This window comes from Melanerpes formicivorus, unplaced genomic scaffold (assembly GCF_026170545.1).
Source record: "Melanerpes formicivorus ecotype bairdi unplaced genomic scaffold, bMelFor1.0.p_v2 SCAF_2, whole genome shotgun sequence".
NCBI classification, from domain to species: domain Eukaryota; kingdom Metazoa; phylum Chordata; class Aves; order Piciformes; family Picidae; genus Melanerpes; species Melanerpes formicivorus.
In genome coordinates this window covers 58978884-59048815 of record NW_027142354.1, presented here as the reverse complement: position 1 = coordinate 59048815, position 69932 = coordinate 58978884, and the positions used below count along the sequence as shown (strand labels likewise).

Here is a 69932-nt window from a genome sequence, read left to right as displayed (position 1 = left end):
GGCAGCCCAGCGAGGGAGCGGCAGCCAGCTCCCCTCGCCAGAACTCAGGGCGATGCGTCGGAAAAAGGCTGGAGGGAGGGCCCCTGCCTTGCAGGAGGCACGGGCTGGCTGGGCGACGCACGGAAAAGAGCCGTGGCTGCGCCCTTGGGATACGGGCTTGGAAGAGGCCAGGCCGGCTGGGACTCACCGGTCGGACGCCCGCAGCATCCCTCGGCGAGCGGTCCCGGGGGCCAGGCGCGGCCAGGCTGTCCCGGGCGGCGTGCGGCAGAGCCAGGCGCCGGCGCCGCCGCCTCGGAAGTGACTCACTCCCCACCTGGCCAAAACTCTTTGGGGCGCAGCGCGGAGATTTCCTGCGGACATCTGCGCCTCAGCAGCTCCCGCGTCTGGGGCGGGCTGCAGCTCTGCTCTCCCCACGGACGTGGCTTTCCCCTTGCACTGCTGCTCTGCACAGGCCTCCTGCTCATCCTTGCACTTCATTAAGAGCGGCCTCGGCCCCTCCTCCAGCATCTTAGCAGGCAGTGCTGGGAAAGCCAGCAGTGACAGGGGTGACAGGCAGAGCTGGAGTGCCTACTGCACCCTTTCACTTCGAGCCCCTGCAATTACCTTCCTTCTAGGTGGGAATCTCTCAGTGCTTATCTGGCTGGTCTGATTTCCATCAGCTGGAGGGCTGCAGCATCTTTGGGACTGTCCTCTCAGCATCCTCGCCTACCCCTTAATGTCACAGGCTTTGGCCAGTCGGTCCAGTTGCGACTTCTCTCAATTCCAGCCTCATCCTCTAGCAAGAGCAACTCACAAATAAAGCAGAGTGGGAGTTGCCATGGCAGTGTGCTTCCCTGCAGCCCTCAGGGAAAGGTCCTGAATGGGATTTCTTCCGCTCAGATGGGAAGAGCAATTTCTGTTAGAGCCTCCATGAAATTACAGCCTTCCTTTCCTTCCCTCCCCTTGTTTTATTTTATGAAATGTTAAACAAAGTAAATATTACCTTGGAGTCTCTTATTCTTGTAGCAATAAAATGAGACACTTCCTTGGAAACAAGTTTTAAGACACGAGTCTTGTAATATTCCTATTTATTGGAGTGGAGTTCACAGCTGACCTGAGGCCTGGAGGGGTTGGAAGCAACAGTCTGTGTGAACTTCCAACTCTTGCTCTCCTTCCCCAGCATATGAGGTGCAAACGTGGTCAGTTACTCAGAGACTTCCCCACCCTTTGTCAGCTCAGTGCTCATATATCTCCCTTGGTGCATAAAAAATGACATATTGCAGTGAATCTGCTGAGAATAGCTTGTAAAATACATCATTATATGAATCAGCCTCATTAGAAGGCTCCTTCTCTCATGATTTAAAACAGACACAGGGCTCACAGGAATGGAAACCAGTCAGGCTTTCCCCCCCCCCCCCCCTCTCCTGCTGGCATGTTGTGCTCAACCAAATGCTGAAACAGAAGAAAATAATTCCCTGAACTCAAGGCCAGGAGTAGAAAGCAAGCACTGCATTACTCTGGTGCCTCTCTGGCACAATGGAGGCCCTGGGTGTCTCCCTGGATATGCAACTCTCCAGCTTCATTAATAAAACCTTGTGTTGCTCTTCTAAACAGCATGAAGCTGCATTCTTTGCATGCTCCAAATCCCCCTGACTCAGGACCCTCTCACACCTCCCATTCAGCATCCTCAGCCATTCCAGGCTTTTTCTCCTGCAGCTGCTGCTGTGTTTATGAAGGGGATTACAGGACACGGTGCCTGTGACAGCAGGAGAGGAGGCTCAGTGACCCAGAGGCCTCTCTTGGTTCTGCCAGGACTGGTGCATGAGGTGCCAGGGCTGCATGGCTCAGTGCAAAGTCCTTGTTCCTCTGCTGCAAGCCCTTGCAATAGACTCAAGGAAGTTGGTGTTCTGCCTCAGACGAGCCCACGGCAGATGCAATCCAAGCAACACACGGCAGGTCACGGCAGCTCTGGGCCAATGGTCATGTCATGGTAGCAAAAGAATGGCTCTTTGCTCCAAGGCAAGGAAATGAACTCTTTGATTTGCCCTCAGCATGCTGCAGAGCTCCCTGACAACCTGCAGGTACAGCAACCTTTTGTTGCTCCTCTCCTGTCACTTCAGAGCCAGAGAGTGTGATACTTTTGGCTGTTGCTTCTTTTACCCCATGCCACCTCACGCCTTCCACACCGTGTTTTGGCTTATAAGCCTCTGGCTGCACTCTGCTGAGCCACACTGGCTTTGTAATTAGCCAGGATGAGTACCATTACTCACTATCCTCAGCTGTTCCAGTCTCCTAGTGCTTCCAACCACCTCCTCTCCCTGCTTTGCTCTGCCTTGTGGGCTTGTTGCCCAAGAGCCTGGTTGGTTGAGCTCTGGTGGTACCTTTGGGTCTCCTAAGCAAGGCTTGAGGCCATGGACACCACCAGGAGCTGCTTTGTCATGATCAAGCCATCAAGCTGTGTTTCCCTTGAGCTACTTGTTTCCTAGACTCTGCTTTGACCTTCGCAGAAGTGGGTCAGAGCTGCAGTCTGGATGGGTTTTCTGACAGCTGAGTTTGAGCCCACTGCTTTGGGCACTGCCCTGATACTCTGCAGTCTCCTCAGGCTGCTCTTGAACCTGCAATATCTTCAGTGCCTGAAAGCAGTCCCCTTAGTCCCCCAGGGTGCATCTGCATCTTTCAGTTACCAGGTTGGGTTGGACAAGCAGCCTCCCAGGACGGTCACAGGCTCACAGAGAGACAGAGGCTGAAGCCCTGCCCTGCTCTAGAGGGGAAAATCTTCACTCTCCATCTGTAGCAAATACTCTGACTTTCCCTCTGCCATAATTCAGCTGCTCTAGCAGGTGATCAACAGACAGTGCTGAGGGTTCACCACAGTCTGAAGATGAAGAAGGGCTTGCAAAGCTCTGCACTCAGGTGGAGGTGTTTCAGGGCACAGAACAAGCAAACCTCTTCTCTCTTTCTAGACCTGACCACCTTTCCCCACACATCTCCCCGGGTTCCCCACGGACAGGAGTGGCTTTGCTGTGTCACTCGTGACTGCTATATAAGACCTGCTGTGTTTCAGCCCTGATTTCTGTCTTGAGACTGGGCATCCTTTGCAGTCCAGGTCTTGCCTTGGATTTGCTGGGGAGGATCTGGTTCCCAAAGCTGGGTTTTCACAGCTGTGGTCTGGCTGGTTTCCTATCAGTGCACACAAAAGAAGTGAGCACCCAGCAACAGCTCAAGACCCACTTCAGGCTTCTCAGCCGGAACAACTGTTGCGGTTTGAGGTTGTTTTGTTAGCTCCTTTGGCTAATTGATAACATCTGCACCTCACCACCCTTCCCTGGGTCTCAAGCTACTTCCAAGTAGATGGGACAGATAATTCAGTGGCAGTTTCTGTGTCAGTGATAGCATTACACTGTTGGAATTGCATGAGAACTGGGGAGTGCCTTCAAATAATTCCTTTGTAATGGTTCCTTTCACACAGTCACAGAAGCAAACCCAGAGACACTAACGAAGCCCCCTGGTATTCCTCTGGCATTTCTCTTGTGATCATGCTCAGAGAAAAGAACTTCTGATTTCACTTTCTCTTCTTCCCCCCCCCTTCTTTTCCCTGCCTTTCCCAAGTTTGAAATCTACACTTGGGCTGTAAAATGTGGGCATTGGCTTTTTGTTTGCACTGCTCTTCATATTCTTGGGATTACAGTAGGTGGCTCAGGACCTGGGCTGTGTGATATTTCAGTAAGTAACATCTTTGTGCTCAGGAACACTCCTGAAGTCTGCTAAGACACAGTGACACCATAGAGGTCCCAAGGAGACATTATGGTTGTAATGGAAATATCACATATCTCATATCCCAGGTCTGATGTATCAGCCCAGCAATAAAAAGAAACAGGATATTTGCAGCTAGATTTTAGCAGGGGTTCACTGGCACCATGAGAACATGGATTACTGAGACATTGTGGTGAGAAAACCCTTGAATGGTTTCATCAGCCTATAACCCCAGGAGATGCCAGCCCTGTCACTGCCATGGAAATCCCTCTTAATGCAGGGAAAGCCAGAGGTGTGTGAGTGTGCCCTTGGTGCCAGACCCTGCCTCTCAGACTGCAGACTCACTGCAGATCAGCTGGTCCCTTCTACCCTATCTCAGGGTTCCCCAGATCAGACCTGGGTGTGCCTGGAGACACACATCCTGTCTACACTGTCCACAGCTTGTCATCTTCCCAGTCTGGCTGAGACACTCTCCGCTCCAGCTCCCTCTTGCTGGTGGGGTGGTTGGTGCTGTCGCTGAGCAAGGTCCTGTGATGTGCAAGGAAGTGATGTAAACCAAGGCTGGATGAGCTGACATTGCTCAGCCAGCCAGGAGAGCCTCATGAATTTCCTTGTAAAAGGAATCTCCTAGGATTCAGGGAGCCTGTGCTGCATAATCCTTTGAAAACAATATCTGATAAGGCTACCCCCTTTATGAAGCCCCCAACAGGAGCTGCAAGGTGCCATAAGTGCTGTCAAGTCTTGCACTGTGCCCTTGCAGCATCAGCAGCATCTGCAAACCAAGTCAGATGAAACCCCAAACGCAGATCTCTGTAGCTTCACCTAATGCAAGCTTCACACATTTGGTCTTAATCCAAGTGCCTGGACTGGGATGAGTTCTGCAGGGGTCTAATAAAACAAATATTTTCCTGCACTGAGAAGGGCTCAGCGACAGGTTCAATGTCAGGTCAGCTCAGTGAGCTCTTTAACCACCTTTTGCTAGGCAGGGACCACATCCTGACCTAAGAGGTTGCCACAGCTCCGCAGCAGCTGGCAGAGTGGGAGCGACTGAGACCACTCACCTTTTGCTTAACACAAGTGCTGGGTTGGGTCATCAGTGGGCACAGAGCCAGCTGCCAGAAATAAAAGTGTTTCCACCAGAAAAGTAGTTGGGTTTCTCAGAGGAGTGAGAGACTTCTTGTGGAGTTCCTTTTCCTGCTCAGATTGGATCGCTGGCAGAAGCAGAGGGAACAAGCAGCCTCCTTGCAGCAGACTGGTCCCAGGTGAGTCAGCATGAGCTGCTTAACAATTAGCAACAGCCTGAGAGCTCTTCTAATTGGTATTTCAAACAAACTTCAACCACCTGTTCTGCCACAGCAGCGCAGGAGCCAGAGGAAATGTGATTCACAGGTGTGTTACAAAAGGGGAGGCAGAGATGCTGGGGAAGGAAGCTTGCCTCTTGGCTGCAGTATGAGGCAGAGCTGGAGGATTCAGCAGCTGGACCATCAGCAGGCTTGTCAGAGGTGCTTAGCTTTTCAGTTCCTTGGCGCAATGCTGCTCATCAGTGCACCACAGATAAGCAAGGAAGTCAGCCTCCCTGCCAGCTAATTCCAAGAGCCATTCCCAAAGAGCTGAAGCCAGAGAGTTCTGCTTTGTTTGGTTACCTTCCTCATAGCTGGGCGCTGCTGGGGAGTCTTTCTTTGCAAGTAGTGAGAGCTGGTTGTGAACTCTAGAGACAAAATTTAGCTCTCTAGGTGGTTGTTCTCCAGATGAAATTGATTCATCAAATAACTTTTCTAACAGCTAGATACTTGCCTGGTTTGAGCACTAGGCTCTCCTCTACCTAACCCTGGGTGTTGCTATCGAGTGCCAGCTCCATTCTCCTGTCAAACCATGAAGGAGCTCTGAGGTTTAACCAAGCTCACGAGGAGGACTGTGAGCAGAACTGGAAATGAATGCAGGAGTCCTGGTTCCAGGTGCCATACCTCTGCTAATTAACAACTTGCTGATGTGAGCTACCCTTCAGAAAGGTCAGCCACCCCCACCACAGATTATCTCAGCTCAAAGCAGAGGTATCAGATGCACTCTGGTAGCCCCTGCTCAGCAAGTAAGCCCTCATGTGCTCATTTACAGAAGTGGATGATGCTCTACACCTGGGCCTGGAGGTTTTACTGCTCATTTAAATGCAGTGAATGAATTTCATGTGATTCCGTGGTAGAACACAGCTTTCCTTGCTCCATGGAATGGTTATTCACTGAGGTACTGCAGAGCCACTCTAGGAATAGAAAATGCTTCTCTTGGTTGTGCTTAGTGTAGAACTCTTCCTGGGTGATGCAGCCTGAGGAAAGGACTTTTAAGGCAAGAGTGGCTGAGAAGGGAGGCTGTGTCCTGTCCTTGCAGAAGCTGCTTGAGTGAAAGTATTTCTTTATGGCCATTACCACTTAGCCTTTCCTTGTGGAGCACACTAATCTCTCTCCTTTTAGGGTGTGTCAGTGCATTTACAGACCATGATAAGTTGCCCAGCACTGAAGGGTTTACAACCATATGTGTATTTTCTGATTCTTATTCTTTTTGGGGACACATATAGATCATGTTAAAAACCAGAAGTCCATTGTTCAATCAATCAAGTTAATCCTGGTGCTCCTTGATAACTATAGCTATCACATTTCAGAGTGATTTTACTGGATATTACTGGGATTACTTGTAGTAGCCACTCAGTCTAGACAGGGGTTTCTATTACAGTGAACACAGACAAAAGGGTAAGAAATATTAATGCCCAGCATCCATTAACCATACACACACTGCACGCTGGAGAGTGGATCCTGTTCGCTTGGCTCTGCCTCCCCTCCCTTTCGGTTCTCTCTCAGGAGGGCACTGACTGTTTTAATTAAAAAGAAACAGGTTGCCTTAATAAAGGGCTGGGGGGAAAGAGAAGCTCTGCTTGGGAACTTGGCTGTTTAGAGCTGAAGGAAGTGAGAGCTTGTGATGAGCTGTCCCAGCATGGGAAGGTCCAAGTGGTTTTGGCCAAGAGCTGTCTTCAGGAAGACTTTCTCCTGGCCTGCCCAATGGGAGCAGAGTCTCGCTGAGATGAGCAGCTCAGAAGCTTTGATCTCTGAGGATCCTGTCATGGGTAGGAACAAAGTGGGTCTCAAGGTTGTCATCAGGCCTGGGTGAAATAGTCCTACTCCTTGTTTCTGAAACAAAGCCATGCAGAATGGGAAGCACTCCAGGAATGCAGCTCCAGCTAGCTGTACGTGGCAGGGACATGTCGTTCCCACCACCCCCCAGAGGAGCATTCTGCTAAGTTAAGATGGCTGATTAAAATCAGGCCTAATTAACAAGGCATTGAGTGAGGCCACAAAAACTCTGAAGCATTTTAGACTGTCACTTTGTGCTGCTCCACATGTTCAAACTCCTAACACACGGGCAAATGCTGCTTGCTGCCTGGGCTGCTTGCGCTGTAGGTCTCTGTTTCGGCTGTGGCCTGTTTCAGAGGGTTGTCAAACTGCCCATGGGAGCTCCCCCCAGGCCTTCCAAAGCACACTGGGTGTTAGAGGAGCAGTAGAAACACTGCCATCCGTTGTGTATGGCTTGTTATCCTGTATGCATTCATGCAAAGACCTCAATGTCCTTTGATTCTTGGCACCCTTCTGGAATCAGAAGTTCATTAGCCTGCAGTTGGGCAGGGTCTGGAGATCCTGAGGAAGCAGAAGCTTCCAAGCCTTTAAAAATTCCTCAGTTACATAAGAAGCTTGCAATTATTTCAAGATTGCCTTAATCCCTGGGTGATGAATGCATTATATGGATCCATAAATCAAGATTTCCCTGCCAAACTTGAGCTTGGTATAGCCATGGAGAACATACTCTGCATGCCAGTGTTCTCAACTCCTCTTTATCTCCAGCAGCTGATTTCAATATGCCTGAACATGATACAGCAGGCACTGGGACTCTGCTCTCACAGTGTCTGTCATTCAGCTTCCAAGGCTGGCCCCTGTCCACCTCTAATCCTCCACAGCAAACCTGCTCATGACTGGAATTGTTGTCTGCATGGCTGGTGCAGCTCAACAGTGGGTTTGGTGGCTCCCAAGTCTTCCCTTCAGGCAGAGAGAAATAGGTCCTGGGCTGGGGCTTCTATTCCGAGGCAAGAGCTGTTTACAGTCCTGCTTTACAAAGGGGCAATGCTGCCAGGGTGAAGTGAGGGTCTGCCTTTATCAAACTCTAAGTGGCTGGTGCTCAGGGTTCTTTCCATCAACAGCTCTGCTCTTAAGGCAGTTATGGACATCAGAAATCACTGGCATCAGCTCTGTGGAGCAGGGCCCTCAAGGTTTTGCCTTCCCACTGAACGCTTTGGGTCTTGCTCTGTTTGTGTATAACTTGATCCAGCAGCTGCAGGTCTGCTTGTTTTGATACATCTGCTCCCCTGAACTCTCATTTCACGGTAATAAAGCAGTGGTTTCTAGGGTATTTCTCACTGCAGTGTCAGAGGGGAGAGGACAGCAGACTGCTGCCCTCGCCTCCAGTAAGATCACCACGCCTTGTAATGGCTTTTTCACCCTTATTCCAAAAGCAAATCCTTTCAGAGAGGCCCAGGGGACAGCCCTCTTCGAGCTGTCTGTGAGTAGAGCACAGACTGTTGCTTGGAGAGTGAATTCCATCCCACCTTGCAATCTTGCCTTGTGTCCTGGCAGGTGTGGGGATGGCATGTTGGCAGTTCCTGCTATCTTCTGATGTGAGTAATTACTGCCTAGGGTAGTGGCAGTCACCAGCCCTGGAGGTGTTCAAGCAGCATGTCCCAAAGTGCCAGGTCTCCCTGGGTGTAGTGGCCATGGTGGCATTGAGCTGGCAGTTGGGCTTGATCTTAGAGGTCTTTTCCAGCTTCAGTGACTATGATTCTAAGGGGTAGGGTGATCCAAACAGATCCTGTGGTGTGCTGCTAGAGATCAGGAAATCTCCTCTATGGAAACATTGCCTTTGTCCAAGGTGGTTGGGGTTTTTTTTTTTGCCAGGCAGCATAACCTGACCCTGTTAAAGGAGCTGAATTGTCTTTATGTAGCTCTAAGTGCACAGTATCAAACTGTCCCTGCAATTTGAGGCTGTTCTTAATAAGCATCTTCTCTAGCCTGTGGTTCCCTCTGGCTTAAATGCTCTCAGACCTCCTCTGCACACAAATAGGAGCCTGGAACAGTAATTTTAGGGAAGGCTGATGCCTGGTGATGGCTGAGGGCTCTGTGGCTTTCACCACCCCTCAGACAGCTTGGCCTCATGTGTGCTTTTCAAGAAAACAAAACAAACAAGGAGAGAACAGACTGAGTGTTTCAGCTGCACCCCCACCCAAACCAGCTCCGCACCTTTCCTTCCCTAGCTGCCTTGGGAGCTTCTCTGCTCTTTCCCCACTGCAAATGCATTTTCTGAATCTGTCTTCCTCCCCCCAGGTAGTTTTCATTTATTTCCCCCCCCCCCCCCTTTTTTTTTCCACCTCCTCCTTGCTTGTTCATTCTTTGATTTCTCTGTGTTTCTCCCACTCTTTATTCCCACTTTGCTGCTTCCTTTCCTAGCTGTTCTGCAGTTCACTATGGCCCTTGTCTTAAGCAACTCCAACCACTCCTGGAAGAAGTTTGCTCCCCATAGAGGCCAAATTATGCTCTTGATGTAATGTTGTGCTCCCATCTGACCCCCAAATGTGCCTAGATTAAAAGGGACAAAGTTAGGGAGAAGCTGGGGACACCTCACAAAGCCTGGTCCTGTGGTTTCAGTGGGTGAGAAGCTCTAGGAACTACTTGTAGCAGGGTGGGATTAACTGTCGAGCCAGCAATGTGTGCTCAGGTGGCCAAGGCAGCCAACAGCATCCAGTAGGAGCAAGGCAGGGACTCTCCCCCTGCACTTGACACTGGTGAGGCCACACTTTGAGTGCTGGGCTCAGTCTTAGGCCCCTCACTCAAAAGACATTGAGGGGCTGGAGCAGATCCAGAGAAGGGTAATGAAGCTGGGGAAGGGTCTGGAGGATAAGTCTTGAAGTGGCTGAGGAAACTGGGATTGTTTAAGCCTGGAGAAGAGGAGGCTGAGGGGAGACCTCATGGTTCTCCACAACCCCCTGAATGGAGGTTGAATGAGATAGGGGTTGGTCAGGTGACAGGACAAGAGGAAATGGTCTGGGATTGTGCCAGGGGAGGGTTGGGTTGGAGATGAGGAAAAATATCTTTGCGGCAGGAGTGGTCAGGGACTGGCAGAGGCTGCCCAGGGAGGTGGTGGAGTCCCCAGCCCTGGGGGTGTTCAAGAAACCTGTGGCCGTGGCGCTTTGGGGACAAGGTTTAGTGGCCACAGTATCACAGTATCAGTCAGGGTTGGAAGGGACCACAAGGTTCATGTAGTTCCAACCCCCCTGCCATGGGCAGGGACACCCCACACTAGATCAGCCTGGCCAGAGCCTCAGCCAGCCTGGCCTTAAACACCTGCAGGGACAGGGCCTCAACCACCTCTCTGGACAACCCATTCCAGGGCTTCACCTGGCCATGGTGGTGTTGGGCTGGTGGTTGGACTGGATGAGCTTAGAGGGCTTGTCACCAACCTACCAGGCAGCTGGGCAAGGTGCTCCAACACAGACCTGCAGAATGGTTGTGGCCCAAAGAGACCTCTAAGGCCAAGTCCAGCTGCTGGCACAGAGGTGCCTTGTGAGTTCTCAGCTGCAGCTTTCCTTGAGCAGTGAGGTCCCACAGAGAGCAGTGGCAGTGCTGTGGGAATCCTGCTGCTTGCTGCTGGGATTGGACAGACAAGCAAGTGCAAAATGACAGCCAGGGTGAGAGGAGCTGCTCCAAGAGTGATCGAGGGGCAGGGAAATGCACAGGTGAGTGCAGTGGGCAGAGCGTGTCTGCAGAGCCTGGAACCTGGCTCATCCCACTCACACTCCTGGATGCTCCTAGGAGGAAGGGAGCAAAGTGAAGAAAAGGAAAGGAGAGTTAATGTCTTCCCTAACTGGTGGCTGTATCCCTCCACCAGCCTAACGCTCCTGGGCCGTGCATCCAGGCAGGAGCCCCAGTTGCAGCTCTTTTATGTGTATTGACTCAGCGCAGTGCAAACATGTTACAAAGTTCACTTTCTCCTTTATACGAGTCTATAAAAGAGCTCTTAAACTGGAGTCGTAGGGTCCCGAGCAGACAGCCGAGCGATCAGCCCGGGCCAGAGAGTCCTCGCTGATGGATTAGGTGCCTCAGTGTGAGAAACATCGAGATGCTAATCGGCCTGGAGAGGCTTCGTGCCTCCAGCTTTCCGCAATGACACAAACCATTAAGATGCCTCCAAGCTCCGACCGAGCGGGTGAGGAGGATGCGGTGAGCGGCATCGCTCGGGGTCTCGGATTCCAGCCTCAGCCCCGCTCGCCAGGGTCTCCAGGCAGCAGATTTCTTGTGCGTTTACGGGAATTCGAGTAAAACTAAACATGTACACGCTAGCTCGGAAAGTTCTCCAGCAGCTTCTTGGACACAGCCACGTACAGAAATAATTGTAAACAGATGGGGGAGCGGAGCGGTGCCTGCCGCCGGTGCCTGCTCCCAGCAGCGAGCACACGATGGCATCCCCGCTGCCTTCTGCACATGCGCTGCAAAGCTGAGCTCCACCGACTCAACTTCCCATCCTCTGCGCTGGTGACACCACTGCAGGGCCGAGATGTTTTCCAGCTGGGACTTGGGAAGCGGTGAGAGATGACAGCAGTGTTCGTAACAGGCGGTTTCAGCACACATTTTAACTTGTGCTCCAAGAGCCATCTCCCTACCAAGGAATGTCTCTGCTTGCAGCCCTCGCTGGGGAAGGGATCGAGCCCAGTGCCAGCGCAGTGAAAGCTCTGGTGCAGCAGCACAGAAGCAGATCACAGTTTACCAGCAGGAATCATCCATTGCTCAGAGCTGCTGCACTTGATTTCTGTGTGCCTGGAAACTGAGCTCTGTCCTGTCACGTTTGCAGGCATCCAGGTGGTGCATTTGGCTGAGACAGAATGCAGCAGTCACTGAAAGAGGAAATCAAAAAGCCTGGTGTTTAATCTGTGTGCTTCTCTGGCAGTGGGGATGTTCTGGGAGAGGAGGAGCGAGCTGAAGTGTTTGGAAGTAGTCCTCAGGGCAGCTCTTCCTATAGGCTTCACCGGGCATCAGAAGCACCTGAGCAGTGCTGGGATGCTTAACAGACAGCACTGGGCTAGGAAATTGACACTCATCCCCGGCACAGATGCTTCAGGAACGGTGCCAGAAACCCATGGCTGAGAACCTCACTGAAGCCAGGACAGCACTGAAAGCCCTTGAGCCTTAAATGGTCAGGAGGGCTTTGTCAAGGTGAGGTGCTTGTGGCCTTCAGTGGAGCACAAACTGAGACATCTCTGTTAGCCCCAGAAATGTGCAGCCAGGGCAGCTTGTGAGAGTTTGTCAGGACAAGAACCAAATGTTATCTGCATAATTAGCAAGCTCTGTTCTGATGGGATCCTTGTTTAAGCCTGTTGCAAGCTCCAGCAAAGCAGAAAATCCCTCCCTGAGCACCGTTGCTAATGGAGCATTAGGAATACTCTGTTTGCTTCTCTGGCCTTAGATACATCTATTTTTAGTTTTAAAAAGACTGCTTGTTGCTGCTTTCTAGGATTTCTCTCTTGGGTGTTGGAGAGGCTCTGTCCTTGGGCCTGGTCCTGAGAAGGAAGGTCCCTACAGGCATCTCTGCAGCGTGCAGCAGAGCCTGGGACAGGGATTTAGGTGGTTGGTGGAGTGAGGGGAGTTGGTCAGCTCTAGGGAATGCTCGTGGCATGGGAGAGGCTGATAATGTGCAGAGGTTTCTTTCCACAGGGATTAAACTGAACTTGCCTGTGGAGAAATTCATTACCTGATGCCAGAGGACTAAAATGCTTCTAATGTCCCTTCACCAGCTGTATAAGTAAGGCCCAGTGAGGTGGGCATGTCCTCAGGGATGTCCCAAGCATGGACTCCCACCTAGGCAGTGCCTCCAGTGATGGGAAGGATCTCCTGGGTATCCTCCTTGGGGTCTGAAAGAGCTTTTCAGGCTGTGCTGATGTGTGGGGTCCTCTCAGCTGCTGGGGAGTGGCTGCTTGGGAGGCTCCTTCAGCAATACCTGATGGCCTTGGTGACTTGAGCTTGTGGAGACCCAGCCTCACCCTCTCCAAACCCAGCAGGTAAAGGTGCAGCACCATTGTGTCCAGCCCTGGGATGAGCTTGGGAAATATAAAATCCTGCTGAAATGGAAAGGGGAAGGGAAGGAGAGTGAACCTCACACCACAGCTGAGTAGCAGGAGAGAACTCCTGGCAATTAAACCTCTCTGGAGGCAGCCCCACATCTGGGGCAGAACCTGCATGGCTGCTCCTGCCGTGGCTGCCTGTGCACAACACATCCATCAGCAGAGCAAACAAACAACAAGAGCAGAGCAAAGGCCTCTGTCAGCCTGAGCTTGGTGAGTCACTGGGAGTCTGGATCTGCAAAGGCTGTGGAGCTTGTCCTCCATTCGGTGCTGTGTCTAGCTGAGAAGTGGTCAGGGAGCGTCCCAAGGACCCCAGCACCCCAAAGGGATTCCCACACAGCAGTCCTGGAGCAGGTAGGAGTTAGCCTGCATCCTCCAACACCACTCGATGCAATCTGCTGCCGGGACCCAGGGCTGCACCTCCCCACACAACCGAGCTGTGAGCTGCAGCGCTGAGTGAAGCAGTGGCAGAGCACGGAAGGCAAACCTTCCCTGGCTGGGTCCTGGCAGAGCTGGGGGCACAGTGCTGGCACTGGGTGGCTCTGGGAGGGATGGACACGTGGGTGCTCAGGCTTAAAGGGCAGCGGCCAGGCGAGCAAACAGTCAGTGCCGCTGGCAGGAGGGAGAGCATCTCCCCCCTTGTGCCGGTACAAAGGATGACTAATTACAGCAGCAGCAGCTGCAGTGCACTTGAAACTGTAGGGGAGCAGCTGACTCCTACCCTGCTTCCCCAGCCAGCTGGCAATACCTAGGGCCTGCCAGGTAAAAACCAGGCTCTGTGCTCTGTCCAAGTCATTACAGCTCCACTTGGAGAGAGGTGGGGAAAGAACCAGGCTTTGCTGCACTGCTTGGACTTACTCAAAGGGCGGGGGGTGTGTGTGGGGAATACCTGGAAGGAATATTTGGGCCCAAAGTAATATACATGGGTGCTTAAAGCCCTGTGAAACGCCCTCGAGGTCACAAGCCATTCATCCTGCTGTGTATTCCTCCTTAAGGAGGTGCCTGGAAGCGCTCCTGGAGCACACGTGTGATGAGGGGTTGCCATGGCAATCAGGTTTTGGCACCCTTGAAGACAGGGTTTTATTGCACAGCAGAATAAATAAGCATGTTGAAGCCACATACAGCAACTTGTTGGCACGTGCATTAGCGCTCCCAAGGGCTGCAATAACTTCAGCACCCTCCCTCTAAACATTTTTCAGCTTTCTAATATTTTGCTTTTTATTGACTGCGTGCATTGAGTGCTAGGGGCAGGAATGTCCTATTCCCACCCTCTTTTGAAGTGAGGCACTTAGAAAAGGGGGGGAGGGGCCCTAAAAAAAAAAGAGGGCCATTGAATAAATCATAAAGGGGCAATTGTGCACAGACAAGAGGGGCAATTTTCCCTCTCCTAATGTGGAGGAGGATAAGCCAGCGTGAGACCTGGCTGTGGACTAAATCCCAGCCTGCTCCCTCTGGACGCAGGAGGCCGTTTGGTGTGTTTGGCTTTCTGAGGGAGCCTGGATAATCAGAAAGAGGTTCACACCATTTTCTGGCTCGCTCCTTTGTGCCAAGCCAATCTTCCACCACATCACAGCAGCAGGCTAAGTTACTTCAGCTTTAGTCATTTTATGAACCACCTGTTCTGTTCCCAGTTTGGCTCCCAGGTCACACCAGTGAATCCTGCCGGCTCTGGAAACGCTCCCAGCTCTGAGGAAGTGCTGCGGGGAGGCAAGAGGCAAATCTCTGCCTGTAAGAGGGCTCAGCTTTGTGGCACTCTTAAAGGTGAACATAAATTACACTTTATAACGAAAGCCCTGGTTTAAGGGGAGTTATTAGTGTCTTAGGCTGGGCTTTATTAGCTCCGAGGCTCGGCGGCCGTGCCGGAGGTGTGACGCCGGCTCCCTCTTCTGTGTGAAGCAAAAACTTCTCTGCTGCAGAGAGCTTGGAAGCTGCCAGACCCCGGGCAGGTGAAAGCAGAGTTGGGGCAGAGGTGAGCAGGCAGCACCCAGCTGTAAGGCAAGGGCACAGTGATCTCCCTTGGAGGGAGGCACGGCCAAGGCGGTCAGCTGGAGCTGGTGGTAAGGGGATCCAGTTAAACACTGGGGACTGGTGGCTCTGCTGGGCCACTTCTTTGCTTTATCACTAAGGCAGGGCAGTACTGGGGAGCAGTGACAAAGATCTCCCCCTGAAAGGCTGCAGGCAGTGCTGCCTTCCATCATACTTGGACAATAGGGTCCTGGTTAACATTCTCTGTGGGCTTAGGGCATTTTACTCCCAGAGCCCTCTTTGCCTCTTGCCAAGGTGACCTCACAACCTTCAGCAAGGCTTGGGCCAACCATCTGAGCTCCTCAGCAAGGCTTGGGTCAGCCATGAGAGCTCCTTGTCTCCCTTAAACTTTCCTCTGTGTTCAGTGATTGCTGAAGCATGCTGGATGCTTGTGAAATGGGGAGGACAAGAGGAGCTGGGGGTCTCGTGGATGTTTGTGAGCTCATGTGCTGACAGCTCCTTAGCAACTGGTTTGTTGAGTAAGAGGTTTCCCAAGCTCAAGGAGAGAAAAGAAAGGAAAAAGGAGGGAGGTGATTTTCCTGCCTGCAAAGCTGTCTGCTGCGTATCCCCAGGCTGGAGACCTCCCATCTCCTCCTAGCTGCTTAGATTTGCTTACAAATACAGTCCAGGGCAGCTGTCAGGGGCTGTTGACAAATATATTACAGACAGATTACAACCAACTGAGGTTAAGTGAAAGTGACTTCCAATTAATCCACCCCTGCACAGGGCTCCTCCTGCTCCACCTCAGAAGAATGTGCCAGGAGGAGCAGGAAGGATCCTGACCATCTTCCCAGAACCTCCTCAAGGTGGAAACTTGCAAATGGGGCTACTGTAGGATGTAATGAGAAGCTGCAGGGCTTTCAATTATCCCCCAGAGTCTGTCTCTCTGCAGCTTGACTGACAGCTAATTATGCTGGTGCCTTTTTGCCTCATGGTGGGTTTTTTTTGGTGGGGTTTTTTTTGGCAGTGGAATTTAATCTCCCAGATGGGAAGCAAATCAATCTGCCCATCGCTGCAGCTGAGCCAGACTGGGGCTCGCCTTGAATTTATTCTCCTCAGCTGAAGAAGGCCCAGGCATCTCAAGGTACAAAAATACCACACTGCTCCCATTACCCGGGCTGGAGAAAGTGTGTGGAAGGCTTGGGATTCCCTGGGCTGTGCTGGGAAGTGCTGCTGCTCCTTCCTTTGCACGGGGAGGCAGCAGCAGCAGCATCTCCCCTGGATTGCTGCCGGTGGACTCTGAGAAGGAAGAGGCATTTATGAGCACGTCGCTGGTGATAATGGTTAAACATGAGTTGTGGAGGCATTAAGTGGGATTCTATGGAGGAAGGAACTAAATCTCTGAAGGACTTGACACAAAAAGGAGTCAGTGGCAATTTCCAAGCCCTTCAGCCAGTGAGCAAGAGCCCAGCTCCCCCTGGGTTTCGTGCCAGGGATCTAAACACAATCCTGCTGCTTACCTGCACTCCTCAGGCCTAGCAATTACACTGCTGCCTCTCGCTTGCTGTTACAACCTGGGCTATTACTGTGCTCCCTGAAACCACTGGAGAGCAGAGGATGGGACTAGTTACCATGGGCTGCAGACCTGAGCCTCAAGTACCTGAGCACCTGCTCCTCCTGGCAGTGCTATTTTTCAGGCTAGAAACCTCCATTTTAGCTGGGATCAGGGGGCAGGGAGCTCAGAAACCCTTGGTGATAATGAGTGCTGGAAAATGGGAGCCTCATTTTCGTCTGCAGGCTTTTGCCTGTTTGGCTAACACTGCCTCAGCCTGCAGAGGGGTCCTGTGGCACTCTGTGTGGTGCTACTCTCCTGTCCCTTTTTGGGGTGCTGCCTCTGCATTCTGCCTCCCCCAAGTTCTGGCTCGTAGGTACCCCAGGTTCCTGCAGAGTTCACCCACAGGAGCATTCTCCTTTCCCCTTTTATTACTAGAAGAAGGCATTTCTGAAGGTGCCTTGCTCATGCTTCAGAAGTCTGACCCCAGCCTGTCTCACACTGGTACAAAAGCAGCACCTTTGCTGTCTCTCCCTGGCACGCTGGCAGGCTCACCACTTCTGCTGCCTGCCTACCAGTACCCGTGTTCATATTGTGTAGCTGCTGCTCCTAATGAGCCCTCAGTTGAGGCTTCATAAAGTCCATGGCCAGTCTCTGGAGAGCAGATGTTCTGCTGCTGTCCTGGTGACTACTGTGCTGCAGGTTGTGCTTTGCACAGGGTGAAGGTTCAGAGGGAGCTCCTGCAACATCCTCCGGGTTTGAGGCTGAGAGATCATTCAACAGGTGATCAGAGGGCACAATAATCCACTTTGTGGGAAGAACAATCAATACCTGGGGAGAGAGAGTGCAGGAGCATCTGAATGTGGGCTTGGTAAGTCTCCTCCTGTGTCTTGTGGCTGATGTTTGAGGTGTTGATGCCATTTGGAAGATGCCAGCTGCAGGCAGTGCTTTGCAGACGGCTGTGTAACAAAAGCAACCCCAACTGACTCTGGAAATAAGCAGCTAAGGGGGCCCTGAGCAGAGCCACCACCCCCTGCTGCCACAGCCCGCTGGCCTTTGGCCCTCTCACTGCTGTCCCAGCCTCTGCTGTGGGGTGATGGCTTCTGAACTTACCCAAACCCTGCAGCCAGCCTTCCCCAGAGGAGCTGGAGGGAAGGGCAGGGCTTGTTACTGACTCCTGCATGAATTGTGAAGCTTGGAGGGCTGATCTTAGTGGAATGTAACCTGAGGCTGAAGGCCTAACCTGTCCATCAGGGCACCAGCCAGCAGTCACATCTGTGCTGCTCTGCCCTCCCCAGCTGGTTTTAGAAAGGCAAAGGTTACACAAATGCTGCTGGTCAGTGCTCCTGGTTTGGGTTCAGGATTGAAAACTGGATTTCAGGAGACAAAAAGGCAGATGAGCCACAGCATGGACATGAACCCCTCTTGGTGGAGGGGAAAATAACCCCAAACCTGCACACTTGTGTTTGTCGATGTCCTCTCTGGGGTACAGAGGACACCAACCTGTGAGCAGCTCATTGCAGCTATAACCCAGCCTGGCAACCTGAGCAGGGATGGGGTAGGGGAACTGCATCAGCTCCACAGCTCCTGCAGGAGGGAAGGCTGTGGAGTCAGAGGGCCACCTGGGTGCACCCCAAGGACAACATTCCAGGGAGTCTCCTGCCATGAATGTTGGACTGGGGAAAAGGTCAGTGGGCTAGCAGCAGAAATGCAGTGAAGGGCAGGGTTTGACAGGGTGAAGGAGATGCTGTTGGTCACAAAGCTTCTACCTCTTGGAAGCACTGAAGTGGTTACAGAGGATGTGTGCTTCAGCTGCTGCTTTCTGCTGAGGTCCATAATGGACCTCCCAAGACAGGAGCAAGCTGTGAGGGCACTTTCACTGAGATGTCTTCCCGGTGTCCTTCCCAAACTGTGCTCAGCTGCTGGGTGGTGGCTCTATCGTTTTGCAGAGAGAGCCAGCACTCTGCTGGGAGACTCCCAGAGCAGCGCTGCCCTGGCTGCAGAGCACACGTCGGCAGGGATTTCTCCTGGCTTGCTTGGTGTGTGTAACCTGATCTGCTACTTCTTAGGTGCTCGACCCGATCTGCTCGGGCTGCCCCCTGCGGCCGAGTTCAAGGTTGCTCAGGGATCTCCGGCTCCTGTGGCAGTCTGCTGGACTTCAGGAGCTCAAAGCAGCCTTCCTTGGGCTGAGAGCTGAACGCTGACAGAGGTAGGTCCCTGCTGCTCCTCCTCCAGGCAGACTCACTTCAAACCTGCTGAGCAGTGCTTCAAGGTCACTTGTGGAACAGGCTGGGTCAAAACAGAACTGTGGTTTTCTCTGAACCATCTGAGGGTTTGCAGGCTCTTGAATTGCTGAGGCAGAGGATGTCCTGGTAACTCACATGGGAGGATCGTGGTGGTGCTCCCGTGGGACCAGTTCCAACAAGCAAATGATTTTACAGAGGAGCAAAGCCTGGCCAACAGTTATGAGCTAAAAGGAGAGGAGAGACTGAAAGCTCTTGGCCAGCCCACCATGGGAAACTTTCTCCTTGTTCAGGGCAGTGCCAGAAGGCCTTTGACTGGCTCTGGTTGCACAGGGACATGGGGGCTAAGAGCTCAGAATCTCAGCAGGTGGGAACTGTTCATGGCCTCTTTTTGGGGGGAATCCCAGAGTATCACAGTATCACCAAGGCTGGAAGAGACCTCAAAGATCATCAAGTCCAACCTGTCACCACAGACCTCATGACTAGAGAAATCAAGGGAGCTACTTGTGGAGCCTGTGTGTGGCTGAAGGAGCAGCTGAGATGTGAGGCCAGCAGCAGCAAGTCCATGTGATTTGAATGACAGCCTAGTTTGCTTTGGGATTTTGTGAGCTGAAAGACAAAAGCTGACCCTCCCTGCATGGTGTAGGAGTGCAGAGGGTTTATGAAGTGCCAGGAGAGCTCTGCTTTTACCTGCTTGGGAGATGCTTGGAGACAATCACAGGCTTGGTACTGACATCACAATTGTGATACTGGGGGAGGGAGACGGGGGTCTCTATATAGTACAGCGCAAAGAGCCCAAGGGGCTGTGCTCTGCTCACTCGTTCTGCTGCGCACCTTCCTCCTGCGCTCGCAATCCCCTGAGCAGGGCCTGCGCCCCTCCTGCCCAGCGTCTCTCGGGGCCCTCCCTTTCTGCGTCCTTTGGCTGACACCTAGTGGCAGTGGGCGGACGTGCAACTCCCGCTCTGCACCCCGAGGCCCGCAGAGACATTTCACAATCCAACGCTGCAAGTCCTGCATCTTACCTCCCTTAGAGCCCCTTCCTCTGCTGCGTCCGAAGCGTGACACCAGATACATTTTGGCTATTTAAGTCTGAGGACAGAGCCTGGTCAGGCGCCTCGCCTGTTAGAGGCCCAATTAATGTATCCCTTTGTTGCCTTAACTTTGGGACTTGTTTGCACCACTATGTTAAACTGCCTTCTGCTGCTGCTCTCTGCTGACAGCTGCAAATGTCTCCTGCACAAAACTCCAGCTCTTGAGGAGCTCAGGAATAGCTTTTTAAGACTTGGAGTTTGTGCTGAGTCCTGAGTTTACTGCAAAGCCAGTGCTGTGGGCCAGCCTGGCGGGGATGTGAAGCCCTCTTTCAGCAGCGATGGAAAATGTCTGCCTGCTGGCTAGGAAGGGGGCTGAAGACTTCAAAGGCAGAGCTTCTTCCTCAGAGTGAGCATTTGTGTGCAACAGCTTTTCAAAGTGTAACCTTTTCCTTCTCCAAGTAGGAACCCAAGTGGCTTCCATAAAGGTTCATGCTGGTATGGATTTCAGCTGTGCAAATGGTAAGGCAACCAATACAAACTGGGCTCATAAAGAGCTGGAAAAGAGACAAACTGGCTTCAAACAGGCCAACATTAAATGACTGGAACTAGTTCAAAAAAACCTTGGGCCTTGCTACATCTAAAAGGCTTCAGCCTCCCAAGCTAAACAGCTAATTAGGTCAGACCCCAAAGAGGAGGATCTGAAGCAAGTGGAACATCTGAACGCTCGGCAGGCAGGGAGCTGAGGGCGAGCGCAGCATGCACACACCCAGCCAGCACGGGGCTGCAGCTCAGCAGCTCTGAGCGTGGCCCCAGGCCCCTGGGTCGGATCTGGTGCTGCATCATCCCTCTTCAGACCCAAGCAATGAAGGCTGCAGGAAGCAAGGACTGCAAGCACAGCAGAGCACCAGGTCAAACAGTTTACTAAATCGCTTCGCACCATTGCAGAGTTGTAAAGAGAATTAAGGACAAGGGAGGCTGCTTTTGCTTTTCCTTCCAGATTCATCATGGAGACAAGAAACAAACACAACTCAGGTCGACAGCATCTGTTCCTTTAAAAAAAGACTGGGACACCACTGGGGGTTGGGTGAAGCACCACGACACAGTTACAAAAGGGGGCGGCCTGCTGCTCTCACGAGTAAAAGACTACGACTCCTACCAGCTTCCTGCTTCAGGCAGACTCCAGGGAAATAAAACTATAAAATCTCCTAGATTACACTAAGGTCAGACAAGGCCTGGGACACAGTGCATTAACAGCAGTAATGCCAGCTATCAGTGCCAACAGAAAACGGCTTGAGAAAGTAAAAACAGAACAAAAGCCCTCCCCAGCCGACCCCACCCAACACCCCCCCATTCCCCTAGGTGAGCAACATTTCAAAGGAGGGCTGCTCTGCTGCAGGAGGAGCTGAGGGCGTGGGGAGGAGCAGGGGCTGGTAGCTGCAGCTGTCTAGGCTTAGTTGGCATCTAGCTTGGCCATTTCCTGCACGTAGATCCCTATACTCTCGCTGTCGAAGAGCACGAAGTACACCGTCTTGATTGAGGAGGACATGGTTGACACAAAGTAGCTGGAGATGGCTTTCAGGATCAGCTGAGCAGCTGTCTGCTTTGGGAAGCCATTTCTAGGAGAGACAAAAAGAAAGGAAAGGAAGAGCTGCTGAAGGAACTTTGCTGGTGTAGCCTGGCAGGCAGTGCCCTGCCCGGGCTCCGGAGCAGTGCAGGAAACAAAGCTGCACGGCCGGAGCTCACTCCCAGAGATGGAAGCTTCAAACTTCCCTCTTCAGCTGGGACTCAAAGCATTCCCACACACAGGGCTGGGCTGAACCTTACAGAGGGCTGAGCTCCTCAGGGTTCCCTCATCAGTCTGGAGCAGCTGGGCTGAATTCACTGCTGCCACCAACACACCACCATCACCGCCGTCTGCTCCCGGGGGCACCAAAGCCACTGCTGCGGTGCCCTCCCCTCAGGCTGCCAGGCACAGAAAGGCACTGCTCAGGCCTGCTCATTGCACTTCACCCTACCATGGAGCACACTGCCAGTGCAGCTCTGTGCCATGCCACAGCTCCTGCTGGCTCTCTCTTTCCTGCCAATGCTCAGGTTTTATTTTACTGAGGAAGGAAAGCAGAGCAAAGGCAGAGGCCTGCTGCAAAGCCCTCCTGCTCTGGCAAGGCCAACTGAGCTGCTCAGGGAGACTCAGTGCTGGGATGGAGACACAGGAGCTACTGCCTGCTGCTGCTTCCCACAGGACACAGGCTCAGCAAGTCTCTGCATCAGGTCACTTGCTGCTTACTGGGAGGTGCTGGGTCCTGGCATGGATTGAGCAGACCTCTGAGGGCTTTTGCTCCTGAGCAGGAAGTCCCATGCAGGCCAGCACCAAGCTCGGGATACGCACCGGGGCGGAGTGGCTGCCAGGGCACTCTGGAGGCACAAAGTGCCACCTCAGTGGTGTGCCAGAGGGTGGTCACCACAGGGCAAACGAAGGGAGAGCTGCCTGGCCAGAGGGAAGCCTGTTACAGGCAGTTGCTCAGCACCACTCTCCCAAAGAGAGCAGAGACAGAGCAGGAAAGTGAGAAGCAAGGTGCTGACCCAAGAGCCATGTGTGGGCTGCAGGAAGCAGAAGCCTCTTGCCTCATCTACTGCTCTGAGTCAAATGCCTGTGGAACGGCAGCTCGAGACTTCAGCCTCCAGTGTCAATTCAGATCAAAGGCAGAGCCTCAGAGCGAAATCCCTGCACTGAGGATGACTTTCTGTTCAATCCCCAGCTCCCCTTCCCCTCTTCTCCTGAACTCCAGGCTACCTCTTGCAGCACCCAGGCTGTGCCGTCCCAGGCCGGCCGGGGCTGAGCAGCTGGCCCCTGAGCGCTGTTTTATTTGCCCCTGTGATTTATTTGAACTGCCCTGCTGTAATCCCATTCCTCCACTATAAAAGAGAATGAAACTGTTTATGTGGCTTTATGGGGTGATGTCTGCCTGACAGATGTCTGCACTGCAGCAGCTGCATGCATGTGGTGTCTTTGGCATTTGCTGCCTTTAAAAGCCTCACTTTGGGGTTCTTCTAACGCTTCTGACTGCATAAACCGAGGCAGGAGCAGTGTCAGAATGTGTTCTGGTCCCTGCAAAACTGCCTGAGCCTTGAGGATCTCTAATTAAGGGGGAAAAGGGAAAATACACAACCTCATCTACTCCTCAAGGCCTGCTGATCCCTCCCCATCCTTTCAAGGCCCCACTTCAGCTGGCAGGGAGCAGGAGGTGCAGATGCTGAGCGGAGAGCTCGGTGCAGATCCTGCCTGTCAGGAAGCAGCTCTCACAACATAATGTGGACCTCCTGATGAGTCAGGGTTTCATCATCTTCCAACACCAATCAACTGCTTCACAGCAAGGGTTGAGAATGGTTCTTTGCTGGGAGCTCTCCAGAAAGGCAAGGGCTCTGTGGAGGATGCTTCACATAGTTGTGCTTTGACACAACCAATTCCACAGGCAGTTCACACCCCATGGGGGAACAGCTTCTCCCAGAGAGCTGAGCAGAGCTTCTCTTTGTTCAGGCCAGCCTGGAACCCTGAGAGCAGTGTGGCAGGTCACTTAGGACCCCTCTGCAGTGTTTCTCTGCCATCCCTGCTCTCAAGTGCCAGCCCTGCCAGTTAAGCTGGGCTGGAGCTCTGGCAGATGCAAGTCTCTTACATTCAGTACCTCAGTGAGACTTTGAGTTCTTCATTGTCCTTCACCCAAAGTCTCAAAAAGCTCTTCCTGCCCTGCCCCACACAGCATGCAGGAATCAACCACAGCACAGTGGGAAGAATATTCCTGCTGTACAGCAGCCACCTCTGCCCTGGCAGGTTGCAGAGGGGCAGTTGCTCAGGCTGAAGCACACAACTGTGTCACTGGGCCTACATTTGGCCCTTGGCCTTCACACTGAGCCATCCTCACAGACCAAGGGTCCCAACCCTCCCTCCCCACCCCAAGCCCAGCAGCCCCACATTAGCACTGGGGTCTGCATTCACATCCGTAAGAATGGGATCCAGAGGCACTAAGCATCCTGTGCAGAGCCAGAGCACCTTCCCTTCAGCCTTGGGCTTGCAAAGACCTTGGCAAAGGCTTTTAAGGCCTTCTTTTGTCCATGAAAGAGCAAACTGCACAGAATTCAGCTTACAGATTTGGGGTGAGAGACTGAAGGGACTCTGAAAATCCTGAGAACTGAGGCACCTCAGGCTTCCTGCTGAAGCCATCTTCTGCCCATCCTAAGACAGGCTCTGCAGTAAGCTCAATCATGCACTAAAGGCAGATAAAACACAGCCCTTCCTTAATGCCTGCTTCCACATCCTCAGTGCATAGGATCAGAGTCTGAGACTTGTGCTATCCTCTGTAGAAACTTGGTTTGTGCACTGTAACCTCTCTGCATGCTTGCAACTCTGCAGGGCCCACCAGGAGACCTGCCAGAGCTGAGCCAGCAGTCAGGAGGATGCTGCAGGCTCCAGGCACAGCCTCAGCAAACCCAGCAGCAGCACCACTTTTGGGGAGCTGGTGTGAACACAGGAGAACAAAGGCAGCCTTGTAGCAGTGGGAAAAGCCTGGCACACAGGAGATGGCACTTGGAAGATGTGACCTATTTGGCAGGGGGTTGTGTGGCAGCCTTACCTGCCACTGCCAATGGAGGGGAAGGCAATTGATTTCAGCTTCTTCTCGTCAGCCAGAGCCAAGCAGTTCTTCACTGTCTTTTCCAGCAGCTCCTCACATTTGTCTGAGCCCCAGCCTGGGCTGTTACAGTGGATCACAAATTTTGCAGGCAGTCCATGGCCAGCACTGACAACAGCTAGCAAGAGATGAAAGTGAAACATCATTGCTTTCCTCTCCTTGGAAAGAGAAGGGGATTAAAACACAGCCAGCTGCCAGACATTGCCTCAGCCCTGTGAGAGCCTGAGGGTACAATTCACACAGCCTTAAAACACCCCCCCCCAATTACAGAGACTTTGCATCTCCCATTCCCCACTTCCCACTGCTCTGTGCTAAATCACAGCTACAGCCCAGCTCCTCTGGTAGAGAGTGAGAACTCATGGCTGCCATCAAAGGAAACACGTTTCTGCTGGGTAGCAGCCAGGCTAAGGTGTCAGGCAAGGGCAGTGATGTGCTGGAGCACAAACCTGTGCCAGGCCTGGAGGATCATCCTTTGGGTCAGCTTATGGCAGAGCTACAGTCAACAGCAGGATGCTGGGCAGAGTTCTGGCTCCTGTGACCTTCAGCTACCTCTGCTGCAGTTTGTTTGGGGAGCTTCTGCTCACACTACAGCCCAAAGGGGATCTGTTCACAGCTACTGGTGCTCTGCACACTGCTAAGGAGGGCTGGGAAAGAGCTGAGTCAAGAGTTTCTTTTCCAGCTCTGTTTCTGAGGAGCTGTAAGGAAGACATTTGGAGTGAGTTCAAGACTTTGGGCCTGGTTTTGTCCAAGATTTTTTGTGTATGGCTCACCCAAGACCACTTAATTCTGCTTTTAGTCTCCCTCTTCCATCACATTCTTGCCAGGGGGTAGGTCAGGATGCATCTGCAGTGCCTGCTTCACACTGTCTGTATGCCAACAGGCAGGCATCACAGGGACAAAAAAGGGAGAAGGATTTTCACCATGCCACTACCACGGCCCTGGGTGAATGGGAGGATGCAGCAGAGCCTGCCTGCAGTCTCAGGGACTCCCCACACGAGGGGCTGGGCTCACCACCGCCCATCACAGAACAATACAGCCTGGGCTCTGCCTGCCAGAAGTCAGGGTAAGAGGCTCCCTGCTGCTTCTGAGCTCACAGGTCTGTGGTGGCAATTAACAACTTGCAACTTTGGTTAGTTAAGGACAGAGGGAAAAAAGAGAGAGGAGGAAAATGCCTTGGTCATGAGCTGAGGGATTAAACCCAGCAGGCTGAAATCCCACAGGAGCACACACTGCACCCTCACAAGGAGTCAGCCCCCCAGCATGCAGGCTCTGGGATGTAACCATAGGCAGCCACAGAAGTGGAGGGGCAGAATGGCAGCTCAGGGCTTCAAAACCAACCCCAAAATGCCAAGAGTTTCAAAACTCAGGTTTGCAAAGATGCTTAGGGGCCAGAAATCCTCTGCTCCACTCTGGAATGTTTATGAGGCAGTGTTATTTAAGCATAGCAGAAATAACTCTTGGAGCACAGACCCACATGTGGCTGCTGCAGGAGGGAGAAAACAGCCTTTGCCACATGGGCCTGGCTGGAGGTTACCCAGCAGAGCACACCCCAAAGGATGTGGAGGCCTTTGGGGAGCCAGGAGGTGCTGAGCAGCCCCAGTGGCAGGCAATGCTCATTTGTCACAATGTGCAGCTAAAATGTTGGCAGATTCACAATGCTTCCTAAACCCAAGGGGAAGCTATCAGAAGCAGCTGACATCTCTCCAGTCTGATGTGAAATGTGGATCACATCTTCATCCCCCCAGCATAAACCCTGCACTGAGATGCAGCAGCAGCTTTACTGCTGCTCAGGGACTGTTTACCAGGGCACTCATCAGGATTCTGTGGAGGGCAAGTGGTAATTACCAGAGCAGTTGTCCCTTCCCTCACACACAGGTGCTCTGAAAGAGGAAGGCTTTTGGTCTAGAGACAGAGCCCTGGGCACAGGCTGTGCTAATCACAACTGTACTCCAGGTAAGGGTCCTCAGCCAGCTCAGCATGAGCCAGGCAGTGCCCAGGGGGCCAAGAAGGCCACCAGCAGCCTGGCCTGGATCAGCAATAGTGTGGCCAGGGCAGTGATGGTGCCCCTGGACTCAGCTCTGGTGAGGCCACACCTCAAATACTGGGGTCAGTTTGGGGTCAGTTTGGGGTCAGTTTTGGGCCCCTTGCTAAAAGGAGGACACTGAGGGCTGGGGCAGGTGCAGAGAAGGGCAAGAAGGATGGCAAAGGGTCTGGAGAACAGGGCTGGGAAGGAGCAGCTGAGGGACAGGGGGGGGTTTGGTCTGGAGAGGAAGAGGCTGAGGGGAGACCTCATTGCTCTCTGCAGCTCCCTGAGAGGAGGCTGCAGTGAGGAGGGGGCTGGGGTCTTCTCCCTAGTCTCAGGTGATAGGAGGAGAGGAAATGGCCTGAAACTGTGCCAGGCAAGGGTCAGGTTGGAGAGGAGGAAAAATCTCTTTACTGAAAGAGTGGTCAGGGGGTGGCACAGGCTGCCCAGGGAGGTGGGGGGGGAGTCCCAATGCCTGGAGGTGCTCAGGAAACCTGTGGCCATGGTTTGATGACCAGGGTGGTGGTAGGTTGGAGGCTGGACTCAGTGCTCTTAGAAGGCTGTTTAAACCAAACCAATTCTGTGATTCTAATGAAAAGGCTCTCAGTAAATCAGAGCAGTCTGGACACTGGCTGCTGGTATGGTGGAGAAGCTGCCAGCTGTCAGCTCTTCTCTGGCCTCCTCCAACAAGTCCCTAACAGCCAGTCTGTCCCAGTGCAGAGCAGCTTGTCCTCTGGGGTAGGACTGCCAAGCACTGCTCAGAGCTGAGGAAAACAAATACAGATCTTTGCTCTCCAACTTTCAGCAGCCCAGTTGTGGGCAGTTTGGTCTGGGCTGATAGGAAACACTCTCCAGAGGCAAGGGGGAAGGAAAAAGAAGTCTCTAATTGACTCTGCATATTTCTGCAGACCAAGAATTCCAGGGAACACTTCTTCTTGTTTGGAAAAAGCAAGGGGGCAGGGGGGAAGAAAAATATTAAGCAGCAGACTTAATTTCTGCTGTCAGAGCTGAAGGCTCCACATCTCCCTCTCAGCTTCAGTTTACAGAACTGCACACACTGTATTTATTTACACAGCATAAACACAGATGGCAGGAGCAGCCTTCTATATGAACAACGGGGATCAGCAGGCTCCCAGCTGGTGGAAAAGCCTCTCTCCCCATTACCAAGTTTTATTACTCATGGAGCAGATTCCTCTCAGAGATGACATCAGTTTTGGTAAGCAGGCATCAGAAAGCTGGAAGCTCCTGCAGGGATGCTTTTGGCACTGCTTAGACAAAGTACCCCAGCAGATGCTGAGCTCTGAGCAGGTGCTGCAGTTGGGTGAAATGCAGCAGCACTCCAGCAAAGCAGGTATTTGACAGGGCTGGACTCAACCCTTGTGTGAAAGCAGCATCACAGTCATGGCTTTGCTCACCTGTGCCCTCACTAATCAACATCCACGGTGGCTGCATGTACCTGGGGACAGCCTGTGGCACTGGAGGGCTGGAGCTCCTCTCCTGTGAAGACAGGCTGAAAGAATTTGGGATGTTCAGCCTGGAGAAGAGAAGGCTCCAGGGAAACCTTACAGCTCCATTTCAGTACCTGAGGGGGACCTATGGGAAAGCTGGGGAGGGACTGTGCAGAAGGGCCTGTGGTGACAGGATGAAGGGCAGCAGCTTGAAACCAGAGCAGGGCAGATCCAGGCTGGACATCAGGAGGAAGCTCTGCACCATGAGGGTGGTGAGAACAGGCTGCCCAGGGATGTGGTTGAGGCCCCATCCCTGAGGATATTCAAGGGCAGCCTTCCTGTGGGCCTGGGCAGCCTGCTCTGGTTGGAGGTGCCCCTGCTGAGGGCAGGGGAGTTGGACAAGATGACCTTTCAGGGCCCCTTCCAGCCCAGGGCAATCTGTGACTCTGCACGGCAGCACTGCAGCACCGCAGCACAGCCCAGGGCCCCTGGCTCAGGAGGTGCAGGCTGCAGCCTGTGCATTTCAGCATCCTGCCCCCCAGGAGTGTGGCTGCAGCAGCAGCAGCAGCAGGGGGGCAGGCAGGCTGCTGGGGGCAGGACTCACCTCCAGCTATGTCCAGGGGTCCGTTCTTTTTGCGGAGCTCAATGACAGCCTCCACAAACTCCTTGCCGCCCTTCTTCTCCAGAGTGCTCCCTGGGCAGAGAAGGAAGAGTTTAGTGCTCTGCTCCCAGCCTGCCTCTCAGACATGCCAGTCAGAGGTATCTGTAGTCATGACATCACTCTAGAGTTTTCTGCCCAAACAGTGTTTTTTTGGGGACTGCAAAGTAAGATCTAAACCTTTTGGGACTTGAGAGTTAGCTAGCCATGAAAAACAACAACAACAACAACAGAAAGGAAAAACCAAAAAGACAACCCTGGCAACCCAAAATCCTCGCCTGGGTCTCCCTCACTACCACTCAGACTCTGAGTCTCATGCCAGGACATCTGGGGTGACGTCCCTGCCTCCTGCCTCAGCGTGAGCAGCTGCCAGTGCGAGGTGCTCCGGAAGCAGCTCAGGAGCGGCCGCAGCTGCAGCGCTCCTTCCCCTAGGACTCATTTCCCCTCTCTCTTACAGATTGTTTTAAAGAGCCATTTGCCACAATAAGAATTTGAAACTCACCTGATCTTGGTCCCTGACCCCAACAGGTGGCACCAGGAATGAAACAGTCTCGTGAGTGCAGCGGGCTGCTTTACTTGGTAACTGCCCAGCTTGTTGAGCCACCTTTAACCAAGAGGAAGAGCCTCAGAAATCAGGAGAATCTCTAAGGAACATTTTCCTCCAAAGAACTTCTCTAGCTACAGCTAAGGAGCTGGGCAGGGTCACTCTGGGAGGAGCAGAGCTGTGCGCGTCGCAGGGCAACCAAAGGTGTGCTCTCGACAAAGGCAGTCCATCACTAAATGGTTTAGATCTTATTTTGCAGCTCTAGTTTGAACATTGAATAGAAAACACAGCCCAAGAAAGCAGTTTCCTGACTACATAAAGCATCACCCCGCAGGATTCTGCGCTGTGCACAGTGCAGAGGTAGAGAAGTGAAAAGCAGTGATTCACCCAGGCTCTGGCTCCAGACATCACTGTGAGAACTGATTGCCACCACTTCAGAACTAGGACCTCTAGCAGACACTTGGTGACACCCCTTACTTCCACTGATGAGGAAGGACAAGTTGCATGTTCTGATGGAAGTGCACATACTGTATGCTCAGGGGAGCAGAGGCCCTCCTCCAAAGATGGGGCTGCAGCTCTGGGAGCCACCAGATGCTTTGGGTTTGGCACCACAGCTAAGTTTCTTCCTTAATGCAGGTGCAAGTTGGAAACAAGGACACATTTGTTTGCTCATTCAGGAGCTGACTCTGTGACCCTGCCTCTGCCTATTGCTTTTGGGGTACAAAAGCTGAGGAGAATTAAAAAGCCTCTGCCTCTTCTCTGGCTTTTTGTTTGGTCAGAAGCAGGTGCCAGTGCTTTGCCCAGAGCTGGGCTGCAGGGCCAGCCCCCACAGGCCAGGCTTGCTCTTTGGGCTCACTTCAGCCCTTTTGTGTTTAAACAAACAAACTCCTTGTAGAGGATGGTTTGAAACCCCAAGTCACCTCTCCCCCTGACAGAGAGTGGAAGGCACCTTGCACAAATCTCCTGGAGAAGGCACTGATGGCTTTGCTTGTAGCTGCAAGGTGTCTCAGGAGAGCAGGCTAGGAAAGGAGATCCACCCACAGCTGAGGGGCTTGGGTGGATCAACAACAGCAGGAGACTTCATGTCCTCTGCTGAACCAGCCACGGGCTGAACCAGCCATGGGCTGAACCGTGGACCAGACCCTCAAGCAGCAGCAGGGTCTTACAAAACCCCTCTGAGGAGGATGGGGAGGAAAAGAAAAGCCTTCCACTCTGGTTCCATCCCTGCTGTGTTTCCACAGTGCTCCTATTTCTGTTGGTGCAGGCTGCAGTTGCATTCCCCTCGAGTCCATGAACTCAGATCACTCCTAAAGCCCCTGACATTTGTAATCCTTAATTTCTCTTGTTTCAAGGGGAAACATAATTAAGCCTTGTGCAGAACCCAGGAACAGCAAAGATCTATTAAGTAGGTCATTTCTTTGCCATTGCAAAGCTGTTGTACATTTAATGGAATTTAGCCTAGCTTGCTTTAATTCAATCCAGAAGGATCAGCTTTCCCCCTCCTATTGGGAACTAATTCATAATTAAAAGCAATGAACAACCCTCTCAGTTTATGTCACTGAGCTCTCTTCTTGCAGCTCTGGTACAGAGAAGAGCAAGGGGAGGGTTTTGGTATGAATCAGGGAGGGTTCCTGCACTTCCCCATCAGCTCTGTTCCCCTGATTGCTGCTGAGGCTTTATACTGAAATCATCGTTCAGAGCTCTGTCACAAAGGAGTTTCAGCTGGGGAGGGACACTGTGGATGTGACCATTCCCCACTGCACTGGCAAGTTCCTGGATGGAAGTCTTGCTTCACAGCTTCAAGGTTAGCAGCTCATTTGCTCACAGGCATAAATATGTGTCACTCCCATGAGAAGCAGATCATTATCTCATGCTTTCCAAGCAGGCATTGGTATCAGTGTTGGAAACAGCGTTAGCAGGAATTTAGGCTCTACCACTCCCAGGAGAAGCCCCCAGGACACTGAAATTGTTAGGGGAAAACAACAACAAAATAATACATAAATAAATCAATAATTTAGATGGGTAAAAGTTAATCATTGGAAGCTAAGCATTTGTGCACTTCTATTCTTCCTTACAGCAGTCAGAGGCAAGAGGAACCTACACTAAGGAATGAGCAGTGCAGCTCTGAGGGACAATTTTCTGTGGGGGGTGGCAAAGTGTGTCTTAGGCAAAGGGTGGGAGACCCCCAGTTAGCTAAGGGGTCTGACAGCCTTCAGAAGCCTGCTGCTCAGACAACAGGGTGCTGTGACACTGACTTAATGTCTCTGCACAACGTCTTGCCAGCCAGGCCGCAGCTGTTCCTGCCCAGCAGCCTGCAGAGCTACATCTGGCTGTGCTACTCCCGGGAGCCCCTCCAGGGCCCGGGCTCTGCAGCAGGACTCCTGCCCTGAGTGCAGAGACCATCACACGGCAGTGATGGGGTTAAGAGGAGACACAGGGCAAAGGCTGGGATCAGGTGGCTGGCTGAAGCAGGCTGGGCCATCGCCTCTCCCAGCAGCTTCTGTGCTCAGCCCCGATGCCGACTGCCTTCTCAAATTACCAGGCAGGTCAGGCCGAGTGCTGCTCCCTTGCACAAGGTCCTTCCAAGCACAGCGTGTGGAGCAGTGTCACCGGGAGAGGTTACTCAGGGGACACTTCAGACACGGAATTAAGGTGTCTGTCGTTTTTCTACCACTGCTTCTCTCACTGCTGCAGCTGGGATGCCAGCTGCCTGGCAAGCACAGCGAGTGGCACTTGCCTTCTGCTTGTGGGCATGAGGGCCAGCGAGCAGGGCTGCAGAGCTCATCAGTGCACCAGGGGAGGTGTCAACTACCCAAGCCTGGGAGCTCAGAAGCTCAGGTGGGCTAGAGCCAGCACGGCAGATGTGAACATCTGAAACTCAGGGCAGGGAGCGTGTGCTGGAGCTGGTGAGAGATCTGATGATCAAGAGCCAAAGCACATTCAAGGCAGGCACTTCCCACCTCACACAAGCCGTGTGGCAGTGCATGGCCCTGCCTCACATGCCCGCTTCCAATTTGGGCTGGCTTCCCAAGGGCCGATTCGGGGCAGCGCCGCCGCAAGCGCCTGGCGAGCCTGCAAGGCTTCTTTTAGGATGGGTCAGGACTGCTGGAAGTGAGAAACGAATGCAAACCTGCATAGCTACCCCGAGCTGTGGCTGCTGATCGACCATGCACACACACACAGACTGGGCAGCACTGAACTCGCCATTACCTACTTCACCACCGGTGTAGAAGTCAGAGTTTGTCGGGTGAACGACAGCATCACTGTCGATCGTGGCAATGTCAGCCTGTACAACTTGCAACTACAACAGGTAAACAGATGGAGATCAACCAGGTTGGACAGAGACCCAGCACAGGCTCTACATTTACACACGTCCCAGCGTCCACAGCGGCCTACCTGTGCGCCTCCAAACCTCGCGCCGGAGGAGCCTGCTGGGCTGTGCGTGCAGGCGTGCGTGGGGAGGGGGCAGCGGGGCCGGGGGCCGCCCAGCATGACTGATCGCATCCAGGGCAGTAAGGTGGCCAGGCAGAGCACCCCAGCAGCTCACCTCCAGCTCTCCAAGCAGCCAAGGCCCCGCCTCGCTCTGCAGAGACCTGCCACGGCCAGCTCCCCACGGAGCACCACCGGGCTGTGGAATCGGGACGGTGGAGCCACAGCAAATAATCAGTTTCTCCGTGTGGTCGGCGTGGGAGAGCCGGGAGGCGCTGGGTGCACGGGGAGGGAGGCAGGCAGCAGGTCACTCCTCCAGACGGAGGCTGCCCTGCGCCTGCTGGCAGGGCTGTGCTGGCTCTGGCTCAGGAAGGTGCAGATGATTGATCAGCTAAAGGCAGGGTGAGGCTGCTCACTTGGAAACACAGAAGGAGGAGTGCTGAGAAAGGCTGCTGTCAAACTGAGCCTCCTTCTGTCCTCGCCTGCTAAACGACTTGTGGAGATTCCCATGGGGAAGGCAGTCACGGAGAGTTATGGGCTGTACTCCATGAAGGAAGTCTAAAGAGACAGCAGCAGGTGTAGGCACATGGGAAGGGAGTGCAGGCCGTGGTGCACCACAGCTCATGTTTCTTTGCAGATTTCTGGGGCAGAAGGATTTGGTTTTTCAGTCTGAAACAAGGCAGAAGCTTTAAGAGTGATTCCCCAGCTCTGGGGGTTCAGGGCTGCCGCAAGGCCAGGATTTGTTTTCAGCTGGATGTGAAAGTGAAAGGGAGTAATTGAAGCGGAAGGGAAACAAATTATTGGAGTGAATTAAACATGAAATCAGGGGAGGAAAGGTTTAGGGATAACTAATTATTTAATTGCTCCTCTTTGGAAGCTCGGTGCCTCCGCTGAGTGCCAGCAGAAGAGAACAAACAAAAGGAGGCTGCAGTTAGAATGGAGAAACTGCTTATTTTGAAGGCAACCTGACAAAAAAGTGTTTTAGTCCTCAAAGTATCCACATAAGAAACCCCCCAGAGCAGCTAACAGTCACATATGAGCATTATGGAAGAGAATTTAACCCACTGGTAGGAAGTGAAATCAACTGGAAGACTAGCAATGGCTGCAAGGGTCCAGATTGGGTGGGGGAAAAACCCCAGAGAGGCTTTTGAATGGAGTTCTTCAAGGAAACAGAACCTGCCAGGATTCAATTTCTGCTCTTGCTGAATGTCTGAGGCCCTGGAGAGTAAATTCTGGGTTCCATAAGTTCCATGTGACCGTTAGTTGTGTCAACCCATGCCCCATTTACCTAGGTCATCTTTAAGGTCAATGTCAGCATTGGTGGGATTGATAATGGCCTCCACCTCGAAGCCGGCTAAATTACTGATTTCACTGTGAATAAGGTTCAGCTGAAAAGAAAAGCATGAGGTGGGAAATAACAGGACAGCTGGGAAATCACAGAGAAGCTGCAGAAAAGTGAGCTTTGCAACACAGATGGAGACAGCATCACTGCAAACAAATATGCAAAACAAAAGGCAGGTCGTAAGGGAGGCTTATTAGCCAACAAGGATTTCAAACACAAGACTCAAACACTTCCCACTGGGGGCACCTGCCTGGACCTGCTAACGAGCACTGCTCTGGCTTTATGCTCTTGGGGATCCTCAGCTGGGCACTAGCAGAGGGTGTTTGCTGCTCCTCACAGCACAGATGAAGGGCACCCTCGCTGCTTCCTGAGCCCCAGTTACAGGAAGCTTCCAGCGCAGGAGGAAAGCTGCTGCTGCTCCTGCTTTAAGCCAGCAAGGGAGAGAGAGTGGCCTGGCCCCAGTGACTCCTCCATGCCCAGGCTGGACTGTTTCCTTCCCAGGGGCCCCACATGCTGTGTGGCAGGCACTGCAGCTTGCGTTTGCAGGGCTCTGCTGCCTCTGTGGGTGGCTGCTGACACACTGTAAGCAGGCACTGAGCTCTTGCTGCTTCGAGCCCTTATTTATTTGCTTTAATCCCTTTTGTCATCTCTGGGAACAGAGATTTTAACCCCACCTAGGAGCTCCCCTCATTAACACCTGGGTATCCCCATTTCTGTCTGAGCTGTGACAATAGCAGGAGGAGCTCTCATAGGGGGAAACTGTGGAAGTTGGCACAGATTAACCTCACATCTGCACTGTGTGAGCCTGAAAGAACAGACAGAATTAGAGACATGTGAGAAAGTGCAGATTCCAACTTCCAGCAGCACATTGTGAGCAAGCCTTGCAATTCATCATATAAATCATCAAGCCAATGGTAACAAACTGAGCCTGCCATGCCAGAGTAGTGAGGAGGCTCTTCTGGGAGTGCTCAGAGGTGCAGGAAGCTGACAGCCAGGGCTTTGTGGCACGGCTTTGGGAGGTCTCAGTTCACATGCACCAGGTTTATTACTGCTAAAACTTTAATCACTTCAGAGTGCAAAAAGCATTCACCAGGCCCTTTCCTGTGGGGATGGGCATTATCTGCACCATAAGTGATGCCTCTGTCTACAGCATGCACTGAGAATGATGGCTTCAGCAGCTGATTGGACAAGATGGAGAGCAGCTATGAAAGAGGAGCTTCTCCCTGCTTCATGCGAGTCCTGAAGCCAGCTGCAATTAAGCCAGGCTTCCCTTCTAGTCCCAAGCCTGCTGGTTTCAGCCTATGAAGCCTAACACCCATGGCATGGCAACTGATCTTATCAAGAACTGAGCTCTGTCTTTTGGTTTGTAATCCACCTTCTGTCAGCTCAGCTCTTCAAACCCTCTCCTTGTCTGTGTGAGTTCACTGAGGGCCTCCAAGCCAATTCACGTTAGCAGCAGAGGTGACTGGGCCAGGCAAGGAGAACAGGCAGGGGGTTAAGTGATTTCCATCCTGCTGATGGGATGCCATGCACTGACCCTCCTTCTCTTTGGCAAAGCCTGCAATTGCACGTGCTGCTGGAGCAAGCCATGCTCCCTCCAGACAGGGTGATTCTGGTTAGACATGAGTGGCATGCAGCTTCAGCTCTGGAATTTGCCATCAAATCCAAGCAAGCTTGCTTTCCAAACAGCTCCCAGGCCTCTCCTGCTTTCCTGCACGGGGGGGGTTATTCACACTTGAGTTTGAGTCTTGAGTTTGACTACAAGCAACTGCTGTTTAAAAGAACAAAACCCAACAAAACACCAAAAGTCAACTCAAATCAAACCAGAATGTTAAAAGGAACTTCATGAATTTTGAACTTAAAAAACCAACAACAGAACACATGCACACACCAGAAGGCTCTCTGTGGAGACTGGAGGATGCTCCCTAGCACACTGTTCAGATCACTGCTGGCTCTCTTTGGTCCCTCATTCTGTGCTCCACAGCTCTCAGCTGCAGGGTGGTTTGGTCTCAACCTTGAATCTCTGTGCCTGCTCATGTATGAGATGTGCAGAGCAGCCAGCTGATAATTAAGTTTCCATTTCACAGCAACGAGGAGATGCCTACAGAGCTGCCCATCACCACACCCCGAGTGTGATGCTGCTGAGGCTGGCATTCCCTGGGCAGGGCACTGTTAGCTCTTGGATTGCCAAGAGCAAGGCAAACCCCCCCAGGTTTTCCCACAGAATGAAAGCCTTCCCTGAGTAACTGCTCAGTTTTACTACCAAACAGGATGCAGCATGTAAGGGACTGAAGGAGTGATCCCCTGAAGGGCCACTTGCAGAAATGAACAGGCACAGGCTCCATGAGCAGCAGAGAAGGGGTGGCACTTTGGGCAACATTTACACCAAATGGCAGGTAGGAGAAATGCAGATGGCACCCAGCACATCTGTGAGGATCTCCTGAGCCAAGCCTTGCACTTCTTCCCTCACACTACATTATCTTTAAGCTCTTGGAACTGTTTCTGGGATGAGCTCCACACAGGGAACTGGAGGTGCCTGTTGCAGACAACAAGCTGAGCTCTCTCTGACAGCCCAAAGCCTAACGCCTGGCCTCAAGGTCTTGCAGCTCTGCACCTGCTCCAGGAATGGTCTCAGGACACCACATCTCCACAGGGATGCCACTTGTGGGATGTGAAATCATTGCACATAAACCAGATCTTCATATTTAATTAGTGTAGCACTAATACACTTCCACAGGTATAACTGCAGGGGTCTTTCCCATTTCCTGACCTGCCTTTCCAGCTGAAAGTCAGCAGGTTGCCTTACTGCACTAACAGGACTTTAAGCAGCCAGCTTTGCAGCAGGCTCTTCTGTTCTCAGCAATTAAATCTGGAGGTATTTAAACTGGAAGAAGCTGGGTTTGGATTAGACATTAGGAAAAAATTCTTCCCCACGAGGGTGGTGAGGCACTGGAACAGGAGAGGTTGTGGAGGCTCCAAGCCTGGAAGTGTTGAAAGCCAGGTTGGATGGGACCTCGAGCAACCTGGGCTAGCAGAAAGTATCCCTGCCCATGGCAGGGGGGGTGGAACTGGATGTTCTTTAAGGTCTCTTCCAACCCAACCCATTCTGTGATTCTGTGACATCAGGAGTATGGAGCCAAGACTCTTCCTGCTCAGCCCTGCTGAGTGCCATGACACTGCCAACAGGATTGTTTGCCTCCTTCCCTGCAGCTAGTAAATACTTCCTGAGCCAGCAGGCAGTGGTTTTGCAGACCACAGAGGCATGCTGCAGAGGTGTTCAAGGATGTCCAGGAGGCTTGGAAGAGAATGATTGTTTGTTTGGGTGTTCTGGTTTCAGGCTTATTAAGAACACACAGAACATCCCAGTGTGCTGCAGAGTCGAGAAGCCATCAGGGGCCTGTGGTTCTCAGGAATATTCTTACTCTCCAAATGGAAAAGCTCAACGTGTTTCAACACAGTAGGCTTTCCTACCATCCATGAGAGGAGGCTGTATCTCCATTTGATGAATGGGGAAGGCAGCAGAGGGAGAAGAGGAGATTCCCAGTGCCTGAAGCAGCTGAAGGCAGAAGCCAGGAGCCATGGCTTCCAGGCCTCCACCTGAACACTGCCCTCCCTGCCTCAGAGATCAGCAGATTTGCCCTGCCCTCAAAATGCTGTTTAAGGAGAGAGGCTCTGCTGAATGGGATGAGACCCTCCTCCAAAGAGGCAAACAGCTTCTGCCTCCAGACCCTCTTGGAAAACACAGGAGCCCCAGGTCCAAGGGACTGAAGTGCAACACTCCTGCCCAGCACTGCTGCTGAAGAACATTCCCTGCTCTCTGTGTTGGTGATTCCCCTGTGGGAACTCGAACCAAGCTGATTGTTTGCCTGTTAGCCATGGGGTCTCAACTTGGATGAAGACTTAAAGCACCAGTATCTTTTCAAACAGCAATTGCCTGTAGAAATGGCTAAGGGCAGCACTGAGCTGCTCCAGAGTCACGAGAGTTTGACAGAGAGTTGTTATCTTTACTTTGCAAACTCCCAAAGCAAACAGAATTATTGGAGCCTTCCATGTGCCACTTAAATGAGGAACCAGCAGCACCCAGGTGAGAGTCTGCAGCAGCAGCAGCCAGCCTGGCACACCCTGCAGCCTCCTGGCCTGACAAAACACACCTCAAGCTTAGGAGAGAGGAAACATCCCACTGATCCCAGGAGTTAAAGCTTTATCTTTGCCTTTTGCATCACAAGAAAATCCAAATTATTTGGATAGTTTTGAGGAGAACTTCTGGGGAATGGCCTGAAAATACTTCCAGGAATCAGCTAGCATCAGGTTTCCTGGGTTCTTTCATGCTAAGTAAAATCCTTTTGATCACTACAGGGCAAAGGGCTTTTTGCATTCTGAGCTTTCCACATTTTCAGTCTCAAAAGAATTCAGGCTGCTCTAAGTGTGCTGCTCTGGGGGCAAAGTTGTAACTGAGACATTCAGCTATTACCAGCTCAAAGAGGGGAAGAATTTCAGTGGACTCACACACAGGATGATCTGGAAAATGCTTAACTTTGTGAGTCCCACCTCACTTTCCCCAGCTTCCTCCAGCTAACCATTCATGGCCTCTGCAGGCAGCTTCTCAGAGGGAATCAAGGGCAAACTACAGGCTGTGATAGCCACACCTCAGCAGCACCTTGTGCATCCTCTAACCCTCAGAAAGGAATCTGCTTCCTTTGGAATGTCCCCTCCCAGCAGACAAATGGGGCTCATTTTGCTGCTTCTAATTCTGTGCACTGTGTTACAAGTGAAGGCCAACTCTTGGCCTCTCCTGGGCAGGGCTGACTGAGAGCAAGGCAGTGTGGGATGGACGTGTCACACAATGGAGCTTTGGAGGGGGCTGCATGCCAAGTGCATGAGAAAGCCAGCAAGTCCTTTTCCCAGCACAAGTTACTCACTGGAAAGCTCTACAGCAGGCACTGGCTTTGCTCATCACAGCTTAAGGCAGTCCTGGAGCTCGTGGTTCTCTTCCACTGAGCCCAACAGCAGAGCCCCACTGCTCTGCTGGGTGACTCTTGCTGAACAGTGCTAGGGCTTAGCACAGGTTTCCTATGGTAACTGAAAGGAGTTCAGAAGCAGGTCCCCCAGGCTGACCTTGCTTCCTTGAAACAGGAATGCAGGTTATAAATTTGGAGCTCTAATGTGTTAAAGTATGTTCAAACCCACTCCCTTAGTGGCAGTCAAACAAGAGACCCCCAGCCAAGCAGCAATCTAGCTCTAGCTCTAAAATGAAATGTGGGGAACCAGGCATTTTGCACCAGGATTAACATCACTCTCATGCATGTTAAAGTGAGCAAAGAAACTGTGGCAGGATAAATGGAGACCAACCTCAGCAGGAAATAAAAATGACTCAGAGGAGATACATTCCACAATGGACAATGGCTCATCTCTTATGACTTACAGCACAATGATCTGATTACTGGATGACAGAAGAAAGATGCAGTTTTTCATGACAAAATTTGGTGTCATGAGCTAAAGGCAGCTTGCAAGCCAGGCCCAGCTGCACTCATGGATTGTCTCTGCAAGTGCAGCCTCTCTTTAAGCAGGTCTGTAGCTGTATTCAACCACCACATGTCCCAGAGCATGTTCACAGGGGCAAAAAAAGGATTGTGGACTTCTGGCTGTTGAGAAAGGCATCATTCATTCTGACATTAACTGGTGTCAGTAGCAGCAGAGCAGGACAGGAACCCAGCAGAGCTCTGAAACAGGTTCTGGTAAAAGCCTGGGAATCCTGTACATCAGCACAGCAAGAGGCTGCTCCTTGGAAAGAGACTTTTGATTCTTGGAATAATCTCATCTTTGGCAGCAGCTTAGCTGTAACCATTGTGCTGTGCAGGAACAGGAGACAGATTACAAGCACTCAGCCTCTCCTTCTGTGCAAGCATTTAATTAGGTAGCCATAGGAAGACTCACTTCTGCCTTTTCCAAATGATCTGAAGGTTGTTTCAGAGAATTTCTTTGCTCACAAACTAGCATCCTACACCCCTGGAGTACTGAGTGGGGAAATGCCCATTGTACCTAGGTGCCTTGGGGAGGTGGGGCTGGTGCCAAAGGCTGTTCCCTAAGAGCACTGAAAACCAGGTACTGAGTTGTAGAAATGCAGGAGCATACCTTCTGGCCAAGGAAGAGGCTTTTGGTGGACAGCACTGTGAAGCCATCTGCAGGAGTCCCTTCTGTTGTGCTGTCAGCACTGGCTGATTTGCTCACTTCTCCCTGTTTCTTCTTCCAAAAACACAGTGAATTAGTTAAGGCTGAAAGAAGAGCACTTTAATAACACCAAGATAGCTGATGTGCCATAAATGCTCAGCAGGCTAGAAAATGCCAGCACCAAGCCTGGGGTGTGGAGTTTGTCCTTCAGTCCAGCTAAAGGGGCTGACCAGAGCTGAAGGCAGCAGGGCCTCAGCACCTGCCCTTCTCCAGCAGCCTTCCCTCGCCCTGCCAGTGCAGAGGGCAGCCCACACTCCAGTTTTGCATGGGACATGTAAACAACCTCAGACTTGTAGCAGCTCTCTAATGGCTTGTGTGGAGCAAAACACTGCATCAGTTTGTGTGTGGGGGCAGGCATTCACTCCCAGATAAAAACTGACTTGCCAGAGTGCAAATTTCCTCCCTCAGTGAAGGGAGCTGCTGCCAGATTTCACAAACTTCTCCTTACAAAGGTTGCTTTGAAATCTGCCTGCCCTTAGAGCTGTGCCAGAGTAACTTTGCTTCCCACCTGCCTAGCAGGAGGAAACAGGCTGAGCAATTCTCTCTGTCTTGTTCAACATCATCATCTTCCTTATCTCCAGGAAAAGCACAGGGGGAGGAGGAGATGCCCTCAGCCCCCCTTGCACTGAATGAGCATGCCAGGTTTCAGGGCTGAATTGATTCACTGAATGAAAGGAAGACTCAGGTGAAAAGGATGTCTGATGAAGACAGTGACTGCCTGCTGTGGTTCCAAACCCAACCAGTGACAAAAGTCATTTCACATTCTCAGTAAACCTGTGGTTTCAGACAGGTATTTGGTGCCTCAGCAACATCAGTGCTGAAGCTAAAAAGCACACCTGGCACACTGAGCAAGCCCCTGCTCTGCTTCTGTCCCATTCCCAAGTACAACAACTCGATCTGGGGCTGAGCAGCCAGAAGGGCTTTGATGCTGGGAGGATATTTGTGCTCCCACAAGCTGTAACCATGCTTTGCTTTGCACAAATGTCTTGAAAACAAGATTTTCATGGGTCCCATTTCAATCCCCCAGGAGCTCACTCTTAGCCAAATACCAACAGAGTAAGCAGACAATACAGTTTATTGTGTGGAAGAAAAACAGAACCCCACAACAGACTTCCTGCTTTTGTAATCAAGCAGGGGGGGAAAATTCCCCAGCTTGAGGGAAATGATTAGTGCAAGGGCTCTAGAAGCACTGCACTTGGAATGGCAGCTACTAGGTGCTCTAGGGGGGAAAGATGAAACTCAACAGCTTGAAAAACACAAGTGTGAAACAATCAGGAGAGCGACCAAGTAACCACCAGCAGAGACACCCAGAGTGGACACTGCAGCCTTGCCTAAGCCAGCAGGCAACGTTGGACATGCACTGTCCATCTTGTGTGACACTGGTGTGCTTCTCCTCCTGCTTCCCCAACCTACTGCCTGACAGTAGCTTCTCTGTCACAAACCCCCAAACAAACAGCCCCCAAAGCAAACAACAAACCAACAACAAAGTAACCTGCCCCCCAAAATATCCTTGGTCACATAAACTCATCAGGAAGGTTCCCTACTCCCACAGCCTGAAACTGAAGGAAAAGGCATGACTGGAAGCTCAGCTCAGCCTCAAAAGGTTGTCACTCAGCTTCCCAGCATGAGGGAGATCCCAGTCTGCTCCTCTTCCTCCCCTTACCTCCACACTTCATTCTGAATGAGTTTAATTAATGATTAGGACTCAACCCCCCCAAGTCTAAAGATGGAAGAGTCCCATCTAAACCATAATAATAACAGAGGAGGTCTGGGGGTCTGTAGCTCAGCCAAACCACTTTCTGTGTGGCCACCATGCAGTTTCTCTGCTGCTGCAGGAGACTCAGGTATCTGATCCAGTACAGCTGCATCCTGCTTCAGGAGGAGGATTTCACACTCCCTGGATTTCATCCCCTAACTAAAATGAACCTTACACTGAGCTAGACCAAACCCAAACCCATCTGAAAGCCCTCCCAACAAAGAGCAGAAGAGGACAAGAGTGGAGAACAGGATCCTGACGTGCTGAGGACATTATTACAGTGCAATGATTTGGGTTGGTTTTCTTCTGAACTTCAAACCTCCAAATGCTGCTCTGGTGTGCCTTGACTTGTGACAAACACCCCAGATTGCCTCCTTCTTGCAGGCACACAGCAATACTTGAGCAAAGTCCAAGCAAAGTACCAGTAAGGCACAACTGGTAAAGCCCCCAAACACTCTGCTCTTCCCTTCTGTGCTGCCTCCAGCCTGTGCCCACCAAACAACTGTTTCATGCAGAGGATTTACAGCTTGGCTGTGCCTGTGCCACTGCTGAGGCTTTCCAGGCTTCCAGCTGCACTGGGGAGAGGGCAGCACTCCTTCAGCATTTGCTTACAGTTCTACTGAAAGCAGGATTGCTCCCAACACCCAGGACGTCTCCCCCCGTGTGATGCTCCCCCCAGCTGCTGCTCATGAGCTAGTTTGGTTCCAAACAAGCAGAGGACTCTACCTTGGATTTCCTTGCCCCTTTCTTGCCTCCTGTTTTCTTTGATACAGTTTTTTTCTGTGATGGAGACTTTGCCTTCTTTGCTGGAGGTGGAGTGATGATGGCTTCCAGTTTTCCTTTTGACCCCCGCTTCTTCGCCAGGAGCTCTGGGTGGATGTTGGGTAAGACTCCGCCGCTGGCTATGGTGACCCCTTTCAACAGCTGAGTGACAAAACAACACCACCTGCAGATGACAAACTCCCACACTGACTCCCCAACACACACAAAACGGCCCTGGCTGCAAACTCTGGCTATTGCCTTGAGTTTGACCTGGTTCTTGTGTGTTTCTCACCACACTGCCCTCGTGGAGGGGCAGAGAGGGATGGGAAGAAGCTGATCAGGCACTAGATTGTGACTGCAAAGGGAGTGTGTATTCTTCCTGCACAGATGCTTCTCACTGTCAGCATCACTTGGGCTCACACAAGCCCTGTTTCTGTGCAGCCATGGAATGAAGACTGTTACCCAGCTACTGCAAAGGAGGACAGCCCCAGCCATAAGGCTTTGCAGAGACACCAAAGAAACTTCAACCCAAAAAGCCTCTTAATGTGGCTGAAGAAAAGCAGATCCTGGTTCCAAAGTGTGCAGTTCACCCAAGCCTTTACAAGCAGAAGTGAAATCCATCATGCTCTATGCTAAAACTCACTTCAGCCCAATTTTTATACATCTGACTGGGTCTAATTCACTATTTGGGAGGACACAAATGGTGACATCAAAGTCCCTCAGGTACTTTCACCTCCTGATTTGTGCTTACTGCTCCCCAGCCACAGCTGAGTGAGGCTCCAAGCTTACAAAGGGATGGTGGATGGAAAGTATGATCACATTTCAGACAAAGCCAAGAGGAGGCTGGTTTGGGGATATAATTTCCCCCCCTGCTCCATCACCATACACAGGCTGGGAAAAGCAGCTTTTCAGGCACAGTTTTGCAGCACCTCACACAAAGGTGCGTTAATCCCAGCCACTGCCTCTGCCTGACACAGCACTAACAGTGGTGGCTAATTTCTTTTGGGCCAAGTTAAAGGCATCTTGAAATCTGCAAAGGACACAGACCTGCAAGAGTTCCAGAGCTCTTAATTCTGTGGTCACACAGACAGACTTCAACGGGAACAGGATAGGTCCCACTGAGCCCTTAAGCTACGGAAGAGGGGAAACAAAACCAAAGAGAACAAAGCACCCCCAAGATCTTCTCCCTGTCCCTGTGGAGGTCTGACAGCATCCCTCTCTACCAGAGGTGGCTGTGACAGAGTGGGCAAATGCAGAGGTGCATCTCTGCTGCATTGTAACCCCTTGGAAGAGCCCTGGAAGATACAATGGAGCTGAGTGCTGTAGTCAGTTACAAAGGCAGTGCCGGGGAGCCAAGGAGCTGCTGCCTGGTGGGGTACTCAATGAGCTGAGCTCTTGAGTTACAGTGCAGCTATATGGAAAGACAATTTAAACAGCCCTAAAGGAAATCCTGGGCCTCACACAGCGGAGTTTTTCCTTACCTGATTTAATTCTTCATCATTTGCTACGGCCAACAGGATGTGCCTAGGAGTGACTCGACCCTTCTTGTTGTCCCGTGCTGCATTGCCAGCCAGTTCCAGGATTTCCGCTGAGGAGAAAGCCAAAGAGCCTTTTAATGACACTGGGATCACGAAGGGAAACCAATGTGCTACTGAGCAGCCAGCCAGCCAGGGCTGAACCAGCTCCTGCAAGTCCTGACTGCTGGAGAATGCCCTCAACAGATCCTGAGCTCTACAGGGATCGCTTCCTTTTTGTCTCTAAGCAGTGCTGGGTGAGTGCGCCCTGGAAGTGCTGTGGTCTAAACTCTGTTTAGTTTCTACCCTTTTGAAGCAGCTCCCTCAGATTCTTGACTTCTCAGCCTTCTGTTCAAGGCTGCTGTGTGCTCAGCTCCTCACATCCCTCTCCTATCAAGTGACAAGGCATTAGATGTACAAATGCTGTGGGGGTTTTATCCCCTCAGACCTGTCATAACTGTGAGTTCTGGCTCACATCACTTCTACTCTTTCCTGACTGGAAAAGACACTGTTCTCTGCTTCTCCTTTCTCACTTGTGGAAGCATGTCAGCACACAGCCGAGCCAGCACACTGAAAACACAAACTCTGCTGCTACGCTGACTTCAGGATTGTTGTTCCCCCCTTCTGTTTGAAAAGAAGTTTCTGTCCAGACAAAGCAGCTGATGAATCATGTTTGTTTACTGCTGGTAGATTATCTCCTTCGAAGAAATTTCCAGTCCTGACAGAACATCTCAAACAGCCACACAGACGATGGATTTGCTTTGGATCAGGAAAGATTAACTGGCTCCCCTACGAGGATCCGGGAAGTGACCGGCCAGAGCGGTACCTGCTAACGTCTCCCTGCTCAGCCCAGCGAGCCCCGGGCAAAGAACGCAGCTGATTACGAGAAGGCCTGGGGAATCATTCAAGAAAAGAAGCAAGTGACCTCATGTGTTTATCTGCCTTGGCAAGGCCCTGCCCTTGCTGTCTCCCTTACAGAGGACCTTTCATCTCCCTCCCCGCACAGGCTGCCTTTCACTATTGCTTTTGGTCTATTTCCTTTTGCAAAGCTGCTAACATCTGGGGAAAGGCAAAACAAAAATAAACTGGCTTTTTTTACACCTCTTCCTCAGGACTCTGTTAAGATGTGCCAGCAGAGCGGGGCATGAGGCTGGCTGCACCTCTAACAGCTGCCCAGGCCACGCAAGCTCTCCTCACCAGCTCGCTTTGGAGGCAAACAGAACTGAGCTGGGCCATTAATCCAGAAATGAAAAAGGCTCAAATCAAAGCCCACATCAGCACATACCTTCACCATAGCACATAGTAAATCTTGAGTAATACTACAGGGCACAGACTATGGCTTTTCCTCAGACTGAAGGTACATGATTCTCCAGTTCCTTTTCATCCCCAGTCCGTAACAAGCTCGTGGGACGCTTACTGGAACAGCTACAGCTGCCTCTGGATGGGCCACAGTTAAACTTCAGAGAGGCCTTTGCTAGGCTTTCACCATTGCTGAGCTCTTTAAAGTGCACAATTAACTTCATTATGAGGCGAGACAGAATCTTAAAGCTAAGCCCCCCAGAGCAACTCAACATTTCACGCTGACAACAGTCGCTGTAACTTCTTTTGAACGAAGGATTAGCAGGGTAAGGTCAACCCCACTGTGCTCTCCACACCTCCAAGGAACTCCTTTAAACTGGCACCCTTTTCACACCCTTGAAGGCCCGGTGCTTGGCCATGAGGTGCAGGCTCTTGCGACAGCAGAGCTGTTCTCACCTTCCAAGGGGCAAGCTGTGCTCTCGGTGACACCCTGCACACCCCCCTGCACCTCGGGGAGATTCTGTGCTGCGGTACTAACGCCACCATCCTCACCTCTCCAGGTCAGGACTTGTTTTGTTTGTGTCTCACATTTTATTGCTGGCTGAAAAGCATGGCAAGGGTTTGCTGCCAACAGCAGATTCCTTTAGAGCTTGCCTCTGCTCCCCCTACCTCTGCTCCTTTACTGCATGGGCAGTGCTGAACAGTCAGGCCGTGTTACTCTCTGCAACCCATCAGCCCAACTGTGCAGACAGCTCATTCTCTGACTAAAGAGTCTAAGAAAGTGTGATGCCTGTAAAGCACAGAGGAATGTTTTATTTGTTCCTCATAAAACTAAAATGTCTGCCTTGTACAGTGGAGAACTGTTCTTGTAAGTGCTAAGCCCTCTTCCTTGGACAGGAAACTCATTTTGAAATTACAGTTCTCTAATGGTCCTTCAGGGAAGCTGAGGTACCCCACTTCCTCTGCAGGAACAGAACGCTTTGCACTGCCAGTGGGGACCACAGAAGAGGAGCTTGGGGAGAGGGAGGGAGGGAGGGAGGAGGAGGAGGGCAGGGAAGGTGGAATTTTTCTTCTGGCCTCTCCTCAGGTCTCCAATAATAGTCAAACACACAAAGAGACCACAGCACAGAGAACAGCAAAACATAGCTGTGTACAGAGTCTGGTCAAGGGAGGGCTCTCCCCTAGTTAAAAACAGCAGATGAGGAGGGATTGGAGCTGGAGCCAACACAGATGACAGCCTTTGGATTTAGCACCAACCAACCTACTCCAAACCCAACAGCTCAGAGCCCGTAGAGGTGCTGGGAATGAGGACTTTCTGGAGCTGGGTGGGATCTGGACTGCTTGCCTGCATGCTGCTTGCAGCCAGCTTTACTCTGACAGTTGGTTTGTGCAACATTAAAGATGTAAATGCTGCTTCCTCCAGGTCTGAAACTAGATGAAAATCCTCCTCTCTCCATAAGAGAGCTGACTCAGACTTCCAGAATAATCACTCTGGATTGAGGTGTGGAACTGGAAATGGTAGCAGATAGGAAAGGGTATTTCATTTTGAGATTGGATCTGAGCCCTTAGGTCAGACCCACCTTTGGGAGTGCCACTCTACCTGGCTCAAAGGTCTGTTTCACTGAACTTCCAATGGTGGGGAAGGAACCAGACATACAAAGACCAACTCCTGCAACCGAAAAGGGTCAAGGGAGAAAGATTTGTCTGGAAGCACCGAGGCAAAAGAGAGCCCTAAAAACTTCCATGCCATCAGGATTCACTCAGCCTGGATTTCTCCAGCCAGGAGACCAAAACAAGAGCGTTTCAGAAAGAGGAGGCCTCCCAGTGAGGATGGAAGTTGCATAATGTCTATCCCATTCCTTGCAGATATTTACTCAAGGCATTTCCCCTCCAGAGAATAATTACACCCCCACCACTCAGGCAAAGGCAACTATGAGGCATGCTTTGCACAACTGCTGCACACCCAGATCCCTGGGGCTTTTTAAATGAAGAAAATATAGAAGTTATTCAAGGTTATGAGCTGCTGAAGGTGTCATTTTTCAGCTATTACACGTTGAAACCCTAGCTTAATAATAAGAGATACTCTTTAGTTGCCCAAATAGCTTTTTCTGGCCTTTTAAACCATTTCAAACAAAATAACCCAAACCCATGTATGTAATTAGGAAAGGAAAAATGAAGAAGGGAAGCCGAGTCAGTGTGTGCAACATGCATGGATGGCCAGCTGTTACGTAGCAGGCCAAGGGAGGGATGCCTCCACTCTGACTAGAGCATGAGTATCAATTTCATTTCAGAGAGCTGTGAGCAGTATTCTTCTTCTTTTCAGTCATCTTTAAAGCAAATGGTTCAAGTGAGACATGAATTTCATAGCATCACAGAATGGTTTGAGTTGGAAGGGACCCTCAAAGTTCTAGAAGTCATTTTCCCTTCCAAATTAGCCTAAATACAGTTCTCATTCACAGCAAATGACAAACTCCTCTGCAAGGTTTAGCAGCAGGCAGATGGAGATGGGGAGTGAAAGCTGAGCCTGAGCACCTTCCCAACCCTGCACCCTGAAGCGGTGGCCTGAGCACCTTCCCAACCCTGCACCCTGCAGCTGTGGCCTGAGCACCTTCCCAACCCTGCACCCTGAAGCTGTGGCCTGAGCACCTTCCCAACCCTGCACCCTGAAGCTGTGGCCTGAGCACCTTCCCAACCCTGCACCCTGAAGCTGTGGCCTGAGCACCTTCCCAACCCTGCACCCTGAAGCTGTGGCCTGAGCACCTTCCCAACGCTGCACCCTGAAGCGGTGGCTTGCTGCCTGCTGAGGTTTTTAAAAGTTCAGTTGAATATTTTTGAAGGGGGAAGGAAAAGAGGTTGCCTATCTCTGTCCTGAGGCCCCAGATAAGACCACAGGAAAAGCTGTTCTGAAGGCACTCAACCATCAGAAGCCTCCACAGAACCCTCACCCGGAAGGCAGTTTTCAGGGCGAGTTCCTCACCCTTCGCCTGTGGAGGCTCTGCTCTTGGGTGGCCTCTTGGACATCCTGCTAAGCTCCCAACTCCATTCTCTGCTGTCTCACAGCAGCACTGCCCTGCCTCAAACAGCCTTGCTCAGGCCTTTCACCACACTCACAGACGTTGGAGCAAGAGCTCAACACAAGGGTCAAAGGAAACAAGCTGCTGCTGGACCCAGACAAAGCAGGCAGGAACTGCAGCCCTGCAAACAGAAGTGTGCTGCCCTCTCCCACTCCAGCAGAGTGCTCCAGTTCATTTCCCCTACATTTCAAACACAGCATTACTGCTCATTATGGAATGCCTAAATGACAAGGCCTTTGGTTTAGCAAGCACTCCAGGCAATAATGCTTTCAGAATGTAACTGCTCAGCTCAGCCTGCTCTGAGCTCATCCCCAAAACGTTTTCCCTTTTTTTGGGGGGGTGTGTTTTTACATCTCAAGCTAACCCACTGCTGCTGCATTGAATCCCTTTGTCCCCCTTTCTCTTCAGGGAGATGAAATCATAGCTTTGAAAACTAAACTCTTAACAACTACCAGGTGATGTGCTGATACAAGGCCAGTTTCTGAACACCAAGTTCCTCCAGGAAGAGGCCAGGGGTTTCCAAGCGTCCTGAAGCCTCTCCTCAAACCAGACAATTGAGACCGACACCCAGGAGTCAAAGCAAATGACTGCTGAGACAACTCCACCGAGAATTAGGCATTTGCTACACAGCCAACGACGGGACAAGGAGTCTGTTTATTGTACTCCGAATTGATCAGCCTTCCATTGACTTCAGAATCATTGTACACAATCCCAGAAGGTTTTAACCCAATCAACCCCAATCAGGCAAGACGGTGAAAGAGTTTCCTGCATTCTTCTCTCTGTGTATTCCACCCAATCCCCCTGGAATCTGCAGTTGCAGGAGCAAAGGTAGAATCGTTTAACAACACTTTCCCCTCTCCTGCGTTCCAGTGAAACAGCTCTCAGCCTCGGTTCAGCCATGGAAATCTGATGCTCAGTTTGAGGAATTTTACTGCTCTGAACCAGCCCTGATGAAACCTCAGCTCTCAGCAGGGCAATCCCTCGCTTAGGATGTGATAAAAAACCCCAAACCCTTCAGTCTTTAGTGTCTGAGCTGCACCAAAGCTAGGCCCCTTAAAGAAGGAACTATTAACTTTGCCAAGGCATTGTAAGTCTGTGTTTCTGGGAGGTGGGTGACAGACTGCTGCTTACATAAAGCCCAAGTTCAGGCCACAACAGCCACTTCCACTTAGAGCTGCTCTGACTCACAGTGCTTTCCACCTCTTTTCTATACTATAACACTGAAGAAGTTAAGAAACAGCCAATGCTGGTGAGGTTCAGTGTTACTTAACTCCCCATTTGTTGGTTGGTGGCTTGCTTTACTGCTGCTCTGCAGACCCGGGAGAGCTCACTTGTCAGGCACAGCTCACAGTGAAGCTCATCTCACATATTACTTTACAGCAACAGTCACACCCCAAGAGATAACCTCTTTCTTCTTCAGGAATTCTGGTCTAACTCAGGTGAACCTTTCTCCTCTTCCTTTTTCTCCCTCCCCCCAGCAGCTCTCACTTTGCTGCTCCTCCTAACCCTGTGTGTGTGTTTTAGAAATGCCCTCGGAGGTGCTTAACCTGACTGCTGCTAGGAGGTGCTTGATCAGCTGCAGCATGGATGCTTCGCTCTGGCTGTTAACAGGCCACAGGAGACTACTCAAGACTTGGGCCCACCTTAGTCTTTGACTTTTGCAGGCACATTTTTGGCACTTTCAAACATCAGAGAAGCCAAGTGGCAGATTCAGTGAACAATAATAATGTCGTGACCAGAAAAGGAGAGGATTGAATATGGACATTTTGGATGTGCAGTGACTCCAAAGCCTGGGCTTGAAGGAGGAAAAGGGTACAGGTTTCAAAGGGGTACTAAGCATGCCCCTACAAAGAGGGGCAAGACACACAAGCCAGTGCTAAAGGCTTTACTAAACAGTGCCCAAAGCTGATGCAATCCAGAGATGCTGTGCTCTCATTCCTGCACAGTGCTTATTTCAGCATCATCTGGCAGCTGGTGTAAATGGTTTTATTAGAGACTGGCACTGAGCAAAATATTATGACTCATTAAACTGCTGTTGTCTCAGAGTCCTTCCCCCACATCAGGTCTTTTTGTATCAAGACAGCAATGGAAACCACAACACATACAAGTGTCTACCAACAAACACAAGTGGCAGTATTTGGAAGACAAATATTTACAGGTATTTCCCCCCGGCACTTTACAGAAGCAGTTCAGCAGTGACTACAGAGCATGTTCAGCATTGGTTTGGGGGAAAGCAATCTGAGTCTGGAGAACAAGCAGGTGGAAAAAAATCAATCTACTGCTTTGGGTGTTGCGTGGTAGGTGACTGTGAATACCAAAGGAAGTGAGCTCCTCCTTCCTATGCATTTGAAGCAGACTGACTCCTGCACTTCAAGTCCAGGAAGAAAGTTGGTCATTCTGTTAGGAACAATGCAAAGTTTTCTGTCTAAAGAGACACTTCTCAGAAGCATGGCAAGGTTAAACTCAGACACTCTGACTTCTGCTAAGGGCTTGACACAGGTCTTACACACAGGGGGGTGTTACAAAGGAGCTTTGCCAGGCTGACACTTCCAAAAGGAGGAGCTTCTGAGGCTCTTGTTGTAGTTTAGGTCCAGTATTAATCCATATTAAAAAGCACACTGGATCTGAAGAGGCAGTTTCATGCTTGCTTGAGTAAGGCACAGGTCCTACAAGCCCCTAGTTTGTTTTAAACCTCTTTTGGGACATAGTTTGTGGCACCATAATAGGGATTGGCCTTTCTAAAGCTGCTTGTTTAAAGAGAAGTTACCCTGGTAGTGAATGAGTGCTTCAACCCTATCAAAAAGATACTGTCAATTAATTCCCTTCTTAAATCTCATTGCTCCCTAAGGACCAGTATAAGGATCAGAATGCCTGGAACTCCAATCTCTTAACCTAATGCTTTTTTACTGCAGCCCTCTGGGCTGCCCTCTGCTTGCCCACCTCTGCCAAACGGGGCAAACTGCTGCTTTCCTTGGTGACCCTGTAACAATTCCCAGCAGCCAGCAGCACCCAAGAGGTGGACAGCAGTTCAAGCTGATCAGCTTGCACGTTGGAAGGGGAGCACCTGAAGGGAGCAGCTCACCTCACTGCACTCAGGAAACACTTTTCTTTTGCAGCCAATCAGCAGCTGGCTTCAGAAAGTTTTTCCACATCGAAAATTCATCAAGGTGCAAACACACCAAGCTGAGCTGCAGTCCATGAACCTCTGTTAGGGGAGTCTGGTGACATCAGAGAGCCTGAGAACAACAGCTCAGGTAAGCACCAGCCAGCCTCAGCTGTAATTTTAAGCCTGGGATTCCAAAGGTGCTCCTTCTGCATTCTAACCAACTGCATGATCAACAGCAAACACTGGCAGTAAAACCCCACTCGAGGGGGTGGGGATCTAATGGCAAAAGCAGACAGCTCACATTTTCTCCTCCCTCACTTCAGTATGTACAGGACAAATATAAATCAAAGTCTCATTTCTTCTGTACTCCAGCTCTCCTGCTGTTTTGTAAACTTCTCCCTCTCCTCATTTGCTGTGACATCTTGGCAATTGAAAATTATTTACAGTGCAGGGAAGCCGATGGGGGGCAGGGGAGCAGGAATGACTTGCAGGCCTGCTTCGTGCTGCCTTTAGCATGCTCCAGAGGGCTCTGCTTCTGAAGGGCAAAGACATAGCTCTTTCTGCCAGGGAGAAAGTTTGGAGCAAACTCTAACCTGTGCAAGCTATACATCTGAAGGGAATGTAGCTGGTTGCATGTATGGCTGGACCACTCCTGACAAGTACAACCCATGCAGCTCCATCTGCCTGGCCACAATCAATGCCCCAAGCCATGCCTGCGGTCCTGACTCACTGAGTTGTTCTGGGTTTTATTTGACACAAACTGGTACTGACACACAAGTTTGCAGAGAAAAATAAAGAGTGGGTTGTGGTTGTCTGAAGTACAGGCTGAGGAAGATAAATAGTCAATGGGTCATTGTAAAACAAGTGTCACAATAAGGAAAGAACACAAAAGGAATTGCTAACACTGAACTTTTCACCAACTTAAAGAGCTTGATAGTGCTTAAAATCAGTTCTGCAGCAGAAGCAGAAAGTAATCAAATACTCTGTTCCCTGCAAGACAGGCAGCACTGCACCAACTGCTACTGTGAAGAAGAAACCAGAACCACCAATTATAGCTCTTCAGAATCCACACTATTCCTCAGAGTACAGAAAGGAAATGTATCTGCTTGGTGCAGTACCTGTAAAGCTCACAGGTACTCCCTGCAAGCTCACCCAGGAACACACACTTGGATCCTATTTCCAGGTCATTTCCTGAGATGAAAAGCAGGAAAGAATAAGCAGGTGGTACACTTAAGAAACCACCCTGCATACACTGGGTGTGCTGATCAGGGCATTGCTGTGTGGTATCACTTGTAGGTAACAAGAACCTTTAGTGAGTAAGTAAGAGAAGGAGAACGCTCGCCGTGCAACCTGCTCGTGTGTCGAGTGCACTGAAATGGAAGATGGGGGAAACCACTTTATTAGCTGAAGGCCAGAATTCAATTTGTATATCTAATAACCTTAATAGTACTAAATTCACTGTATTATTACAACAGACAACACAGGGAAGATGCACTCCAGCCCCTGTGGAGGTTGTCAGAAAGCAAGAGACTGAAAAGGAGCATAGCAAGGACACAGTTTTTAGTTCGCAGCAGCTGAAGCAGGCAGACTAAGTGCTGTGTGCTCAAACAGTGCCTGCTCCTGCTAGAGCTGAACTGTGTGTACCTCCACTAACACAAGAGAACAAGAACAGCAGCAATGTGGTTTGAAAAAGCACTTGTCAGGCACAGACTGAAGAAGGCTAACATGACATATAGCCCACACAATGGCAAGAAATTACAGGATGTGCCTTTTCCCTTCACACACATGGGAACAGGAAGTCACCTTCAAAGCACAAAGTGGCTAAAGCCAAAGCTGTGGATGGACCCAGAGCAGAACTCCAGGCCTGAACAGCTGGAAGCATTACTTGACTTCAAATCTCAGCCTGAAGGAGATCTGAGCACATGGTGGGCTAATTCCAGCCTTACGTCAGAGCTGAACTTCAGCAAAGGTCAGCAAACCCTAGCACCTCATCTCCTGAAGGACTCCAGGCAGTGCTGGGCTCTGCACACACAGGAACTGCTTTGCAGACCTGAGCAGGTTCCTCTCTCTTAGGTCACGTCTCTGTCACTTCCCCTCCCAGTCTTTCCCGAAGCTGTTCTTTCCTACAAGTGCTTTTGATATTTGATGCTGTCCCTCTCCCTCCTGCTTTTGGATCCAGCCAATTTATTAGCATGCCACTTCACATGCTCCCCTTCCTATTATGTCATGTTCCTGCTTTTACTTTGAAATGGCTGAGATGCTTTGATTTAGTCTCAGATCAGATGCTGGCAATGAGGATCTTTAAAACTCTCCTGGAGAGAACTCAGGCTCTCTCTGCTTTTGGGAAGCAATAACTGCAAAGAAGGGGAGAAAAAAAAAGAGCCCCCAAATCTCCATGCATCCCATTCCAAGGGAGTGCTCCTGAGCTACACTGAAGAACAGGAATTGTTTGAAGTGCAGAAAACATACTGAGCACTAAAGGCTAATAGTGACACCCATAGAGAGTGTGAAAACACCCACAGAAAGGGGAAAAGAAAGAAGCCCTCCAAGACTGAAGCAGTGATGAAGCTACTGCTAAGCCAGGAGGGAAAGACAAGTATTTGTGCCTTTGAGATGCATCTCTGTACCAGAAGGAAGCAAACCTTGGTGCAGGATACTAGTTAAAACTGAACCAGACAGAGCTTCAGAATATTTAAAGGAAGAAAAAAAAACAGGAAGCTACTTTCCCTCTTAATTCTCCTTTTCCTCTCCTTTTTCCTTCTTCCTGAAGAAGCAATGTGTAAAACTTCATTCTGTTTTTAACCTTTGTTTGCTGTTAATCTCCTCAGACACTTTCCCAGGATGCAGAGCAGTTAAAGAAACACCTTTATTTCCCCAGCCTGTTCTCAGCTGCCTAAACCATCAGTGCCTCAGTAAACACTCCCAATCAGTTACCCATAACATGTGCTGCTCATTAGCAGTGCCTTAAGCTCACCTGTATTGTTCCCTGCCTTTAACAGGGCACATTCAAAGCACCCTGCACCCTAAGAAGCATTTTATTTGAGCTGTTATTGCTGTAAGCAGGAACCCAGCTGAAGGCAATGTTAATTTTAAGGCCAGCTAGGAAGTTTAAAAGCTTTCTTTGAAGGAAAAGGCTTGACTAAAGAAAACTGCAAGCATGAACAAAGTGGGGGGGGAGAAGACAAGGATATTTGATGGCTGACAAAATTCTATCAAGGAGTGTGGATCCCTCACAAAACCCAGGCAGCCCATTAATTATTCTCCAGTGTTACCAATCTTCCTCTTGAGAGGAAGCAGCAGCCTCCCAGGGAAAAATAAATCCCAGTCAGCCTGTTTCTGCTCTTCCAGGTCAATACCCATTATAAGGTGTATCCAAAATCCTTAAGGCTGGTCAGGCTGGTTTCAAGTGAAAGCACACACTTTGCTGCTTTGGGCTTCTCAAAGAGGGAGTGAGGTGTTTGTGTTCCTCAGAGCACAGCACCCTAGCCTAAAGACAACTGTCCCCTGAAAGCCTTGAACCTGCTGCAGCCAGAGCACTGCCACCAGCAGATGCACTGCCCTGAGAAATGAGCTCCAGCTTCTTCCTAGTCATGCTAACAGAATCTGCTTCCAAAGGGTAACCCATCTAGCACTTGTGCTTTCTGCTGGATCCCCAGCTTACAGCCACATGCTGTGAGTCAGTCTGGCCACAGGAACGTGACTGAACTGAGGGTTTATCCTGGTGCACTTCTCACAAGTTATTCTCCTGCTAAGCAAAGCAATCCTGCAATGAGCCCACATGTTGCTGCTCCTACAGCTGGGGTTAATTTGCTGTTGGAAGGCTACTTTTGCAGTGTTTGTGAGGTAAATTTACAACACTTCAAGTCTCATTTGAGAGAGCTGCTCTGTAAAGATCTTTGCTTGCACATCGGATTGTGTATGACTTTAGGCAAAGAATTTTCTTCCTTTGAGGCTTCTTACTAAATGGTGGAAACAGTAAGTTTTGTCCTCCAAGAAGGTACTGTGGTAATTATTTAAGGTGGTCTCATTGTGATGAGAAGAGAGAAAGTGAGAAAGGACTACAAATGGAAGCAGAGAAGCTGCATTGACCTGGGGCAGCTGAGCAGTGTGCATTTGTACACAGACTCAGCCAAACAAATTGCAAAACCAATCTGCACATTGAACACAAAGGTTTAACCAGTGCTGGAGGCAACCTCAGCCCTGCATGAGCACTGAGAAGCTCTCTGTTTCAAAGGAATGAGTATGCCTGACAGTTACAACCCAAACAAAGCCATCAGGCACAAAACTGGGGCAGGGAGGACTGCAGCTCTGCAGGTCCAGCCCATGTGCACAGGCAGGAATCCTCCTGACTGCCCATGTGGAAGAGGAGTGTTTGCAACAGGGCAAAGCAAATCCAGTGCTGGAATGTACAAAAGCTGTCAAAGCTCTGAGGCAGGGTGGGGGACCCTTGATTTTGGCTCAGTTCATGCTCAGCAGAGCACTTCCTTCAGCTACAACTTTCTCAGTCACCAGAGAATCTTTCCAGGATTCCTTTTCCTCTGTGACAGTTTACTTTGCATTATTATTTCCATTTGCCATGCTTCAGCCAAACCTACCAGTCAGATACTCCAGCACAGCAGCCATGTACACAGGAGCACCAACACCAATCCTGTACTTGGGGTGGCCTTTCTTGATGTAACGTAGCATCCTTCCGACAGGGAAGATCACCCCAGCCTTGGCGGAGCGGGAGGTCTTGGTAGACTTCTTCTTTCCACCCCTGCTGGACATTTTGTCTGTACTGGGTCTGGAACACCACTCTGCAAATTAGGAAGAGGAGAGAAAAAGACAAGCCAAAGGTTATCAAAAAGGACTGTAACAGCACATCCTGAACCTCCCAAGAGAGCAGGTTTTGGGATAGGCCTAAACCACACAGACAAGTTGGCTTCCTAGAGGGCAGACACCAAGAAGCTCCAACAGCTTGACCCAAGCTTTCGTTGCCATTGTAAGCTTGGCATCATTTTACACAGTGAATATAGGAACCAAGGAAACTCTCTTTTAAATCAGCCTTGCCACTGATTGCCTGAAATTCCTGACAGATCAAACTGGTACATTGATGGAGTACAGTCTGGTAAGCACCTGATGTAAACCAGAGGCTGCTTCCCACAAGGAGACTGACACCAGCCTCAGCTCTCTGGGCAAAACTCTGGAGTGGCCACTTGAACAGCTGGGCTGGGACTGCTAGGCTCATGGAGAACTACTTTCCTCATCCCAGAATGGTTTGGGTTGGAAAGAACCTTAAAGCTCATCTAGTTCCAAACCCCCTGCCATGCACAGGAACACCTCCTGCTACTAGCCCAGGTTGCTCAAGGCCCCAGCCAGCCTGGCTTTGAACACTTCCAGGGCTGGAGCCTCCACAACTTCTCCAGGCAATCTCTTCCAATGCCTCTCCGCCCTCACAGGGAAGAATTTCTTCCTAATGTCTAATCTAAATCCAGCTTCTTCCAGCTTGAAGCCACTACCCTTGTCCTGTCACTCCAGCCCTTTGTAAGAAGTCCTTCTCCAGCTGTTCTGTAGCCCCCTTCAAACTGGAAGACTGCTGCAAGGTTTCCCTGGAGCTTTCTCTTCTCCAGGCTTCCTAAAGTATATTTACATTCCTCAAAGACCCAGGCTGTCCAGGATGTATGAACCCACAGAGCAAAGGCCTGTGGTGGGCAGAGTGCCTCTCCTGTACACTAGATGTGCTGTTTTCAGAGGATCTGAACTGAACCCCTAACAGAAACCAGCTATCTCTACCTGGAAGCCTCTGCTGCTCCAACATGCTCTCTAGGAATCTGATGAGCTGCAGCCTGCCACCTTTCCTTAACATGCCAGTGGTCTAAACACCCAGCAGCTATCTGACAACTGCATCTCAGGGTATGTCAGGGAAGAAACCTGCTGCTGATACAGCTGTCAAACATTTTTTCCTCTCTTTGGTTTTGACTCAGGCTGCAAATACAAGCTGACAAATTCAAAAGGGTGAAGGGTTTGCAGACTCTCAGGGGATCTGGGAAGGCTTAGGCAAGGAACTGAGTTGTGAAATCAGCTCAGAGGAAAGCAGACAGTCTCCATCTTGCTCTCCTGTGTGTCTGAACTCTAAGGAAACCAGTGGCATGCATCAGTGATAAATGCACCTCTGCACCCCCAGCTCTCTCCTTGCACAAATCCTACCAACCACAAACCCCTCACTGTGTTTCTGTGCTCCCCAGTGAAATCCCTTCCAACTTGCTTTCCTATCACCCCACTTCTCTGCTTCTCTTTCTGGTTTTTCTTGTTCATTCTGAAGTCGGCCTTGTCCTTCTGAGCCTATCTGTATTTACCACATGCCTGATCCACAACAGCTGAGCAGGCTCAGAACTAGGCAAAACAAGTTCACCAAGCCCACTTCTGAGCTCTGCAGCTCCTGCTCTACGCTGACTTGCTCTGCAGTCGTCTCAATCTCCATGAGTCACTGGGATTCACACTGCATAACCATCAGATGAAGACCACTCGGGATAACTACACCAACAAAAGTATCAACCATTTCTTTTCCACTCCCACACTGCATTAATCAAGGGTTTCTAGGTGAACTGCACCTTCAATGATTGCTTGTGGAGGGCAAATGGAATAACCCCATCTTACCAGCCCAGAGGAAAGTCACACCACCTTCTGAAACTGGTGTCAAAACCCCAGACAGGACGTTTTGGCAGGGGGAAGCCATCAAAACAGGCTCCTCCCCTTTTCCTCTGCTCTCACACAACTGTACTGTGAGAAGAGGAGGACAGAGCCTATGTTTTTGCCTTGGGAAGCTGCCTAAGTGGAGCTCACAACTGATTTCAAACCCCTTGCATTTAATTGCATTTTCTCCTGCAGTTAGCTCTGCCTTTGTTAGCAGCAGGGCTGGGTGTGGCTGGGAGGAGGCTATGGACTGTGCTAGCAGTTTTCATAGCTCATTATCCAGTTTCATCACTGCTACAGATATTTAATCTCACGAATGTGCACCAAATTTGCACCAGGCAAAGCAAGCATGGGAAGTGCTTCTAGCTTCCCCCAGAACTTCTTGGGTTTGTAACTGGTAGGGAAGTGGTGAAAAACCTAACTTTGTCTAGGGAAAACCTGCAAGCCTTAGGCACTAAAGCTCTGCAAATGAGATTATAAGTCTCTGGGATAGCCAAAATAGTTGGAAGTTAACATGGAAATCCTTACTTCTTGATACTGGATTTCCTTTCCTTCTATGGGAGAGTGTCACCTAGCCATCAGCTGCATTCAGATCAAAGCATGAGTAATGCAGCGCTGCAGAATCACTGCCAAAGAGGCTCTGAGGGAGCTGGAGTGAGTACAGCTCAGCCAACATGAGACTCAAACAGAAGAGACAGAGGGGTGGCCACGCTGCAGATGGTACCAGAGAGGGATACAAGAGCCCTGCCCTCGTGTCTGCAGTTCCAGTGCTGTGGGTTTGGGAGGGAGACAGTTATTCAGAGAAGTAAAGGAATCGGTTCCTTCCTCTGTGGAACCAAAGAGGTGCTGCATACCCCCGACCCTGGACACACTCCAGCTCTTCAGAGTGCTGCTAAGTCATCTGCCATGGGTCACAGCAAACAAACCTCCTCTACATTGCCCTTCAGCAAAACACTTTGCTTCCAACCTCTTCCACCTCTTCTTCACAAGATGCTCTTCCCTTTAACTACTATTTGCTACTGAATGTCTCCAAGCCTCCTGTCACCTGCAGCGAGCTAACACCTAACCATACAGAGAATGGATTGGGGGGGGTTGTGTGTCTGTTGCTTTGGAGTTTGGGGTTTTCTGTTTGTTTGTTGTTCCTAAGCAGTTTATTTTATCACTTCTGCAAGCTCTGGAAGTTAACTCCCCCTTTATGTTGTACTCCTGGTGAATTTCTCTTATTACTATTTAACATAACCCTGCACCTCCCTTGACAATTAAGCTGATCCTCTCATACTGGACATTAGAGCTTCCTGGCTGGAAGCTTGTGTGTGAGGCAAATCTCTGCCTGAACCAGAAGGCTGGGGACTTGCTTACTGAAGAGAGGGACAACTTGGGGAACTTCTAGCAGTAAAGGAGGAATGAGCTAAAGATGATTTTCAGAGCTTCCTGTCTCAGGGATCCTCTTCCTACAACACGGAGTGACTCACTGTATCTTTAGATGCTTGGGGGTGGAGGGAGGAAAATTCCAATTAAGTATCAAGTACCATTTTGAATTGTGCCAGCCAGGTGATTTGGGAGGGGAAAAAGCACCTGGCATGGAAGACCTCCTTTGGGCTTAACTACAGAGTCAGGGTCCACAATCAGGTTTGCAGAACCTGTTTATCCTGCCTTTGAGCTGAGGCATGGCCCAGCGAGCTCTCAAAGCCTCTTCTCCAGCTCTCCACAGCAAGAGAGAAGGGAAAGAGAAGAGATTTCACTTGCAACAGCCACAGAAAGAGATTTATTGAAGTTGAATGTGAAGAGCGTGGCAACAGATCAAACCCCAAAGCAAACCGTGTGCCTTACATGTTCTCAACTGGTTTATCTCTGTAATACCAGAAACCCTGGAATGCTGCCAAGCCTAATGAACCAGAGCTGTCTGCTGAGTCACTGCTAGCCAGCAGAGGAGGGAGGGAGGCAACCAAAGGGAACCTTATCACATGAGCCATGTTTCAGCCAAGATTGGAGCAAGATCATTTACAATTAAAAGATAAAACAACAGGAGCATCAGTCAGTGCCAGCCAAGCAGCCAGGCCGGTCCTGCCCCTGCCCTCCCCTCCTGCCTCCACAGTGCCATTCCTCAACAGCTTCTCTTCCAAGAGGTGACAACAAAGTGATTGAGCTTCATTGTGACAGCTCACCAAGTGATCACTCTGACAACCAGCAGATATCACCCAAGAGGCAACTTATCCAAGCCCACCTTTGACTCCCAACCACATGCAACGCTGTGGCCTCCAGCGGCTCTGCTACGCTCAGACACGGATCGAGGGCTTGCACAATGGAGACTTCTGAAAGCCCCCTAAAGACTGTAGCAAGGTTCAGACTGCTTTCTAGGACCCCTGAGTTGACAGAAATGAGGAGCTGATGGCACACTAATTTGGCTCACAGCAAAAGTTCCAGCTATAAGGCTTCTCTGCTGTCGTGCCTTTGTGAGCAGAAATAAATTCTCTGAGAACAAAAATACCACTAAAGGTGCAGTGACCAAAGCAGCTCTGTCTGACACTGGCTGTGCTGGACTCTGGTTGGCCAGATTGCTCTGGGTGAAGACAGGTACTCCACTAAGCCACACTTGCCAGTGTCATCGTCCCCAAATGCACCCAGGCAAAGGTTTACCATGGCTTCATTCTGCAAGCACACCCTGGTCCCAGCATCCCTCCCTTCTAAAGCCCAGTACTTCATTAGCTCAGTCAACCTGACACTGCCATCAAACAGGAGTAAATACACCCTCCTGCTATTAATAGTTTTCAGGTTCTGCTTATAAATGACAAATGGCTGTGAATGCTGGTGCTGTCAGGCAGCATGGGCTTACACTGGTGCTGTCAGGCAGCACAGGCTTACACTGGTGTGTGAACTGCACTCAGCAAACAGATGATTAAATGTAGATCTCCGCGATCCCATCCAGCAAGCCTAGCGGAACCCAGGGGCGCAATCCATTTACCCTACCACAGGACAAATACTATGATTTGGTAATCATTCTTCTCTTCTTCCCAGTACAAAGACTAAGCTGGAAAGTTCATTTCTGAATCTGAGGGGATGAATGCAGTGCTATTTTCTTCCCATTGTTTCAGAGATTAAGAAGGTAAGTGCTGCCGTTCTCTCTTACAGCTATTTCGGGGCTGTAATAACAGCTGCTCGCTGAACTCCTCTCGAAAAGGTGCATTTGAATTTGCTTTGACAACTAACTTGCTCTGCTCTTGGCTAATCAGGAGCCTGTCTGGCACATTCAGAAGAGACACTGCTTCTAGACTCCCTAGAAAATGGTCTCTAATAATCTTGTCTCCGTCTGTGAGTGTGGTTTCCAGGTGCGACCGGACTCGAAGAAGAGTTAATAGCTTATCGTTTGCTCTGGCCTCAAATGGGAGCTGAAGTGCCTTATCAAAGCAGCAGCTCTGTGCCCTGAAACAGGGAGCAGTGAAACTAGCTGTGAAACCACCTAGCCAGACGTTCCTCACCTGAAAAGGTACCGCCACAGACCTTCACTTTCACCTGGCAAACAGAGAAGGAACCCCACCTAGGAATGCCCCGTGGGTGTGCTCTATCAGCAAGACCAGAGTGCCTTCAGTGATGATGCAAAGGGTAGCAGAGGAGTAACAGTTGCACAAAAGCTGTGTGCAGACCAAGATACAGTTGCACAGCTGTATACAAGTGGCACAAGTCCCTCCTTGCCAGATGGCCCTGAGCACCCCACACAAATACCCCCTTAACGTGCAAACCTCCACGAAGAGCGGTGCTTCAGCCGGGCATCCTGCCCCCACTGCTCAGCAGAAGGTCAACACAACTGTCCTCACTGACCAGGGCTGGCAGCACTGGCATGAGAGCAAGCCACAGCTTTTGGTGGGCTAGGTAGGAAGCATTCAATCTGCTACAGGACCTTACATCACTGGACAGCTTCAACAGCCAGAATAACTGGTTTAAAGAACACGCTGAGAAGTTCTTTGCCCCTTGGTGTGTATGGAAGAAAGCAGAAAGGCAATAAAGAGTTCAGGTGGATGCTTCCAAGGCAAGAATCCAGACACAGAATGCAATTTAAGACAGACACCATTCTGTGAGGGGAGGGAGCACAACAACTCGACCCTCTGAGGTGGCCAGGAATGGCAGGACTCTACCATCCTGCAGCAAAGACCCCAAGTTGAGCCCTGCCCATCCTCCCCTTACAGTGGGTGTGGGCACGGAACTAGAGCTTCTTCCTATCTTTGTAGCACCTTTCCCCAGCAAGCCAGCAGGCACTCCACTCTCTCAACCAACACTTGGGGTTTCTTTGCCTGCTTTGCCTCTAGAAAGCACTGAGCTGACCAAACCTAATGCTCACTGCACTGCCCACTGGGTCAGTATTCCCTCTCCCAAGGGAGGCTCTCTAGAGGCTTCTTTTTCCCCTCTTGTGGCATCCATGCCAGATTCCTGCTCCTGTATCCCTGCTTTATAACCTTGCTGGGGCAGGACTACTCCTTATGCAGAGCAGTCCCCAGGCCTCGATCTTGGCTGTCAGGTTTGCACAAAAACACTTCTAATTTATTTGAGAGCACAAGATTCTGACCACTCTTCTGAGGTGTGAGGATCTCATCTACCTTCTCCAGGGAACATCTTTTATCAAAGCCCTGCACTGGTATGTTGTTGTTTGGTGGGCTTTTTGAGCTGCACAACCAGGCAGCTCCCAAGGACAAAGTTAAACATGCTGGTATCTTCTAAGACTAACTCTGCAGTGCTGGACTTTGCTGCCAGTGCTGCTCTATAAAACAAGCAGTGCTTAAGCACTCTTCCTGTCTTGCTGTCATTAGGCCAAATGTTAGTCTTACCTCGAGTTTTCAGCTCAGTTATGGCTTAACCTACCCTTGGCTCTACCGGCAGTCAGATGGGAGTGCTCACACACAGCAAAACAAAGTTGCTCTTTAGGAACACAGAAGGCCTGGAAGATTTCAGTGTGAAAGGTTATGGATAGCCAACACAGCAACATAGCTTGTGACTGTTACCAAGTAAGCAACAGTGTAATTGCTGTCTTTCAGAACACTTAACCAAGCCAACAACCCACACAACACATCGGGGAGGTCTTTAGGGACCACCTGATGCAAAATATCTCGCAGCCAGTAGCATCAAAGCAATTGTAACTGTCTTGTTCCCACCTAACTTGTCACCTCTGGTTGTGCACCAGAACCCAGGTCTGTGTTTGTTAATTGCTGACCTTCTCTCTAGCTCGTTTATTTCTTCTGCTTTTAGGAAGGGGGGAGACAGTGGATCTGCAAAGTTCCCTGCAGACCTGTTGCTAAGTGACAGCCACACACAGCCCTGGGAAATAAAATAAGAGGTGGTTCATTTGTAGGGTCAAGAGATAAATAACAAGCCTCATCCAAACAGATTTCCACAGCCAGCTGCCTTCCATCAACCTCAATGAAGCAACCTCAGCTTCACAACACCCTACTTGAACACGAGCTGGCTCCAGCTGCCGGCTTCAGGTGAAAATTCAAGGTCCTTCTGCAACTTACTTTTAAAAGATGATAGAGGAAACAAAAGGTTCATAGGAAGGCACAAGTTAGAGGAGCAGCTTGTTCCCCTGGACTGCCTGCTACAGGCGCAGGCTTTGGTCTAAATCCAGGCGCCTGTGCGGAGCCTTGGGAACCTGCATTCACCTGCAGTCCTTGCAGTCCCCTCTGAGGAACACCCACAGCCAGAGACGGCCCCGTCTGGGCTGCTCAGCTCCTGCAGGCAGACATATTGCGGGCTGCACAAGAAGTGACAGTTCCCAAACAACACCCCGGCCCCGCTCCCGGCTCAGCCTTTATCTGCACCGCTCCGGGAAGCCTTCGCTCGAGGCTTTGCAGAACGTCATTTGGCTCCGTTTAATTAAGCCCTTCACATGCGGCAGGTAACTTTCATGCCACAGTTTCTTCAACACGGAGCGCAAACAGGCCGAAAACACCTTCTGCCGCTTTCCACTCGCGCTTTTTGCGGTCTCCCCACACTGTCTTCTCCTGCCCGGTGACCCGGGGTGGGAGAGGCGAAGGAGTCCGTGCGGACGTGTGAAGGGAGGCGCGGGGAAACCGCGGATCGACCCCCCGCCGGTCCCCGACCCCCCCTCTGCGGGGCCAGCGCCTGCGGGGTGCCCACCGGACCCCTTCCAGCCTCCACATCCCAACCCCGGGGCGGATTCCGCAGGAGCGACCCCGCCGCTGCCACCATTGCGCTGGGCGCGGGCTGGATCTGGCGGCTTCACCCGCGGCGCGGCGCGGCACGGCACGGCACGGCACGGCGGGGCAGGACCGGCAGACCGCCCCCGCGGCCCGAGCCCCGCGCCTCCCCCGGGGGAGAGCCAGCAGGGCGAGCCCCCGCCTCCCTCCAAGCCTGCCCCGGCTGGAGGGGCCCTGAGCGCCGGGGCCGGCTGCTCCCCGCCGCGGCAGAGCCCCTCGGCGCCCCCCGCGTTCCCACAGGACGGGAGGCCCTTCCGCGCCCAAGGCCGGCAGCGACTCACAGCGAGGTCTCCGGGGCAGGACGCTTCCGCTCGGTCGGTCGGTCGGTCACCGGCGGCGGCCCCGCTGCCTCCGCTCCGCCCGCGGGGCCAACGGGAACGGCTGGAGGGGGCTGGCGGTGAACTCCCACAATGCCCCGCGCGCCCGCGCCGCACGTCACATCCCTGCCGCTCCGCCCCGCGCCGCGCCTGGGCCCCGTCGCTGCGCGCTCCCGCGCTGGCCCGCGCTGCGCTCGGGCGGGGGGCGAGCGGCGCCGGTGCCGCGGCAGCTGGCCGCGTGCGGGCGCTCCGCCTGCCCCGTGGAGAGCTTCGTGCCTGCGCGGGGCTGGCCCTTGGCACCGCGCTCCCCGCAGCTGCTGGGAGGTGCACCCGGATGGCCATTGTGTGCCGATCCGTATGCTCCCAGCGCTGCGGCGCGGGCGGGCAGGGCTGGGGGCAGCGCCGCTGCCCTCCCGGAATGAGCTTTCTCATCCGGGCAGCGAAGAGAAGGAGCGATGGGATTGTTCCTGCTGGCCTGGGGCGTGCACGCTCTGGCTGCTGTCCTTCTGCTGTACAAAAATGGCTTTCTGCCATTTTATAAAGGCCCCAGATGGGGATTTGGAGGAGTTCCTGCTTGGGAGATGCTAATGTGCTTGAGTGGACCTTGCTGGGTTGGAAGAGCTGGGTTGCTGCTGCCCCCCGCCCGCACGCCCAGCTGACAAAGGGAGAGTGCATCTCATTCTCTTCCTCCTCTCCTCCTTCCTCTCCTCTCCCTCTCTCCCAGCTGCCTCACCTGCCAGTAGAAGAGGGTAGCTGCTGCGGAAGGTTTTGGCCGTGGGACACACAAATCATGACAAATTGCCGTGTCACAGAGCACTGCTGCTCCCAAAGCCGGCTGCTGCTCCTGCCTGAACAGAGCAGCATCTTGCTTCGATACCCCAAATGGGATCGCAGTCCACGGCTTCTTCCCCAGTGTCCCTTGCTGTTGTTTCATGGCTAGAGCCATGATGGGTGTTGGTGGCACGGCAGTGTGACACCATTCCAGCTACCAACAGCTAGTGCAGGCAAGGAGTTTCTTGTTCTCCATATCAGCCCCCCCGAGCTGCAGCTCTCCTTGTTTTGCCCAGTACTCACAGTGCCTTTGGCATATGACATAAGAAGCAGGGAGAAAATAGTTTAAAGGAGGGATGAAAATCTGGGAACTAGGGGCAGTCTGTATAAACCGTGGGGCTGGCCTTGGAAATGCCCCCTCAGAGAGTGTTTCTGAAATAAGGGTGAGAAGGCAACACAGCATGCAGAGGGCTTGGGAAAGCAGTGCCATGGGCAGCTGCACTAGCCAGGCTGGGGCACTGCCAGTGTGGTGTTCTCATCCATATCAATGGCTTGGCCTGGTCTGTTTTTTAACGCAGCTAAACTCTGCATCCCGCGAGACATCTCTCCTTAGGCTACCCTGCAGCACAGGGTCAGTTGCAGCCTTGGCCTGGCTCTGCTCCCCGGTGCTAATCGCAGCCTCGGTGCTATTCGCACAGGCGGTTTTGCCTAACAAAGACTCCCTGCTAAGTCAAGTACCCTGTAGTCCCTGATTGCCCTTAACCCACTGATATGGATACAGTACTCACCAGGCCATCTGCCGTGGCTTACAAAGCTGGGGACACAGCTATGTTCCCTGTGTTCCACCATCTCCCTCCCACCTCCTCCTCTTCATTCTCTGCTCCCTTTTTTCTTGCTGGCAGTGCTGCCCACACAGGAACCCTTCTCCTGTGCTGTGCAGAGTGCTGAGCAGAACTGGTCCTCCAATGCTTGGCTCTTCCTACTCTGTTTTACTGTCACCCACATGAGTTTTATCTGAAAAAAACCCACCAAACCACAAACCAAAATACCCAACCCCCCACCCCTGAGTACCTCTGTTGACACGATGAAAGGGCAGGTCATAGAAACACAGAATCGTAGAGAGGTGTGGGCTGGAAGGGACCTTTCAATGGTCCAACCCCTCTGGGACATTTTCAACTAGATCATGTTGCTCAGAGCCCTAAACAACCTAACCTGGAATGTTTCCAGGGATGGGACATCTCTCTGAGCCAGCTGGGCTAGTGTCTCACCACCCTCTGTATCAAGATTCCTCCTTCTCTCCAGCCTGACTTTCCCTCCTTCAGTTTCATCCATCCCCCCCTGCTCTGTCACCCCAGACCCTGCTAAAAAGTCTGTCCCCAGCTTTCTCATCAGGCTCTTTATGTACTGAAAAGCCACCAGAAGATCTCATTAGAGCCTTCTTCATGCTGAACAATCCCCAGCTCTCTCAGCCTGGCCTCACAGCAGAGGGCTTCCAGCCCTGCCAGCACTGCTGTGGCCTCCTCTGGCCCTGCTCCAGCGGGTCCCTCTCTGTGCTGAGCACTCCAGAGCTGCCCCAGCACTGCAGGGGGGGTCTCGGCAGAGCAGAGCAGAGGGGCAGAAGCAGACAGCAGGAGGTAGTTGGGAAATCAGTGCAGGTCACTTTCTGTGCTCTTCTGCCATCATGGCTCCTTCTGTCTGGTTTTTGGGTGGTGAGTTTTTTGGTGGTTGTTTTGTTTTGTGGAGTCTCTGCTTTTCCAGAAAGCCTTCAGAACATGGTTGGTGAGGACTGATGGCGTGAGACCTGTCTGAGTTTGCACAGGGCCTGAACACTTTGTCCATGGAATAAGACACTGTTGGCCATTTTAAAGCTAATGCTGACTGGCTCACCTCCCACCAAAGCCCAGGTTTATCCTCCTGGACATGTGCTGAGCCTCCAGAGTGCCTGTTTGGAGAGCACACAGTGTGTCACTGGTGTCTGACAGGGAGCCTGGCTCACGAAAGCCTGTGAAGCTTCACTCCATAAACCACCTTGCTAAAACAGCCCTTGGCTTAGCTTTGATTCCCTTTGCCAGGTTAGTGATGTATTTATTTATATGTGGAATAACAAAAAGCACCTTTCCAGAGCTCCACTGTCTTTAAGATTAATATAAACAGTTCTGATTCTTACATTCTTGTATTCTTACTTCACTCTGACACCCTGACTCTGCAATCAATTTGAGCAAGCTCAAGGGACTCTTTGCAGAAGATAGCTCTGAGCCATTTGGAACATAAACACTCAACTTGTTTATGCAGCATAGGTGGCCGAGAAGGAAATATTGCTTGGGAGGGGAGAGAGCAGCCTGGGGAGGGTTGTGCTGCATGGTAATCCTCCTAAGCTTAGGTCAGTGTTTGCACTTTGGGACAGCTATCATAATTCTGAGTGTGTCACCTCATTTGTCACTGGTGTTTATTTGTCACCCTGTGTGTATGCAGAATGCGATCTCCAGGCTTGCTGAAGTGTCTCTTCAGGATGTGGTGTGCCCAGCCAGGACGTCCCAGCTGTTTCCCTTCCACCTTCACATGGTCAAAAGAAAGTACAGATCCCTCAGACATGACCAACTTCTCTGAACTCCCTGCAGCCTCTTATTCTTCCCCCCCCCCCCACCCCCTTTTTTTTTTCCAGACTCAATGCCTAATTCATGCTCCAGTTAACTCCTTACAGTCAGGCTATGAGCAGCTCTCTGTGCTTAGTGCTATCGGCATTTGGGCTTTCTCACATTCTCCATCAGATGGGCACAGTGACCTCCTACCAAAGCTGGTCAGTGTTCAGCATGCTCCCTGTGCAGCCCACAGGCTGTGTAGCTGTTCCAGAGGAAGATTAGCTGTGATCTCCAGGGGGCTGACACTGACCTGCAGCAGGTTGCTGTAATCCGCCCTGGTGTTCCTGCACTGAGAAATGACTCACTGGAGTGCTTGCCTGTGTGAGGGACAGGGCTTTGCTTCTCTCTCACTTTGGTTTCCAGCCACCATAAAGACATGAAGCTTCTCCTTAGGAAAAATTTAAGCCATCAGGATCTTGAGTCTGCAAGTGACCTCAAGCACAGACTGGTGCTGGAACCACGGTGCATTTGATACCTGTTCCGTGTAGGGTCAGGGCCACTGACCTTCATGATCACTTTTTATCTTCCTTACCAGAGCCACTGATCTTCATGAACCCTTTTCATCTCCCTCACCTAGCCAAACACAGACCTGCAGTTTGGTTTCCAGCTCACTTCCAAACCCCACGGCTGGTTTTGTGGGAGCGAGCTGCTGTTTCACACTCAGCCTTTGTCCACCACAGGTGAACAGAACAGAACTAATTCCATTTTCAGAGAGCCACTCTTTGCTTTGACATCCAGGTCATGACGAGTGTGAGGCTATTCCCCCTCTTCTGAACAGTTTGTCCCTGCCTCCACGGTCTCGAGGCACTGCCGACTGGAGATTGAGTGCCAGCTGTGCTGCTCTGTAGCAGAAGTGCCAACTGATGTTAATATGTTGTGGGGAGATGAATACTTCCAGGGCACAGAGAGTGGATGTCTGGAATTCACTCCCCAGCCAGAGGGGAGTTAGGACAGCTAATCTGCTTCTTTTGTTTCATATTTGTTGTAGGCAGAATACTTCTTATGGTTTGTTTGTTTCATACCAGCCGTGACATTGGTGTTAATCAAGTGTGTCAAACATCTGTGTCAGTCTAGCAATTTCTTTCTGATAGTGAAATAGCAACTAGAGGAATTTCTGCCTTATAAAATACTCAACTGCTTTGAAAACATCCAAAAGATGTTTTTTTTTTTCTCCCTCCCCCCCACCAGGGGCCAACTTTTTCCATGTTAAATCTGGATGAGGAGAGGCACTGTGCTAACTGCACTTTGTAACCTGAGTTAGGAGGTTATTCATACAGCTAATGGATGCTTTGACTCCCCAAAAGCCAGTCTGCAAGGTCGTGATTAACCTGGAGACCAGGGGCAGGATCAGCCTCCAGTACGATGCGCTGCACAGCCTCCTCCTTCCAGATGAAAGCCAAATGCTGTTTGAGCTCTGAAATCAGCAGTGTGACAGTGACATCAGGGAATGCCAATGCTTGTTTCCAAGCAGTGTGGAAGAAGTGGCCTCTAGAATAAGCCTGGAGCACGCTGGAGCACCCAGGGCTCAGGCAGCTTTGTCTGCTGCCCTCCAGGCAGCCTCCTGCTCCGAGCATGACCCCGCTGCAGGTTGGGCATTGAGCAGAGCAGTTCATTCTCTGCTGGTATCTGAAATGGCCTCTTGCATGACTACCTTTATAATGTCAAGTGGCTGGGGAAAGTTCTGGGTTATTGTGCAAGGAAAGTATTAAATCTAAGAGCTGTGATTTCTGTTATTCAGTCAGA

The 69932-nt window shown here is 51.2% G+C and overlaps 1 protein-coding gene across 9 annotated transcripts; it reads right to left on the bottom strand.

Annotated features, from left to right (window-relative positions):
- Window positions 1-20623: 20623 nt before the first annotated feature.
- MACROH2A1 (macroH2A.1 histone) lies at window positions 20624-64865 on the bottom strand. 9 transcript variants are annotated; one of them, XM_068163200.1, is made up of 9 exons: window positions 64744-64865; window positions 56183-56383; window positions 44076-44182; window positions 42559-42756; window positions 39981-40091; window positions 33795-33894; window positions 28480-28569; window positions 24348-24522; window positions 20624-21338 (listed from the first exon to the last, which is right to left on the bottom strand). In XM_068163200.1, the coding sequence occupies exons 2-9, from the start codon at window positions 56352-56354 to the stop codon at window positions 21173-21175; spliced, it is 1119 nt and encodes a 372-aa protein (XP_068019301.1). In that variant the 5' UTR covers window positions 56355-56383; window positions 64744-64865; the 3' UTR covers window positions 20624-21172. The 9 variants fall into 9 exon arrangements, 5 of the variants coding, with proteins under 5 accessions (XP_068019301.1, XP_068019318.1, XP_068019309.1 ...); XM_068163217.1 differs by lacking the exon at window positions 33795-33894 and adding an exon at window positions 32288-32378; XM_068163208.1 differs by having other exon boundaries at window positions 39981-40088.
- Between the last annotated feature and the right edge of the window lie 5067 nt (window positions 64866-69932).

Coding starts and splice junctions, on each gene's coding strand:
- MACROH2A1 (XM_068163200.1), bottom strand. CDS start 56,354: ATGTCCAGCAGGGGTGGAAAGAAGAAGTCTACCAAGACCTCCCGCTCC. Junction 40,092..42,558: donor AAGGGGCAAGGAAATCCAAG/GTAGAGTCCTCT, acceptor TGTTTTTGGAAG/AAGAAACAGGGAGAAGTGAG. Junction 21,339..24,347: donor CCCTCCATTGGCAGTGGCAG/GTAAGGCTGCCA, acceptor TGTCTCTCCTAG/AAATGGCTTCCCAAAGCAGA.